The 72,089-nt window shown below is 43.4% G+C and overlaps 3 protein-coding genes across 4 annotated transcripts in view; 1 reads left to right on the forward strand and 2 right to left on the reverse strand.

Moving 5' to 3' along the window:
• Window positions 1-203: 203 nt before the first annotated feature.
• On the reverse strand, window positions 204-8,863 carry tchh (trichohyalin). The gene is made up of 2 exons (XM_008119120.3): window positions 7,919-8,863; window positions 204-7,187 (listed from the first exon to the last, which is right to left on the reverse strand). The coding sequence occupies exons 1-2, from the start codon at window positions 8,054-8,056 to the stop codon at window positions 204-206; spliced, it is 7,122 nt and encodes a 2,373-aa protein (XP_008117327.3). The 5' UTR covers window positions 8,057-8,863.
• Window positions 8,864-29,009: 20,146 nt separating this feature from the next.
• LOC107983348 (cornifin alpha) lies at window positions 29,010-33,017 on the reverse strand. Its single transcript, XM_016996788.2, has 2 exons — window positions 32,974-33,017; window positions 29,010-29,765 (listed from the first exon to the last, which is right to left on the reverse strand). Exon 2 carries the CDS (start codon window positions 29,738-29,740, stop codon window positions 29,183-29,185), a length of 558 nt encoding a protein of 185 aa, XP_016852277.1. The 5' UTR covers window positions 29,741-29,765; window positions 32,974-33,017; the 3' UTR covers window positions 29,010-29,182.
• A 35,720-nt stretch (window positions 33,018-68,737) lies between these two features.
• LOC103280364 (keratin-associated protein 10-7-like) overlaps window positions 68,738-72,089 on the forward strand; it is a 5,248-nt gene continuing 1,896 nt past the window's right edge. The window contains exons 1-2 of one of the 2 annotated variants that reach the window (XM_016996787.2): window positions 68,738-68,773; window positions 71,247-72,089. The exon at window positions 71,247-72,089 is cut by the window's right edge and continues 1,896 nt beyond it. In XM_016996787.2, coding sequence (XP_016852276.1) covers window positions 71,270-71,956 — 687 coding nt within the window. In that variant the 5' untranslated portion in view covers window positions 68,738-68,773; window positions 71,247-71,269 and the 3' untranslated portion in view covers window positions 71,957-72,089. Of the gene's footprint in view, window positions 68,774-71,246 lie in introns of those variants that run through there. The other variant, NM_001319780.1, reaches the window with a different exon arrangement.

The following is a 72,089-nucleotide window of genomic DNA, read 5'->3' on the forward strand; positions in this document are numbered from 1 at the left end:
CTTGCTCCTTTCTTGCCCCTTGCCAGGATCTTCGGACCTGCGGGGCAAGAAAGGAGCAAGGATTTCCCCTTAAAAGGAAATCCCTAATCGAATTCTAGCTCGATAACAGTTGTACTGAATATAATTATAGAGAATCTGAATAAAAGGCCACCGGCTAAGTGGACAACAGGACATGGAGATGGTTGTAGGTCTAGTCTGGCTCCTTAGGGTTTTTCCTTCTTCTGAGCCAGGAGGTACTCATAGAGTGGGTTGCACACAGGAGGAACTTTTTCACACACGAAACTGGGCTTCCCTTGAGAGGTGTCAAGCTCTTGTGATCCAGGGATTTTCTCAGCTCCATGCTGTGGCCGTTCTGTGTCAAGTTGGCTCTCTTCTCCTTCCTCCAATGGTGGCTGAGGTTCTCCATTGTCCTCCTCTGATGGCTGCTCCCTTGGGCCAGGGGTGTTGCTATCTCCTTCCTGAACCACTGGTTCCTGTTCCTCCAGGGTACCAGGTGGCTCTCCATCTGCAGGTTGAGTTGCTTCAGGCTCATCCACTCTTCTGGCACCTGAGTTGGGTTCCCGCCCTGTGCTTCCCTCAATGGTCTGAGGGCCACAAGGCAAGGAGGGAGCTGTCTTATCTCTGGTGGCCCCAAGCTCTAGTTTCTGCTGTGTCCTCATCTCTCGTCTTTTGGGTGCGACCTCACCTTCCTGCTGGACGTGACCAGATTGATCAGGCTGAGATGCTTGTTGACCTTGTCTCTTCTGAATACGGTCCCTAGATCCAGACTCATGGGTTGCCTCCTCCTCCGTAACCCATACTTCAGTGTCACCATGTCTCTTCCGAATATGGTCCCTAAATCCAGACTCATGGGTTGCCCCCTTCTCGGTAATCCATACATCAGTGTCACCTTGTCTCTTCCGAATACGATCCCTAGATCCAGACTCATGGGTTTCTTCCTCCTCTGTAACCCATACATCAGTGTCACCTTGTCTCTTCCGAATATGGTCCCTAAATCCAGACTCATGGGTTGCCCCTTTCTCGGTAATCCATACATCATTGTTATCTTGTCTCTTCCGAATACGGTCCCTAGATCCAGACTCATGGGTTGCCTCCTCCTCCGTAACCCATACATCAGTGTCACCTTGTCTTTTCTGAATACGATCCCTAGATCCAGACTCATGGGTTGCCTCCTCCTCCGTAACCCATACATCAGTGTCACCTTGTCTCTTCCGAATACAGTCCCTAAATCCAGACTCATGGGTTGCCCCCTTCTCGCTAATCCATACATCAGTGTCACCTTGTCTCTTCCGAATACAGTCCCTAGATCCAGACTCATGGGTTGCACCCTTCTCGGTAATCCATACATCAGTGTCACCTTGTCTCTTCCGAATACGATCCCTAGATCCAGACTCATGGGTTGCCTCCTCCTCCGTAACCCATACATCAGTGTCACCTTGTCTCTTCCGAATAGGATCCCTAAATCCAGACTCATGGGTTGCCCCCTTCTCGGTAATCCATACATCAGTGTCACCTTGTCTCTTCCGAATACGGTCCCTAGATCCAGACTCATGGGTTTCCTCCTCTGTAACCCATACATCAGTGTCACCTTGTCTCTTCCGAATATGGTCCCTAAATCCAGATTCATGGGTTGCCCCCTTCTCCGTAATCCATACATCAGTGTCACCTTGTCTCTTCCGAATACGGTCCCTAGATCCAGACTCATGGGTTTCCTCCTCCGTAACCCATACTTCAGTGTCACCTTGTCTCTTCCGAATACAGTCCCTAAATCCAGATTCATGGGTTGCCCCCTTCTCGGTAATCCATACATCAGTGTCACCTTGTCTCTTCTGAATACGGTCCCCAGATCCAGACTCATGGGTTGCCTCCTCCTCCGTAACCCATACATCAGTGTCACCTTGTCTCTTCCGAATATGGTCCCTAAATCCGGACTCATGGGTTGCACCCTTCTCTGTAACCCATACATCAGTGTCACCTTGTCTCTTCCGAATACAGTCCCTAGATCCAGACTCATGGGTTGCACCCTTCTCCGTAATCCATACATCAGTGTCACCTTGTCTCTTCCGAATACGGTCCCTAGATCCAGACTCATGGGTTTCCTCCTCCGTAACCCATACATCAGTGTCACCTTGTCTCTTCCGAATACAGTCCCTAGATCCAGATTCATGGGTTGCCCCCTTCTCCGTAATCCATACATCAGTGTCACCTTGTCTCTTCCGAATACGGTCCCCAGATCCAGACTCATGGGGTTCCTCCTCCGTAACCCATACTTCAGTGTCACCTTGTCTCTTCCGAATACAGTCCCTAAATCCAGATTCATGGGTTGCCCCCTTCTCCGTAATCCATACATCAGTGTCACCTTGTCTCTTCCGAATACGGTCCCTAGATCCAGACTCATGGGTTTCCTCATCCGTAACCCATACTTCAGTGTCACCTTGTCTCTTCCGAATACAGTCCCTAAATCCAGATTCATGGGTTGCCCCCTTCTCCGTAATCCATACATCAGTGTCACCTTGTCTCTTCTGAATACGGTCCCCAGATCCAGACTCATGGGTTTCCTCCTCTGTAACCCATACTTCAGTGTCACCTTGTCTCTTCCGAATATGGTCCCTAAATCCAGATTCATGGGTTGCCCCCTTCTCCGTAATCCATACATCAGTGTCACCTTGTCTCTTCCGAATACGGTCCCTAGATCCAGACTCATGGGTTTCCTCCTCCGTAACCCATACTTCAGTGTCACCTTGTCTCTTCCGAATACAGTCCCTAAATCCAGATTCATGGGTTGCCCCCTTCTCGGTAATCCATACATCAGTGTCACTTTGTCTCTTCTGAATACGGTCCCCAGATCCAGACTCATGGGTTGCCTCCTCCTCGGTAACCCATACATCAGTGTCACCTTGTCTCTTCCGAATACGGTCCCTAAATCCGGACTCATGGGTTGCACCCTTCTCTGTAACCCATACATCAGTGTCACCAGGCTGGGTTCGTGTTATTTGGTCAGTGGACCTTTCATTTGTGTTTCTTGACCATCTCTGATGTTGACCATCCCTTGAGTCAACCTTATTGCTCTGGGTTGTCCTCCTCTGGCCACCTTTCCTTACTTGGATATCGCTGAGCTTCTCAGGGTCTCTTGGATCCACCTCAGATGGCTTTGTGGATCTTTGGTTAGAATCTTGAGTCCTAGGGTCACGTGATAGATTTCTCCTTTGTTGTTCCCTTGGATCACTGCCACATGACTCAGTTTCCTTTGGTTCATTTGCATCGATCTCATGTGTTTGGATTTGTCTCTGCTCCCTTTCTCTTTGTTTAGGTCTACCTGATGGTACTTGCCTCTCTTGTCCATCATTTCTTGGGTCAACATTGGGTGTCTGGGTTGGCTTTTCTTCATCTTCCCTTACGGAAGTCTCACACGGTTGAACTTGCCTCTGCTCTTCTCCAGGCCTTGGTTTAACCTCAGGTCTTTGGGCTTGCCTCCGGTCTGCATCTCTAACATCAGATGTTCTCCTTGTTTCTTTTTCATCTCTTTGATCACCTTCATTTATCTGTGTTCTCCTGTCTGTAACATCAATACCACATAACGAGTTTCTCTGTCGCCGGTTGTCATCCAGTAGGCCAACCTCATGTATCTGGGTTCCCCTTTGATCACGAGTTCTTTCAACGTTGTGTGAAGTTGTCCTCTTTGGCTGTTCATCTTCTCTTGGCTTGTTTTCCCTTTGATCCCTTGTGTCAGTGTCAGGAGCGTGGGCTCCCTTCTGCTCACTAGTCCTTCGTTCAGTGTCTTGTGGTTGAGACCATCTGTGATGTTCAGCATCTCTTGGGTCATCTTCATGTACCTGGGCTTGTCTCTGGTCAACATTTCTAACATATGGATCACATGAAGGTGTTCTCCTCTGTTGTCCACCATCTCTTGGGTCAACCTCATGTGTTCCTCTCTGATCAACATCTCTTGCACGTGAAGGGGGTTGCCTCTGCTCTTCACCATCCTTTGAGTCAATTTCATGTCTTTGGGTTCTCCTCTGGTCTATTTGTCTACCATCAAGGCAACATGAAATACTCTGTCTTTGCCGTCCATCATTCCTTCTGTTAATCCCTTGTGTTCTTCTCTGGTCAAAATCTCTATCCAAAGTGGCATGTGAAGTGTTATTCCTTTGCTGCTCACCATCTCTTGGGTCATTCTCATGTATCTGGGTCCTTCTTTGGTTAATCTCTCTACCATCACACGTGGAAATTCTCCCCCGTTGCTGTCTTTGGTCAACATCATACGTTATTGGTTGTCTCTGCTCAATATCTGTAGTATAAGTATGTGAACGGGTTCTTCTCTGCTGCTCACCATTCTTTGCATCGAATGTCTGGATTCTTCTATGGTCAACATCTCTACTCCCAATATCATGGAAAATATCTCTCCTGTCCTGATCTACATCTCTTGGGTCAACAGCATGGGGTCTTGACTGCCTTTGATCAACATCTGTAGCACAGCTGTCATGTGAAGTGGTCCACCTCTGTTGTTCATCTCTTTGGTCATCTTCATGGGTCTGAGTTTTTCTATCATCAACACCTCTAGCACCATGTGAAGAGGATCTTCTCCATGGTCCTTCATCTCTTGAGTCAATGTAGCATACCCAGTTTCTTCTTTGATCAACATCCCTGTCCTCAGAGTTGGTTCTCCTCTGTTGTTCATTATCTCGTTGACCAACCTGGTCAGTATCAATATCATAAAGATCTTGTGAAGGGTTCCTGCTCTCTTCCTCTTCATTCCTTATATCAGTGTTGTGTATCCTTGACTGTCTTTGATCAGTACCTGTACCATAAGTGTTACATGAAATTCTTTCCTTCTGTTGTTCACCACTTCTTGGGTCAACGTCAACTTGGATGTGAGTTCTTCTCTGGAGAACATCTCTATCATAAGGGAATCTGCTGTGCTGTTTAATATCCCTTGATCCAATGTTTTGTGTCTGCATTCTTCTCTGGTTAACGTTTCTACCCTCAGCATCATGTGTAGGGGTTCCTCTCTCCTGCTCTTCATATCTTGGATTAACATCATATGTCCTTGGTTGCTCCTGGTTAATTTCAGCATCACAAGTATTGTGTGAGGAAGATCTCCCCTGATGATTACCTTCTCTTGGGTCAAACTCATGTGTTTGCCCTCTTCTCTGGTTATCAGTGTTGTCTTCAATATTGTGAGAGGGAAATCTCCTTTCCTGTTGACCATGTCTTGTGTCAAAAGAATTTGATTGTCTCCTTTGCTGTTCATCACGACTTCTGTCAAAGTCTCGTATCTGTGTTTGTCTCTGATCAAAATCTCTGTTCTCAGGAGAAGTTCTCTTCTGTTGTTCACCATCTCTTGCATCAAGCCAACGTTCCTGGGTTTGCATTCGGTCAACATCTCTAGAAAAAGTATCACAGAAGGGAGTTGTCATCTGCTGATCACTATCTCTTGGGTTAACATCACGAGCCTCTCTTCTTCTCCACTCAACATCTCTATTAGAAGTGACAAATGGAGGGGATCTCCATCTCTGTTCATAATCTCTTTGGTCATCTCTGTGCCTTTGGCCAAAATCATCAATGTAGATGTGAAGTCTGGGGGAATTTCTTTGTAATCCACCATATCTTGGGTCAACCTCATATCTCCACTCTTGCCTCTGGACACCCCTATTTGCCTCGTGGTTTCTCTGATCACTATTCCTTTGTTGTGTTATTGTTGGCCTGTCACTCTGTTGCCTCTTCTGATAGTGATCTCTTGGACTTCCATCTGAGGCACAGGACCTGTCTTGGTCTGAGCGTCTGGTCTGGGGCTCTGTTAGCTGGGATCTCTCCCTCTCATAACTTCTGTCATGTTGTTGGGATTTTCTTCTGTCACTCTCCTTGGCATCAGGATCCTGTAGCTGGGTCCCTCTCCATTGACTTTGCCTTCTGTGGGATTCTTCATAATATTGCTCTCTTGGTTTATTGTCCTCTTGTCCGTGTATCAGAGGCCTGTTGTGCTCACAGTGAGCAGATTCAGACTCAAGTGGTCTGGGCCCCCTCCTTTCAATTACTTCATTCTGGTGGTGCTGCTGCCTTCTTATGTCCTCTCCTTCATGCCATTGAGGTCTTCTCCTCTCACTACCTCTGGTCTCAGACTCATGAGAATGGAGAGGTCTCCTCTCACTCTCCACGGGTTCAGGCTCATGTGAATGGCTCCTACTCTGTTCTCTCTCTCTGCTCTCTGACCATTGATGGTCCTCTGCTTCTTCTCTTCTTATTGATTGACAAGATTGGGTCCACCCATCTTGATCACGAGTGGAGGATCTCCTCCTCTCAGTGTCCCTTAATTCAGGCTCACCTTGTCCGTCTGCTCTACGCCCTCCTCTCCATTCAGGATCACTAGGTCTGGCCCTGGGTTCTCTCTCATGTGTCTCGTTTCTCCTCTGCTCCCATTCTGAACCATTTAGCTGAGTTCTTCTTTTATCTTCTCTGGGTAATGAGTCATATTCACCCAGTGGATCATGCTCACAAATTTGATCCCATTGCTCATCATTTACGCGTCCTTCGATATCATGGGGTCCAATTTCATATTGTGTTTCCACATCTTCTGGATAATTTCCCCTCCTTCCAGTTCTCACTTCTTGGTGTTGTCTTTCATCATGTTGTCTTCTTGAGAGGAGATCCTGTGACCGGCGTGGACAATTATCTTCAGCTAGTGGATCCCTTTGTCTTATTTGATGATACCATTCTTCAGTCTTTTGTTGTTGTCCATACCAGTATATTTGGCCATCTTCATCTTCCTGGGGCTCATGGGATGGACGATCTCTCCCACGATGATCTCTCCTTTCAAGATCTTGGTGACTTCTTTCATCCACTGGTGCCTCTGGCTCCAGTGGATGATAATTTCTTCTCTCTTGCCCTCGTTCAGTGCCTTCTGTTGGAGGATGATATCTCTGACCAGAATCTCCTCGCTCACGGATGCTTCTTCCTGTCCTTGCATTGTCCTCTACTTGGTTCCTGTTGTTTCTTCGTTGTTCTCCTCCACACTCAGCTGTGCTTCTTTCTGTTTTCTCAAGGAGGTCTTCACTTGGCTTCAGGTGACTATAGCATGCCTCGGCCACTTTGAGGATGAGAAGCAGGTACTCGTTGAAGTCCACCAAGCCATCACCATTGGTGTCCAACATCTGGAAGGTCAGCTCAACGGTTTTGCGATCACGAGGATTCTGAAAGAGGAGAAAACCATGGTATATTTTCAAGAGACTCATCCAACCCATAAATGCCCTCGAATGTTCTCATGAGAACATGTTTAGAGCCTTCCTGGCAACTTAACAGGGGATTTTGATGCAATTTTGTTGATGTTTTTTGGACATAGTTCAGTCCCCGAAGGTGTGTGTATCTCCAAACATATCCTCTACATGTATGGGCTGGGCTGTAGGACAGCTAGTTAATTGCCAGCAGCAATAGTTCACTGCTGACCAGAAGGTTGGCAAGTTCGAAGCTCGAGTCAGATTGAGCACCCAACCATTGGCCTAGCTCACTGTCCACCGAAGCAGTTCGAAAACAGCTGAGCTGTGAGTAGAGAAATTAGGCACTGCTTACAGCATGGAGGTATTTTACGACACCATAAAAATGCTGGAGATCAAAGAACAAGGAGGAAAAATTTTGCGATCAAAAAGGGCACTGTCATCATAGCGGATGGAGTTTGCTGTGTATGTGTGCATTGTGATCTGCCCTGAGTCCCTTTCAGGGTGAGAAGGGCGGAATATAAATACTGTAAATAATAATAATACATACTTTAGAGATCATTTTGGGGCATCCTGGACCATTTGAGACCCCTGAGGGTCCCTTGGGCCACAAACATGATCCTGAAGAACCACACGGTTGTTTTTTGCGCACCCATGATTTAATCAATGTTCTCCAACCTCAGTAACCCAACTGCCCAGCAGGCTTTTACCTCTATCACATCGGCAAACTCCTCCAGGATAAGTCTCTTCATCTCCCTCTTAGTCAGGATAGAGCTATCCCCATGCCGTTTGGCATACTTGTAGAAGACTCCACTGATGGTGCAGATGCTGTTTAGAAGGTAAGGCATCCTCACGTTTCTTTGGGTTGGAACTAGGGAGAGAAAAAGTGGGCAGTTGGTGCAAGGTATGAGTTTCCTTTGCTCCATTGTGTCCAAGTATCTGGAGCAGCAGAAAACAAGCAGGGTCCATTTTCAATATGACATCCTTCAAAATATTTAAACATATGTTCTCTCTGAACCTTTTCTTCTCAAGTCTAAACATCTCCAGCTTTCTCAGCAGTTCCTCAGAGGGATTCATGGTTTCCAGACCTTTGACCATTAGGTTACTCTTCTCTGGACACCTTCCATCTTGTCCATCTCCATCTTGCCCATCTCCTTCCATCTTGTCCATCTCCTTCATGAATTGTTTGGCCCAAAACTGGACTAAGAGTTATTCTAGGGAAGATCTGACCAATGCAGAAGAAAGTAGGACAATGACTTCCCTTGATCTGGACACTAGACTCCTCTTGATGCAACTCAGAATTTGATTGTTTTTTTTTTTGCTGCTGCATTATACTCTTGGCTCCTCTATATAAAGGATTTTGTAAAAATATCACCAAATCATGTGCAAATACATTTTTCCTATTAATTCTAAATTGTGACATCTGACATCTTTCCGAATTTTTTCAGCTTATATTTCAATCTCCTGCCTGTGTACAAAGGATCTTCTAAAATATCACCAAATAATTTCCAAATGCTTTTAATTTATAACTCTGGTCTTTTATATAGACTCCTTTGCTCTTATTGCTCTACTCAATACCTTTATCACCATCTATACACATAATAAAAGGGAATAGTTGTCTGTATGTGTGTGGCTGGGGTGTCCAGTTAGGCTCCCACTTCAATAATAATAATAATAATAATAATAATAATAATAATAATAATAATAATAATTTGGACATAAAAACAAGAAAACTCATGACCATTCATCATTCACTGCACCCCCGCAGTAATGTTGACCGGCTATATCTGCCTAGAAGATCAGGGGGCAGAGGACTCTTACAAGTCAGACAAGCAGTCAAAGAAGAAGAACGTGCCCTGGCAGAATATGGAAAGCAAAGTGAAGAACCTGCTTTGATTGAAGTCAAAAATCAGAAACTCCTCAAAGCACAGCAGACAAAACACCAGTACAAGAAAACCGCACTACAAACTAGAGCTGAGAGCTGGCACAACAAAACATTGCATGGAAAGTTCCTTGACTCTAGAGACCAGGGTTCAAATCACTCTCATCCCCAGAAAACCAATTATAGTTTCACCTTGTGATCACCATGTCAGAAATGTCTTGAAGGCACACAACAAGAACAAATACAAATCTAGATGCTCCAAATGACTTAGCCATGGAGAACGGAATCTGGTTATCTTCAGATGTCTCTCATCTCTCATCATCGTGGTGCAATGTGTAGTCCATAATTTTGGTCTCCTACCAGGTTGCCCATCCATGTTAATCCTTCAAGCTCTTCACCATTTCATTATCTTTTTCCCCTGGTTCATTGTCTATCTTTACCGTACCCTTTCTACAACAAAGTCCTTTCTAAAGTTCTTAACAAGGCCATCACATCAAGTTTCAACTCACCCAAGTCAGTGAAATGGATCGTTCACCAGCTTCGGAGAAGGCAGGTTGGAGGATACCAACCCATAGGTCTCTTTTTATAGAGTCCTCAGTTGGGACGCTAGAAGTTAAGACATCAGAGAGATGATGGTCTGATTCATCTCCAACCCAACCCAAGTCCTCCTGTTCTACGGGTTGTTTTGTTTCATTCCTACCATCCCCTCTTTTACCTTTTTCTTTTTTGGGGGGTAAAATACCCATGGCTCTGTAGCAATCCTAACAGAACAACAGAGTCACACCTTACTTGGTTAGTTATGGGGTGAAACACTGTTATTGTTGCTTTTTTTTCACCGCTGAACAAGGAAGGGACATGCACATCAAAGGATGGCCCCACCAAAGCTGAGGAGACTGTGTTTTAATCATAGGTTCTGTCGGAAAGGCACTAAATTAAGATTTTTTTGGACTAGATAGATGTTCCACTTGGTTGAGCATCTTCAGATCATAAGTAACTTCTTGCAAGGGAAGATAATAGTCTCCATACATTATCCATCTTGGACACCAGTGTCTCCATGCTGACCAGTACAGCTATCTCTTCACATACGTGGATTTTATTATTTACTAGCTGTGCCCGGCCACGTGTTGCTGTGGCTTTTTTTAGGTGGTTTCGTGTCTTAGGGGGGGGGGGGGGGTCCTTTGTTGGGAGGTGTTAGGTAGCCTTGATTGTTTCCTGGATGAATTTCCTTTGTTTTCAGAGTGTTGCTCTTTATTTTGTGTTTTGAGATGAGAGAGTGAAGAGTACTGAATGGGTTTGGACCTTCAAAGAGTGGGTGTTTACCTGTTTGAGGGGGGGGGGGAATCCTTTGTTGAGCATTAAGAATGTAGAGACGTGGATGAGGGGTTGTGTTGTCAATTTTCTAGGTTGGGGGGCCTTTAGTTTTGTTGTTTTGCCCAGTGGAGCGACACCATTATCCTTTTATATATATAGATGGATTTGGTTAAAATATTATCTCTAGGAACCACTATGTTCTCCAGCGGGATTTCATGGTGAACCTCTTCAAGTTATGCTGTAAGACTTAGAGATTTCTAGATAGAAGACCCACTGGAGAACCAATATGTTCTCTACTGGAGAACCACTATGTTCTCCAGTGGGATTTCATGGTGAACCTCTTCAAGTTATGCTGTAAGACTTAGAGATTTCTAGATAGAAGACCCACTGGAGAACCAATATGTTCTCTACTGGAGAACCACTATGTTCTCCAGTGGGATTTCATGGTGAACCTCTTCAAGTTATGCTGTAAGACTTAGAGATTTCTAGATAGAAGACCCACTGGAGAACCACTATGTTCTCCAGTGGGATTTCATGGTGAACCTCTTCAAGTTATGCTGTAAGACTTAGAGATTTCTAGATAGAAGACCCACTGGAGAACCACTATGTTCTCCAGTGGGATTTCATGGTGAACCTCTTCAAGTTATGCTGTAAGACTTAGAGATTTATAGATAGAAGACCCACTGGAGAACCACTATGTTCTCCAGTGGGATTTCATGGTGAACCTCTTCAAGTTATGCTGTAAGACTTAGAGATTTCTAGATAGAAGACCCACTGGAAAACCACTATGTTCTCCAGTGGAATTTCATGGTGAACCTCTTCAAGTTATGCTGTAAGACTTAGAGATTTCTAGATAGAAGACCCACTGGAGAACCACTATGTTCTCCAGTGGGATTTCATGGTGAACCTCTTCAAGTTATGCTGTAAGACTTAGAGATTTCTAGATAGAAGACCCACTGGAGAACCACTATGTTCTCCAGTGGGATTTCATGGTGAACCTCTTCAAGTTATGCTGTAAGACTTAGAGATTTCTAGATAGAAGACCCACTGGAGAACCACTATGTTCTCCAATAGGATTTCATGGTGAACCTCTTCAAGTTATGCTGTAAGCGATTTCTAGATAGAAGACCCACTGGAGAACCACTATGTTCTCCAGTGGGATTTCATGATGAACCTCTTCAAGTTATGCTGTAAGACTTAGAGATTTCTAGATAGAAGACCCCCTGGAGAACCACTATGTTCTCCAGTGGGATTTCATGGTGAACCTCTTCAAGTTATGCTGTAAGAGATTTCTAGATAGAAGACCCCCTGGAGAACCACTATGTTCTCCAGTGGGATTTCATGGTGAACCTCTTCAAGTTAAGCTGTAAGACTTAGAGATTTCTAGATAGAAGACCCACTGGAGAACCAATATGTTCTCTACTGGAGAACCACTATGTTCTCCAGTGGGATTTCATGGTGAACCTCTTCAAGTTATGCTGTAAGAGATTTCTAGATAGAAGACCCACTGGAGAACCACTATGTTCTCCAGTGGGATTTCATGGTGAACCTCTTCAAGTTATGCTGTAAGAGATTTCTAGATAGAAGACCCACTGGAGAACCACTATGTTCTCCAGTGGGATTTCATGGTGAACCTCTTCAAGTTAAGCTGTAAGACTTAGAGATTTCTAGATAGAAGACCCGCTGGAGAACCACTATGTTCTCCAGTGAGATTTCATGGTGAACCTCTTCAAGTTATGCTGTAAGACTTAGAGATTTCTAGATAGAAGACCCACTGGAGAACCACTATCTTCTCCAGTGAGATTTCATGGTGAACCTCTTCAAGTTAAGCTGTAAGACTTAGAGATTTCTAGATAGAAGACCCACCTTGGAGGGTTGGACCCAGATGGTGGATCTGGGGGACTCCTGCTCGACTCCTTGGCCTATGGCTTATGGGGTCTCTCAGGCATCAGTTTTGTCCCCCATGCTATGTTTACATGAAACATTTACGTGATTCTGGACTCATCGGTGACCCTGGAGCCCCAGGTGTTGCGGAGGGATAACACACTATAGGGCAGTGGTTCTCAACTTGGGGTCACCAGATGTTTTTATATAAATTTGCTTCTTCTTTCATGACTATATACGGCATCGAATATTTGCCTTTTGTGTATGAAAACTGCCCTGAATCCCTTCGGGGACAGAAGGTGGGTTAGAAATAAAATTATTATTATTATTATTATTATTATTATTATTATTATTATTATTATTATTATTATTATTTTATTATGTCACAGCAAACAAGATAGATATGCTGGATTTCATATCACAAAATCACAAGTCGAACACTTCCCAAGTGTCTAGAACTGTGTGATGTATTTTCGGATGATGTGCGCAGATCCCAGCAGGGTGGCCTTTTGCAGCTGGCAGATCGTAATTTTGTCAATGCCTATTGTTTCCAAATGCCGGCTGAGATCTTTTGGCACGGCACCCAATGTGCCGATCGCCACCGGGACCACCTTCACTGGTTTCTGCCAGAGTCATTGAAGTTCAATCTTGAGGTCCTGATAGCGGCTGAGTTTTTCTTGTTGTTTTTTGTCAATGCGACTGTCACTTGGGATGTTCCAACCCTTTTTCTTTTCCACAACTGTGATGTCTGGTGTGTTGTGTTCCAAAACTTAGTCAGTCTGGATTCGGAAGTCCCACAGTATCTTTGCGTGCTCATTTTCCAATACTTTTGCAGGTTTGTGATCCCACCAGCTCTTTACTGCTGGGAGGTGGTACTTGAGGCATAAGTTCCAATGAATCATTTGGGCCACAGAGTTATGCCTCTGTTTGTAGTCTGTCTGTACGATTTTCTTACAGCAGCTGAGGATATGATCAATAGTTTCGTCGGTTTCCTTGCACAGTCTGCATTTTTGGTCATCAGCTGATTTTTCGATCTTGGCCTTAATTGCATTTGTTCTGATGGCTTGCTCCTGGGCTGCAAGGATCAGGCCTTCTGTCTCCTTCTTCAGGGTCCCATTCGTGAGCCAGAGCCAGGTCTTCTCCTTATCAGCTTTTCCTTCCATTTTGTCAAGGAACTTTCCATGCAATGTTTTGTTGTGACAGCTGTCAGCTCTAGTTTGTAGTGCGGTTTTCTTGTATTGAGGATAAGATGGATAAAAGCTGAGATTAGGACTTGATCTGGGGACTGCATAGAGTTCAGATAAATATTCATGAATATTCTGCATCAGGTTTCCAATTTCTGGATCATCTCGCAAGACCTTGGTTGGGTAAGCCACCAAACATGATGCATATTTTGGAGACAACAATTGTCCCTTTAACAGAAATGATATGGTGCATAAATACACTCCACTCCTGGTCTAATAATACCTCCTTTGGGGCAGTAATTTCATGTTAGATACGGGTCAACAAGAGGAGAAAAAAGAATAGGGGAGTGTGTGATGTATGGCACGGGTGGGAATCATGTTGCCCTCCAAATACCGAACAGATTTTCAAAATATATTGCACATTACGAGCAAGTTAACACGAACTTTTGTCCACATATAATACTTGTACCCCTTCATTTTATGGATGCCTTGCTTCCTAAACTGCATTAATTCGAGAGTGTGGACACAGCCTGGGTGTTCTTCCACATCAGGATTTCAGACCATGACAAACAGAACAATGTGCCTCTGAGTTCCTGAACCGTTTCTGGTGGCCCCACCTTCCCTGTACCCTCAACGGAGGCCAAATTATACCCTTGGGATAAATATGTGCCGTGACCGCAGTCTCAGATTCAGGCACAAACCGTAATCTAGTATGAAATTACAACTCAAGAGTTATTATTAGTTGACGGGTGTAGGCAGTCATTTGTATTCTGCATCATTTATCTTTTATCATTATTTTAAAAAACGAGTTATTACCACTACGTTGTCACGCTCCCTATGTAATCCACATCTCTCAAGGGTCCCATTGTCAGTTTCAATCCCCTTTGTCCTCTCAAGTGGATCTTTGGTCCAAGGAGTCCACTTTTGTCTTCTTGAAAGAGTGTGGAATCCACCAGAAATCAGAAGTTTTGCTATCTTAGGAGTCCTTAGAAAAATAGAATCAGAGAGTTGGAAGACAGCATATGGACCATCCAGTCCAGTCCCCTGCCAGGCAGGAAAAACACAAGGTAAACATGACCCAATAGTATGATGTAACACTGCGTTTCTCAACGTGGGGGTCTGGACCCCTAGGGGGGGGTCACAAGGAGGCCTCAGAGGGGTTGCCAAAGACCATCAGAAAACACATATTTCATCACAGGGCAGGCCGCCTGTCCATCATCATTAAGTTTGGTTCCGCCCCTTGTTCAGGGCTCTGGGAGGGAAGGAGCCATTTTTAAGTCTGTCTCTCTTAAGGAAGCTAAGCTATAGGATGTAGACCAGCTCATCCCGTAGAAAAGCTTCATATCTCAAGAACATCGGGGATATAGAACATCCGAGAAAACAGAAACAGAAATTCCAGGAGAAAGGTCCCAAAGGTTCTGGCTAAGAGTGCACAGTCCCTCAGCCTCACAGCTCCTGAGGGAAACAGCCCTAAAGTTTCCAAAGAAACCTTGGAGAGGGAACAGCATCACAAAACCACGGAACCCCAGCTGAAATATCTGCAAGCCTTGGTTGGTAGGTCCACTCGATCAAAACCCAGCAGGGTTTTCTTGGCAATATATTTTCAGAGGAAGTGATCCATTGCCTTCTCTTTAGGCTGAGAAAGTATGCTGATCCAAAGTCACCCAAGAGTTGAATCGGGATTCAAATCTGGTTCTCCCAGAGTTGCAGCCCAATATAGTGGACTCTCTATATCTATTGGAGTTAGGTTCTAGGACCCCCCCCCCCTTCCCCAAATCCATGAATATTCAAGTATCTTTATATCCAATGGTGTCCCTTATATAAAAAGGCAAATGAGTCAAACGAGTGGCAGAGTGAACTATAGGATCTTTGAAAAGATGGGAGGCTATAGTAGAGAATGTCTAGACATCACCATATTGATGGCTGGTTTAATTCATGGATGGAGAACTCATGGATACAAATTGCCAGCTATAACTGAGCATATATTAGATACCATGAAATCATGGGATGCTTCCAAGAAATGGACATCTCCTTAGGACATCACCCCTGTTATTAATGGAGAATTTGAGAACCTCATGAGTTATCTACTTTGCATGCTAAAAATAGTCCTCAGCCCAGGTGTTGACTCAAAACAAATGTTGAAATGGGTCATCACATCTCTCCCATCCCTTTAATTGATATTATTAATGAATTTAATGACAACTGGTGGTGACAGATTGATAGGACTCACACCTTTGGATAATTGGAGATTTTGGTTGATGCTTGAGAGAGGACTGTTTATCTCCAGAGACAAATCTTAAAACTCTTAAAACTGCTCATAAAATTTGATTTATGTAGAGCAATCCAGATGTTCTACCTCCAAGCACTACTCCATGTCAATAGGGCAGTGAACCACCTTCAAGTTCCAGAAGTTAATTTCTGTCCCATGGCATCAGCATATCTGTTATGGAGATCCAAAGGTGAATCTATCACAGGGACTTCTGGATAGAATTGGTTCTGATTGGATTAGCTCTTGCCTTCCTATGAGATGGAGGGAGTGTGACGCTCTCAAGATCACTCAATGGGTTTCCATGGTTTGAAGTTACAGTAGAGTAGATTTTGATTGAACATTAGAAGCAACTTCTTGAATGTAAGAGTGGGTGATAATGCAACCAATTGCTTAAAGACGTTGTAAGGTCTTCTTCTCTGGAGGTCTTCAGAAAGAGAATGGACAATGACCTATTGCTTGTTTTGAGTTGTGGGTTGGACTCTACAGTCCATGAGGCCCCTTCCAACTCCATGATTCTTGAAGGTATGAGTGGGTGACAATGTAACCAATTGCTTAAAGACGTAGTAAGGTCTTCTTCTCTGGAGGTCTTCATAAAGAGAATGGACAATGACCTATCGCTTGTTTTGAGATGTGGGTTGGACTCCACAGTCCATGTGGCCCCTTCCAACTCCATGATTCTTGAAGGTAAGAGTGGGTGACAATGCAATCAATTGCCTAAGAAATAGTAAGGTCTTCTTCTCTGGAGAGCTTCATAAAGAGAATGGACAATGACCTATTGCTTGTTTTGAGTTGTGGGTTGGACTCTACGGTCCATGAGGCCCCTTCCAACTCCATGATTCTTGAAGGTAAGAGTGGGTGACAATGTAATCAATTGCCTAAAGACGTAGTAAGATCTTCTTCTCTGGAGGTCTTCAGAAAGAGAATGAACAATGACCTATTGCTTGTCCTGAGTTGTGGGTTGGACTCTACGGTCCATGAGGCCCCTTCCAACTCCATGATTCTTGAAGGTAAGAGTGGGTGACAATGTAATCCATTGCCTAAAGACGTAGTAAGATCTTCTTCTCTGGAGGTCTTCAGAAAGAGAATGAACAATGACCTATTGCTTGTCCTGAGATGTGGGTTGGACTCCACAGTCCATGAGGCCCCTTTCAACTCCATGATTCTTGAAGGTAAGAGTGGGTGACAATGTAACCAATTGCCTAAAGACGTAGTAAGGTCTTCTTTTCTGGAAGTCTTCAGAAAGAGAATGGACAATGACCTATTGCTTGTCTTGAGTTGTAGGTTGGACTCCATGGTCCATGAGGCTCCTTCCAACTCCATGATTCTTGAAGGTAAGTGTTGGGTGACAATGTAATCAATTGCCTAAAGGCCTAGTAAGGTCTTCTTCTCTGGAGAGCTTCATAAAGAGAATGGACAAGGACCTTTTGCTTGTTTTGAGTTGTGAGTTAGACTCTACGGTCCATGAGGCCCCTTCCAACTCCATGATTCTTGAAGGTAAGAGTGGGTGACAATGTAACAAATTGCCTAAAGAGGTAGTAAGGTCTTCTTCTCTAGAGATCTTCAGAAAGAGAATGGACAATGACCTATTGCTTGTTTTGAGTTGTGGATTGGACTCTACGGTCCATGAGGCCCCTTCATGATTCTATGAGGCTATGATACCAAGAGAGACAATGTGATATAGTGGTTTAAACTTTGGATCATGACTCTGGAGACCATGGTTCAGGGGATTGGACTGGGTGGCCCTTCCAACTCTGATCCTATGGCATAGAAACCCAACCTTGGGCAAGTCACAAACTCTCAGCCCTAGAAACCTCCTTGATAGGTTCTTCTTAGAGCTACCATAACTTAGAGATGATTTGGAGACACACAACATGATCCTTAGAGAGAGTCTCATTCAACAATGCCCTAAAATGTCATCTGCTTCCCTGTATAATTGATATTATAAGACCCTATTTGGATTTCTTAAAAAATTATTCCAGGGCATGATGGAGCTTCACAATGATAAGCCGATTAGATCAAAAGGGCAATGATAGGCAACATTTTATCATCTGGGACTTACGTTGTTGGGGGGAAAATCGAGCAAGAAGACTACCTTATGAGTGAAGGCAAACAACTGGTCCAGGAAGGCTGTTACTACTGACAGTCGCATTCCAGGAAGCCTAAAGTATGCCTTAGCAAGTTATAAATCTGTAACCTCTCAGAAAACAGGTTGAGTCACCTCCAATAGAATGTCAGTCTTTGTTTTCCTTCCTGGAAGCGAGATCACGCAATGTCCCGTTTGGTAAGATCGCCTTCCAACATGGCTTTGCTGAAAGGCAGACCATCCTCTTGGTGAAGCCCACCCTAATTCCATTTTGTGTAATACGGTTGGTCCTCCATCTTCATGGATTCAACCATCCAAAAAATAATAATTCCAAAAACCATCTACACTATACAACTAACGTAGTTTGACACCACTTTAACTGCCATGGCTCAGTGCTATGGAATACAGGGAGCTGTAGCTTCACAAGAACTTTAGTGCTCTTTGCCAAAGAGTGTAGCGTCTCTCCAATCTACAACTCCCATAGTATTGAGTTGTTTAAGTGGTGTCAAACCACATTAATTTTACAGTGTAGGTGAACACCTTGTTTGTATTTCTCCATGGGTTCCTTGAGCAGAAAAGCACAATTGAAAAGTAGATAGGTCCAAGGAAGGAATAAAGATGGAGTCCCAAGGATTATATGTTGTCGAAACAGGCACAGGAAATCATTGATGTGATAATCTCAATAGCATTGTAGAAGACCATTAGAGGGGCCTTCTTTATTTATTTAATTAATTTAATTTATATCCCGCTCTTCTCACTCAGTGGCAAAGCGAAAATGAAACTACCCAGCAAAACATATTGGATACAACTTAATATCTTCTGTGCTACAGATGAGCCAAAATGGCACAGTGGTTTGAATGTTAGACAAGGATATGTAGAAACCAGCATTTGACTCTGCTCAGCCATGGAAACTCATTGGGTGACCGTGGGAAAGTCCCACTCTCTCAGCCTCAAAAGGTCCCGGAGCTGGTCAAGCAACCCCTAGTTCAGTGGTTCCCACCAGTGGTCCCCAATAACTAAAATATGGTCTGTAGCCTCACCGTTACTACACCATTGCAACAAGAGTGACTGGTCTTGCGAAACCCTCTTATAGTGTTGAGGCAATGGGGATGTTGGGAGGGGAGAGGTGGACTAATCATGAAAAGTGTGACAACAAGTCTCCTGACTGCTGCTTCTCCTCCTCCTCCCTCCTCTTGAGCAGAGCCGTTCCATGTGGTCCCTGGAAGAGGGGGCGCCTGGCTGTCTTTGTTTTTAGGCCTGTTCCTGGGGTTATTTGGGGAGCTGATTCAGAAAATTGCATTGGCTAGACCACATCAGCTCTAAAATATGAAATATGGTTTTCTGTGGGCAAGAATGGAGACTACTGGATGGCATATGTTCTGTATCAGAAACTTAAACTGATGTGGTCTATCCAATGCAATTTTCTGAATCAGCACCCCAAATAACCAAACCAAATCTAAAGTTGACCAAAAACGAATTCATAACCCTTTTGGTACTAATGTTGGAGAAAGACCCTGGTCAAAGTGGTCCCCGGTCAACTGGTTCCTGGTCAAAGTGGTTCCTGGTCAAAGTGGTTCCTGGTCAAAATGGACCCTGGTCAAAGTGGTTCCTGGTCAACTGGTTCCTAGTCAGAGTGGTCCCTGGTTAAAGTGGTTCCTGGTCAAAGTGGTCCTTGGTCAAAGTGGTCCCTGGTCAAGTGGACCTATGTGATGTCTCAGGCACCTTTGGCCCATGACCCCGCAGCCATCATAGATCAAACTGAAGAGGATTTGGGCTTTCTTCCATCTCAGCAAGATTCCGTCCCTTTCCAGATGTCTCCTGTTGACATTTCAGTGCCATAGCCAATTAGGGACGCCCTTGAAATGGAGCCTGTTTCTCCGGAAAGCTTGGTGTTTGATAGAAGGGCTTTTCTCAAAACAGATCGCTCCCAAAGGCAGATTTTAAGGAGAAGCGCGAGATTAGCAGAGAGAGGCGATTGTGACTAAATCGGTTCCCTTGGGAAGTTTCAGGGAGGCAGGCATCTGGTGCGATGTTGAAACAGCTCCGTTCTCTGGGAAGATTTGGGGAGTCAAACACCTGCTTGGGGGGAGCTCTTGAACTTCAATAAAAGTTCTGCACTGAGTTTTCCCTATTCAACGTGACTATTGAATGAAGAACATTGTCTCTTGTTCCTGAGCTTCCAAGCTCACTAGTAGTCCGGGAGTTGCGTCCCACTCATTGCCAAGTTTGGACTGCGTTTCAGATCCACTACTCAATACCTTGCCTAGCCTTGAATCCTTGTTCTGGACTTTATTTTAAGAATCTTCCTGCAGAATCTTGCTCTTTCCCCACTCAAACTTCCAAAGAGTTTGAATGTGTTTCGGTTATTTGGATTATAGACTTTAGACTCTAATACTGGACATATAACTTTATTTTATTGGACTAATTTTGATCTTCTCTAAAAGGTCAACTGCTGGACTATATACTCTGCTTATTTTTGTTTAGAACTTTTATTGCTTTAATAAAGATATTAGATTTTTTATTGGCCTCCGTGTTGGTTTCCAGTGTTCACGCTGCTTAGGGGTGTTACAACCTAGTCAATTGGTCCCTTTCAAGTGGGCCCTGATCAAAGTGTTTACTGGTCATGTTGTCCCTGGTAAAAAAAAAAAGGCTGTGAACAACTGCCCTAGTTCAACAATAGTGCCAAGAAGTCCCAGTGATAAGGTGGCCATAAGTCAGCAATGTCCCCAAGGCACACAACAAGAACAAAGTTCCCCAAAAGGGACTCTAAAACCCATCGCCTTGGTGGCCGAGGACAATCTTGCAATGCGACTGGGTGCGAAAAAGATGAGCCAAGCACCAGAAGGCCGAAAATGGCACCCCGAGGATGAGAGGAAGCATTTTGGGATCATCAGAGAAGAATTTTCTCATGACATTGATGGAGAAATCGGGGCGGTGCTGCTGATACAGAACCTCCTGGGCTCAATTAGGCAATTAACGCCAAAGCAATTAACCTCCGCACCGGATCGGTTGCACACTTTTCTGCCGGAAGTGAAGATTTAAGAAATGGTATAAAAAACCACCGAAAGCTCCTGGCTCATCACTTCATCTGGTGGACTTTGCTCTTCACTCAGCTCCGTCGTGTGCATTTGGGTAAGGCTCTTGGGTGCTCTGTCTTCCTTGCTTCTTCCCTTCTCCCCACCCTTGGTTTCTTCCTTTTCTGGGTTAAACAATAGCAGTTTGATGCCACCTCCACAAGTGTGTGTCTTCTAGGAATGTTGTGTTGCAATGTTTGGCCTTCTACTTCAAAGCAACCCCAAACCGTGCCAAGGAAAGATGATCTCATGGAAACAGTAGACTGTTTCTATAGGGGTGTATCGCTATCTATAGCACAGAATGAATACAGTTTGGCCTCACTTGAATTGCCATGGCTCAAGGCTATGGAGTCCTAGAAGTTGTAGTTTGGTGGGGCACTGGAATTCTTTGGCAGAGAAGCCTAAAGGCCTTGAAAAACGACAGCTCTCTGGATTCTATAAGACTGAGCCACGGAAGCTGTAGCACAGCCGGTAAATCACTAACAGTTATAAGATCTACCAACCGAAAGGTGGCCAGTTTGAAGCCCGGTCGGGGTGAGCACCCAACCATCAAGCCAAGATTACTGTTTACCTAAGCAGTTTGAAAACAGCTTAGAGCTGTAAGTAGAGAAATTAGGTCCCACAAATTGTGGAGGAGGTATTTTACGACACCATAAAGAACAAGACCAGAAATATGGTGACCAAAAGGAAGGTGGAAGGAGGAAGTCTTGATGGCTTTTTGTCATAGAGAATGGAGCAACAGCACCCCTCCCCCCCGTGATGGAATCCGAACTCAACCTCGTTGCAACCGTGCAACGGTGTAGCAATGGTGAAGCTGTGGACCATATTTTAGTTCTTGGGGACCATTGGTGGTCCACGGACCACAGGTTGGAAACCAGTGGTGTAGGGAGTATGTATGGATTGTAGAAGTCCACAGTCGTGATTCATTGGGATGTAGTTGCTGCAAGCGATGGGGATCTATTCCAGCAAAGGATTTCCTCTTGGATGAGGAATTGTGGGGGGATCCTGATTGTCCAATTGGATCACTGGTGTCAAGAAGAGATGGAAATGTCAATCTGATGTGTTTTGACAAGAGAGCAGATCTCTGTTGCTTGCAGTAGCTGCTGCTCAGTAAATTAAGCTTGTAAGCTTGTCCTGTGCTTAGATATGCAGCTGAGGAGCCAATCTAGAAGCCTGACCCATGGATAACAACATAAAAATGTCTTTAAAATATTAAATAGAATAATGATAAACATGCAAGGCACAGTTGCAGATGGAAAGAAATCAGAAAATGACCCAATCTAACATCCAGTGGAAGGGAATTCCACATTCTTGGAAGCAACTACCAAGAAGGTTCTGCATTGCTTCAGATTCCTTTCTCTCACCAAAGCAAAATTGCCGCCATGTTGACCTGGTTGACTGAGGGATTCTGGGAGGTGTAGTCCATAAACAGGAGAGTTTTGAATTGCCATGAATGGTATCCATCAACTTTCCCTCCCCCAGTTAGCGTTGGGACATTAGGTTCTTAACTTGTCAACGATCTTTAGGAGATCATTTGGGAAACCACACCATCAAAAGTGCTTTATTGTGGAGGAGAGGAATGCTGGCTTTCCAGATTCATTCGTAGACTGCCACTCCCATCAGCCCCAGGCAACGTAAGCGGCAGTGAAACAACATTTGGAAAGCCGCAGCAGTCTGCTCCTTCTTTATAATAATATAAATATGGTAAATACATAATAAATAAATTATGATCATATTCTTATTTCTATCATTTCCTACACAAAAAAGAAAGCCACCAAGAGTTTGTGCAATCACACTCTTCTGGTTTCAGAGGATCTTCAGGGATAAATATAAGGAAACAGGGGAAAGATAAAGGGGAGAGGTGGGCAAAAAATAAAAATAGAGATGTGTTGAAACAAACTCTTTATCTTGAGCAGAACTTGCAAAAGTTAGTTGCTGCCTAAAGTTGAGTAGACACACAGAAACAATGAGATTCACACAGGTAATGACAATCGCTGTTGTTGTGTGACTTCAAGTCATTTCTGACTCACAGTGAACTATCACAGATGAAGTAAGATGAAGCTATCACAGGATTGTCCTGGCAAGTATTCGCTCAGTGGGGGACTTGCCTTTGCCTTCCTCCAAGGCCGAGGGAGTGTGACTTATCTCAGGTGGGCTTCCATGGCGAAGTGGTCTCCTTGTCTCCAAACACTGACACTCCTTAATGTTATGAAACAAAGTTGTGACCAATTTCATTCCATCCAACTCTCACAGCAATCCAATACTCAAATCATTAGAAGTTGTTGACCTACCATTCAGCAATTTACTTCTACTCTACTTGGACCTACTTTAGCTAGGACCAGGTATTGAATTACAGCTCCCAGAATTCCCGAGTATTAGGTCCAATATTTGCCCAGCTTTGATTGTAACACAAACACTGTGGGTTTGTAGGAAGGAAATGAGTCGTTCAAATGGATGGTCCTCTCGGCAAAGCATGTTTCTTCTCATATCTCAACACTTTTGTTGTTTCTCAGCAGGTTTTTTTCCTCCACCTTTGGAATCATGTCTCAGCAGTGCAAGCAAGGTTGCAAGGCACCTCCATGCATGCCCAAGTGCGCCCCCAAAAGCAGTCCATGCTGTTCTCCATCAGCAGCAAAGTGTCCCCCCAAATGCAACCCATGTTGTCCTCCCCAGACCGTTGTGAAGTGTCCTCCCAAATGCAAGCAACCTCCTAAGGGATGTTGTTGAGGTCCTTGTCTGAAGAAAGGAGATGGAGCACCTATGAGATGGACATCATAGCCATGGATCCTTCCCTCGTTGAACGTCTTGTTTTCTTCTGAAACCTCCAAAACCCTTCCAAGAAATGGAACGTCTTTGAGATACCATCTTCTACTCCTCATGGACACCATAGTCACTGACCCTTCTCCTTCGTCCAACTTCTTCTCCAAAACCCTTCTTCCAACTCTCAAATAATTTTCTTGTGGTACTAAAATGTCTTTGTTGACTATCTGAAATCCTTGTCTTCAAACATGGACACTCCTTTATGTTGTGACACAAAGTTGTGGACAATTTAATTCCATCCAACTCTCGCGGCAATAAACGTACCTGCTTTCCAGCACTGAAAAACAATGGTTTGCTTCTTATTCTTATTCCCACATTCAACGAGACTCAAAGCAGCTCATCTCATTAAAAACAATTGTAAAGAGTTAATAACGACTGCCACCAATTTGTAAAGGACTAAGAATAACTAAGGTCCTTTCAGGCAGGGGGAATCTTTTTATCCCAATGCTGCCACCAATTTGTAATGATGCAGCCACCAAAGACTCAGAGAGGAGACCTTTTAATTTTTTTTCTTTCTTCTTCTTATTCACTTTAGATAGTAATGCAACTTGGTTTATAATATATGCGACAGAGGCTTAGATGTTGGAGGAACAATAACAAGTTTATTCAGGCACAGAGCTTAGTGGTTACAAGTTTGTTTCTCACTTAGAGGCACTTTTATTAATAGTTACAATACTAGAATGAGGTGAGTCAAACTCCCTAAAGTGTCACTTCTTTAACTTAAAGTAGTCAGAACTTCTTCCTCTGCTACTTTTAAACCACAGTCACCCCTGTGATATACGGTCACAGATTCTCTGTTCCTTACCAGGACACAGACTACATTAAATAAGTCACCAAACTTATTTTAAACTGACTCAAAATGAACAATTGAGTCTCCTTGATCCCCTCAACCTAGGATCAATCCTCCCTGTGCCTCATCGAGCACAGACAGAATCCCTTTTTTTAAACTCTGCACTTCTTCAACAAAACGGCAGTTGGCTCCGCCCACTTCTCCATGGCAACCAGCCTCTGAGTGCTGAGATGCAATAACTATCATACTTACCCTTTTAAAACACAAACACACAATTAAACATAACATCTGTAAACCAAAAATTCATACTTCATTACACAATACAATCTAAAACCTACAACATATAAATATGTAAACTCTTAAGTCAGGGAGATTTTGGTTCTTTGACCAGGCTGCCTTGGCGTTTTGGCTCAAGTCAACTTCCTGCTCTATCACCTTGGCTTCCTTCCCAGGATTGTTGTGGCAGGAGGACTGCCTCGAAAATTAGTTAATTGAATTGATTTTTAATTATTATGTAATGGTCAGTTCCTCTTCTGATCTCAAGGGAAAGCCCACCATTCTGTTCCCCACTGTACTCTCACAATAACAACTCCACAAGATAGGTCAGGTTGGCCAAGAATGCATATGGACAGCCTTATTAGCCTAAGGTTAGAATTAATTAAAAGTCAGCTCACCTGAATCATGATATTTGGCTCCAGGTTGGTGTAATTGCGGCTTCCTCCAAATGACAGGTCTATTGTCTAATTACAGTCCAGTATCCCCTTGATCCACCCTCACAGTCTTGACTTGGGATTTGGATGGCTTTGGTGGGGCACGCTATGAAACATGTCCTTTAGGTGAACATGGCCTCAACTATATTGGTCAGATCCACCTAGATTTGACCTAGTGAGTCAACTGTTGAACAACGAGTCAACACATAGATAGATAGATCAAATTGGTCTCTTCTAGTAAGGAATAACAAGAAGACATAGATCCTTGAATCACATCCAGAATGGTTACTAGACCATTGCTTCTTCATGTCTTCTTCATCCTACTTGATGGGACACATCAAATGGAAAGCAACCAAAGGTCAGCATTGGCTATCTTTTTTATTCAGGCTTGGTGAGCCAAGATAGCTTTCCCTTTACTTTCTTTTGATACCTCTTGGATGACTTTTGAGAAGGAAGTCATGTTGATGAGGAAATAATCCCCAGACCTTAATGTCACATGCTTTATGAAGCAATAACCTATCAGAGAATGGATGGTGGATCAGTCCATCAAGGCTATGGGCAATGGCTTGTCTTTGGCTTCTTATGGTAAGCTATGGAGGACGGCTGAAACAAGACACATGGATTGGGGTCTTCTTCTGAATTCTCCAAGCATGACCCACCACCAGAATTAAATCCCATTGGTTACAGAACACATGAGGAGTTCTCCGATCTTGCTAAATCTGCATCTATTAGTCTCCTGATGTCTGGAGAGTAGGACTTGGATAAATGGATCATGTTTACAAGATAAAGGGTTGTCTTTGAGGAAATAGTACTGGATGGACAACCCAACTTTGGTATCCATTCTCTACACTTTTCCAGACCACTTCTCCATGGTCCATGTTTCCCAATAATGCTGGATGTAGGGTTTGGGGAAATGGATTCCAAAAAAGTCCAGTAGGAGTTAGACTGTGGCATTAACGTTTAACAGAATCCATTCATCCATACCTACTAATTATTTATATTGTTGGCTTGGTGAGTCATTCTTCTCTAAGTAGTGATTTCCCATCGATTATTTAGCTGCCAAAACAATTTGGATTGATGAGCGGATTAGATGATGATTGGGACAAATCACAATGAACCATTTGCATTGTCTATTGTGTGGGATTCTGTGGGTGGAGACTTACTATTTGGCACAGATATCATAGTAGCAGAGGTGTCAGGTCTTTGCATACCACTTTTATCAAAAAAAAATTTCCAGCACTACACCTTCCAGTTACGAGACTGTCTAGGGGAAATTATTTCGGAAACAGATTGAAGGGAAGTCTATTGAAATAAAAGCATTCCTCCATCGGATATCATATAGGGGTCCTGGAGGACTGGGAAACTAGCTTTGCAAGGAATTGTCTAGGTCCTCCAATGAAAATCTTTGGAAACTTCCGGTGGAAGCATAATTTTGAGGGCCTAGTTGTATTGCCCCTTTAAAAAGGCAAACCCTTCAACCTCCCGGGCTGGTTTCCCAATGAGGTGTGAAAAAACGAGGCGATAGAGATACTACAGACTTTATTTACAAATAGAGACCTGCCGGTAGCAGCAGAAAGAAAGAAAGCGCCACCACGAGACGCAGCTCAGTTGAGGCTTTATAGGATTTTCAAGTACATTTCACACCATCATGCTTCTTTGTGCTTCTTCCTTTCCCATGACACCTTTCCTTTTCATCCTGTACTTTGATCAAAATAATTCAAGTAAGCAATTTCCCCATAATTCCCCGATTACAAATCATTCAATCTATCAATGGCCATTTGAACCTTCTCCCTTCTTTTGAGGAACCCATTTTGGTTCAATAAATCAAAATCAAAATACCATTCTTTTTTAAAATTTTCTTACATCTAAGACTATTGCTTCTAGGGTTTATAGACTTGCCTGTGCAAGCTTTACCCTTCAATTGATTGCTTTTGCATAACTAAGGAAGGCGATGGGTTGTTTATTGCTTCTATTTGGTGGTGTTTTGTTGTCCTTGTGAGCCTTTTTCATGTGAGTTTCTCATCGTAGACTCTTCAATAGATTTCTAAGACTTAGTCTGTTTATCTAGTCAATCGTGTTCTTCATACTATTGCTATTTATTAATCAAATTAAACCAGGTCCTTGTCCCCTTCAATATCAAATATTTGCTAGACAATTCCTAGAAGGTAGGATTCTTGGATGGAATTGCTTCCTGCCCCACACATCTAGTTGCCCACTCTAGTCTACACCAAGCACTGTACGCCTTGGAAATTGAGATAATATATCAAAATGTTCAAACGAATAGTGGAAAATGTGTTTCTCAAATCTTCATGAGGAAGATCTTGTTCTAAGGGTCTTAACAATTGGCTCAACACTCTAGAAACTTGGGATTTGTAGTTTAGTGAGACACCAGCTCTACCAGGCAGAGACGACTGAAGGCCTGGTAAAACTACAGAGCCTATGACTCAACAGCATTGAGACATGACAGTTAAAGTGTTTTCAAACTATATTCATTCTATAATGTAGATCAGTGGTTCTCAACCTGTGGGTCCCCAGATGTTTTGGTCATCGACTCCCAGAAATCCTAACAGCTGGTAAACTGACTGGGATTTCTGGGAGCTGTAGGCCAAAACACCTGGGGACCCACAGGTTGAGAACAACTGGTATAGATGCACCCTGAGTTATCTTCAAGGGCAGCCCAACATTGAGTGCATTTCAGTAGTCTAAGCAGGGAGTTGACTTCTAAATCACTTCCCATTGGAAAAAAGGTCTCTCTTGGTCCTAAAATAACTCAAAAGGGCAGAAAAAGAATAAAAATATGACCCCCTCCTCCCATAAATGTACATACCATTACACTCCAAGAATAAGAGAGTCACACAACACCACAAATAAAGATTTAGCAGATTTATTGTAGTAGAAGACTATTTCAATGCAGAAATATCTGTTTTCTGTGCAAAAAAGGAACATTTCGTGTGCAAATGTGTGCATTTTGCATGGAATAAGTTCCAAATGGCAAATGTATTTTTTATGTTCACGATTGTTCTCATTGGGATGTCTTAACAGACATAAACAACGTTTTTGTGCAGAAAATTGTATTGAATACAAACTTTTTTGTGTGTGCAAAAAACATTGTTTCCAGCTCAGAGAATGCCTGTACAAAAAATCCTAACCATGAACAAAATTGCACAGAATATTTTAGAATCTGGGAAGAATTTTATTTTTCTTCTTGTGAGTTTCTTGAGCCCTATTTTTTTGTTTTTACTATTTTAAATATATTTTCAAATATTCCTTCCCTCTCTCGTTAGGACTAATGAGCAAGATTCAAGCAGGGTTGTTGTATGTTTTCCGGGCTGTATGGCCATGTCCCAGAAGTATTCTCTCCTGACGTTTCACCCACATCTATGGCAGGCATCCTCACAATCTTGGAGGATGTCTGCCATAGATGTGGGTGAAACGTCAGGAGAGAATACTTCTGGAACATGGCCAGACAGCCCGGAAAACATACAACAATCCTGTGATTCCGGCCATGAAAGCCTTCGACAACGCAGGATTCAAGCATGCTAGAAGACTAAGGGTGCATCTCTACTATAGAAATAATCTAGTTTGACACCACTTGAAATGTTATGGCTGAATGCTATGGGAGGCAGGGAATGGAAGGTCTTGTAAAACTATTTCTCCCAGGATTCCATAGCCATATCAGTTCAAGGGGTCTTAACTTGCAGTAATTCTACTGTGTAGATCAGTGGTTCCCAACCTTTGGTCCTCCAGTTGTTTTGGACTTCAGCTCCCAGAAAGACCAGCCAGTTTACCAGCTGTTAGGAATTGTGGGAGCTGAAATTCAAAACACCTGGAGGACCAAAGTTTGGGAACCACTGGTGTAGATGCACCAAACTACAGCTCCCAGGAACCCATAGCATTGAGCCATGGCAGTTAAAGCAATCTCTAGATGCATTAATTCTGCAGCGTAGGTGCACCCTGAGTGTTCCTTTTATGAGAAGTGAGGCGTGTAGGGTGCCACAAAGACAGACTCTCTTGCTCCTGAACATTCCTCTTCATCATCCGGACCCGGCTTCACCGTGATGGTACCAGACGGATCCAAGATCACGATGGAGCCTGGCATTACGTAATTCCGCGTTGGTTCTTCACGTGGGGCTTCGGGTCCCTCCAAGGGTTCAGTGGCATATACGGCCACACAAGGCGAAATGGGTGTCTCCCTGATTTCGACTGGACTTGGCTGGGGGAGGGTTGGTTGTGGTTGAGTTGTGGCCGACTCACACGGCGTGGGAGAAGACACCTCCGTAAGTGTTTCTCCATCAATGACGGTATGGAAGGACACACATGGCGATGTGCTTGCATCCAGGATTTCTGTGGGGCTCGACTGAGGGCAGCAGGGTGGAGGAACGGAAGGTTGGGTATATTGGTAAGACGAAGCCGAAGCTCCTTCAGAGCATGGACTGGGGTCACTGCATTGGGGGATATACGGTGATGCAGAGGTTTCTTGATAAATAGGAGGAGCCGTGCAAGGCTGTCTTGCCTGGTAAGACATGGTTGCTGGGTGTTGGAGGCTAATGCTGGAAAGAAATACAAGAGAGAAACATGACAGCCAGGCATGGACATACACACACATACACATATACACACCCCAAGAGCGACTATACTTAATTATTATAATTGCAAGCCTAGCAGTCCTGGGACAAAAGCAAACCATTGTTCTTGTATACTCTGGGTTGAGGGAGCCACCTGTAATTGACCCAATGTGGTTGGAGGTGCAGCTCTTGGGCCATTTGTCAGGCAGATGGATTTTAGATGGGTTGATGGTTGCTGAAGAAAACAAAGGGTGAGTCAGGTCAGGAACACTGGGATGGTCCAACATGAGGGAAACACAGATCTTGCTCCATGTCGCACCTCAGAATAGTTCACCTTGCTATAGACACTCAGTCAGACACTGAAGAAAGTCTTTTGAAGTTTTATTGAGCAAAAGCAAATAGATATCAAAGCTGGCAGTTGAAAGGTTTTTCAAAGTTGCAATAAAAGAGTCAATAGGAATCCAAATAGTTCATAAGCCATAAAAATCCCTTAGTCCATAAACCATAGCAATCCAATAATCCATAGGTCAAAACAGTAGACAATAGATCCCAAAGAACAAAGGCCCAAAGGTTACAAAGATCCAGAAAACTTCTCTTAGGCATGAAGCATGAACATCCACACAGGGGAAGCAAGAATTTGCTTTGACGAAGATCTATCTGCAAACACACACTTTTAAAAGCACCCCAGAAAAGCATTTCTCTTCCCTGAAGAGGCCTCTCTTTTTCCCGCCAGCCTCACATTCCTACGGAGCTGAACTCCTTTCCATAACAACCAGTCCGCCCTAGATAATTCAAGGTCTTCGTTATCTTGCACCTGAACCAGGACTTGAGACATCTCTTGCTCATTAATTCCCATGGGAATGTCATCCTGGCTGTTATCTATGGCTTCTGGGGTCAACAGTTCATTCTGCTCAGACTGCAATTCTTGAGCCTCTGAATCAGCCTGTATTCCCATGCCATCTTCCTGCAGCCCATCTTCTGACTTAACTGGCTCTTGTATCTGAAACCCAGAATCCCCTTCTTCATCCTCACTCTGGCTATACTGTGGCTGAGTCACAACACTCCATAGTTTTCCATGGCCACTTGCTTGCAGACTCATAGAAGCATAGAGTTGGAAGAAATCACAAGGGTTATCTAACTCTGGTTCATGATTCTACATGGATACTTAGTACAATCATGGAACCATAGGATCATAGGTTTAGAAGAGACTGCAAGGGCCAGCTAGTTCTGGTTCATGGTTCTCTATAATAGAAGGATAGAAGTGTAAAGTCATAGAGCTGGAAGAGACCACCTGGGTCATCTGCTTCTGTTTCGTGGTTCTCAATGGTTATTTATGATAGAATCATAGAAGTGGAGAACCATAAGACTTGGAAGAGACCACTAGGTCCAGCCATTCCAACTCCCTCCCTTGCAGGAATGTATAAACACAGCTCTCCCAAAAAGACCTCCAAAGATAGAGCACTTAAAGTCTTATAGCACTTTTAACTTCCTCCATTTTTACAAGTCTCACTTAGTGCACTTTGATCAGCCCATCCTAATAATAATAATAATAATAATAATAATAATTTTATTTTTGTACCCCGCCACCATCTCCCCAGAGGGACTCGGGGCGGCTTACAGATATAAAACCAATGTTTTTATTGATGTGTTTTAGCTTTGTCTTATTAATGGTTTGATTTTAATCGTATGTTTTAATTTTTCATTCGTGCGTTTTCGGTATTTGATGTGTTTGTATGTATACTCCTTTGCATTTGTAAGCCGCCCTGAGTCCCTGCGGGGAGATAGAGGCGGGGTACAAGAATAAAATTATTATTATTATATTATAGAGAGTCCACCAATCTCTGAGGTGGTCCATTCCACAGTCAAGTGGTAAGGTAGGATGTTGGTTGCTACTTGAGATAGTTGAGCACCTCTTTTTCCATTCTTAGATGGTTTGGAATAAGATCCAGTCTAGAAATGAGAGAGGTGTCTGTTTGGTGTTATGTGTCTCTGGATCGTTTCTGACCTTTGCTGATCCTAAGATGAACCTATCACCAGAGCCGACCCTAGGTATTTTTCAAGTGTAGGTGAACAGAATTTTGGCGCCTCCCCCAAACCAATCACTGAAAAATAAAAGCGTTGGATAAGCGAAAATGTTGGATAATAAGGAGGGATGAAGGAAAAGCCTATTAAACATCAAATTACATTAAGATTTTACAAATTAAGCACCAAAGCATCATGTTTTACAAGAAATCAACAGAAAAAGCAGTCTCAACTGCGCTCCCATATGTTTTGCGCCCCAAGCGACCGCTTAATTCGCCTCATTGTTGGACCGGCTCTGCCTATCACAGGGCTTTCTTGGTAAGATTTATTTAGAGAGGCATTGGTATTATTTACTTCTGAAGCTAATATTCTGTTTACACTATCGAACTATAATGCTATGATCAACGTGAACTGCTATGGCTTCAAACTATGGATTCCTGGGAGTTGTAGCTTGGTGAGGCACTGAACTGAGGATTCTAAAATGCCTTACATGCCACTGAAAAAAAATCATTCTCTCTAGGCATTTGTAGGTCCACCAAGACAATGCAATGGTCAACTTTGAGTGTTGTAGTTCTACAAAGTTTTTAACTTTCTCTGCCAAAGACGGCTGGCATCTCACCAAAGTACAACATGGGGGATTCCATAGCCTTGGGCCATACCAGTGAACGTGGGGTCAAACTTCACGCATTTTACACTAGTGTAGATGCACCCCTAGTGTCCTAAAATTTAGTAGGACACTTCTGGTCAATGACTCTCTTTCAACCTGAGCTACATCTCAGGACTGTCATGAAGACAAAATGCACACATGCACCACACTCAGTCAACTTCATCACAACCCAGAGAAAAAATGCACACATGCACCACACTCAGTCAACTTCATCACAACCTGGAGAGTTCAGAAATGTCAATGAAAGAAATGAGACTTGAAGATCTAAAAAGGACGGAGCAGAAGAACAACAGAAGAGAGCTTTTCGAGTCGTCGGTTTGACATATTTGCATTTCAAAGCATGATGTTGGAGACGCACCCCAGGCAGAGTATTCTAAGATTCCCGAACCCGACACCCAGTAGAGGTTAAAGAAAAGATCTCGGGCATGTCTGGGCTTACATTTCAGAAAATGGAAACAAAAACCACATAAATAAACCCGTCCAAGAAAGCAATATGGAGCTTACCCAACTTTCTTGGTGCCGGGAAGAAATGATGCTACAGCGCAAGGCGGAGAGGCGTGTTGCGCCGAGAGCTGGGTTTTATATGGAAGGTGGAGGAAATGAGGCTCTTTCCAAAATCTCCTCCGCCTACGATTTAATTAGTGGATTAAATTAGCAGAACATTCACCATGACAGTAGCGGGTTCAGGTGATGAAAACCGTACCTGGGCTTTTGGTAAGCATCCCAGTAGCAGTTTAGGAATGAGAATTTGACCCAACCAGTTTGTTTCCAATGGAGATGATTTCGACAGGGGTTAAGATGCTGCCACTTTTGATGCCAAGAGTCAGGAATTTCTGGAGGCTGGAATCATTATGTAGAGCTTTGTTCTGGTTGACCTTCTCTGATCGGTTTTGTTAGGCCATGTTCTTGAATGTTGGAATGTGGTCTGGCGTCACAAAACATTAACAACTTCAAGGTGTCTTGATTGAAGCGCATGAAACAACATTGGGGACAAGAAAAAAAAAACTTCTCCAAAGATCTCAAAGTTTTGATAGGATAATACCATAATGATAGTTTTAGGACAACAGCATTGTAATATTTATTTATGACTGGTATCAAATTGTGTCCCAAAAAGAGCTTATTCAGGAAGGCATTGTGACCTAGGGTGCACTTAGGGTGCATCTATGCTGTGGAAAAAATGCAGTCTGACACCACTTGAACTACCATGCCTCCCTGGTATGGAATGCTGGGAGTTGTAGTTTGGTGGCTGAGAAAGTGACAGGACTTCTAAAACCACAACCCCCAGGATTCCATACTGGGTAGAGGGGAAAGAAAGGGTAAATTGTTCTACAGGGATATTTCTGGACATGGATGGAACTGTTTGGAAAAATGTGGAGCACAGGGTTTTTTTTTTTGAGGAGGATATTTGTACAAGACAGACTGAGGATTGGACCATTGTCTGAAAGTGGAATTGGTTGAAAAGTGAAGTTCAGTATTTTTTTGGAAAACATATATACAAAAAGGAAGCCCTTGTTTATCTGACTTGTTAGGGACTGGACCATGGTTAGAAAGCGAATTGGTTAAAAAGTGGAATACTTTTTTTTAATAGGAAGAAAGTCCCTGCTTATCTGACCAGTTAGGGCAATGGTTCCCAACCTTGGACCTCCAGATGTTTTGGACTTCACCTCACATAGTTCCTAAACAGTTAGTAAGCTGGCTGGGATTTCTGGGAGTTGAAGTCTTTTATATATTGTATTTTATTATGTCATTTAACTATTTTAATTGTTGTATTATTTTATTGTATTTTGATATTCTGGTAGTGATCCTGCCAGTTGTGTAAGCTGCCCTGAGTCCCCTCAGGGAGAAGGGCGGGGTAGAAATATTGGAAATAAAATAAATAAAGTCCAAAACAACTGGAGGCTCAAAGGTTGGGAACCACTGAGTTAGGGATTGTACGAGTGGGTTGAAATGGGTTGAAAAGTGAGGCCTATATGTTTATAGGAAGACATTTATATAGGAAGGAAGCCCCTGCCTATCTGATTGTTTGGGGATTGGACTTGGCGGACCAGTGTCAGAAAGTGGAATAGGTTGAAAAGTGGATTCCAGGTTTTTAAAGGACATATATACAGAAAGTTATGCAGCCATATGACCTTGGAGGTGTCTATAGACAATGCCGGCTCTCTGGCTTAGAAATGGAGATGAGCACCAACCCCCAGAGTTGGACACGACTAGATTTAATGTCAGGGGAAAACCTTTACCTTATACAGAAAGGAAGCCCCCTGTTTATCTGACAGGTTAGGAGCTGGACCAGTGTCAGAAAACAGAACCAATTGAAAAGTGGATCCCATTTTTTTATCTTGCAAATCCAGGACAAAACACTAGATAGCTCCAAGTTGACTGAGGACACCCCTCAAAGGCAAACTGCAGCTCTAAAGTGCAGAACATGGCTGTAATGTCGATCTGTCCAAACAGTGGAATATCCAAAAACGAATCGTTGAAAAATGGTTAAGGACTCTAGAGAGTTCTAAACTGTGACCAACAGTCATAGTTTGAAGAGACATGAATTGAGGGCGAAAGGGAGAAACATGCCAAGAAGAAGGTGTGTTAAGCCAATCCTGACTGGGACCGTCTTCCACCTGGAAACCGATGTCCTCACCGTGGAAGAACATGTGAGTCAAGAATAGGGCTTACAGTGACCTACGTATTCACCTCCAAGACACTACACTTGGAAGGCCATCATACTCGGACAATGAGGGATCGCCTAAGTAAGAGTTCTAAACTACATCAGATGGAATCCGGCCTTGCTTCCGATCCATCCTGTGACCATATTTCACCACAGCTCATTGGGTAGGATATTAAGCATATTGATTAATGTATGGAAATGGTCAGTCAGTAACTGTGTCCTCTTTATTGCTTTTCAAAACATGATTATGCTAATATATGGATGAATATGCACTAATTTGGTTTTTGCTGGGCTTGGCTTGTAGCTTAGGGCTTTGGTGTCAATTTGGGGATGCAAATATATTATCCCTATATAAATAATACTTTGTGGGAGGTGGGGCTGTCAGATTGGAAACCGGAGGAGACGTTGGTATCTTTACTGTTTACATAGAAAAGGGAATTTCAGTAGGTGTTGTCTATTACCTTGTTTGCATGATAAGCAGCACCTGCTGAAATTTGCACATCAGCACCATCATTAAAGGGATTGGATTTGTCTCCAGCTTCCAGTCTGGCAACCTTGTCTGGAAGGACCTTTGACATTGCTTCACTTTACTTGTGGAATGCCCTCTCCATGGAGTTTTGGTTGATGTCAAACTCTGGCTTCCTTCCATGTCCCAAAAAGGGAACATATGGCTCTTTTCCAAAGATCTGTATGCACCTTTCAACTTGTTTGGACTTCCTAACCAACGGTGTTGACTTAATATGCTTTTTGTTTCTTTCAATTAGTGTGATGGTTTTAAATGCTTGATAGTTCTCACCTGTTTGACTTGGTTCTCCTGGCCCCGGGATCTCAAGAGAAAGGGTGGGAATAAATACAAATGCATCTAATAACAAGCAATCAACAAATATTTCACCTTAAGCAGATAGAGGATTTCTATGCTATCCCTTTTGAATTGTGGATAAAAGGAAGGTAAATCCAATATTGGATTGCCATATTGAAAGCTGAACCTTTAAATGGTGGTGTGGATGAGGAAGTTTCAGTAGGTGTTGCAAAAACTGGGGCCTATTGGTGACATGCAGATGAGCCATTTATCAGGGCTGCCATAGAAATGAAATTAATTGGCAATACAGGAGCATTTCTCCTGTATTAGTTTCTGTTGGGAAACCACCCAGTTATTTGATGTTTAGGAACTGGACCATGTCAGAAAAGCAAATTGGTTGAAAAGTGGAACCCTGGACTAAACACCAGATGGCATCACGTCAAATGAGGAAAACCCCCTAGTATGGACATTCTCAGTCTGTGTTTACACGGACTCATTTGTGATATTTATCAGGGCTGTCATAGAAATGAAATTAATTGGCAATACAGGAGGATTTCTCTCCTTTTACACTGGTCTAAAAATCCGGGAACAGTTGCAACTCTTCATAATCTGGCTTTGGATAAAGTGGAGCATTTCCATTCTGTGTTATGCTAGAAGGACATTTCTATTGGGAAACTCCCCAGTTATTTGATGTTTAGGAATTGGACCATGTCAGAAAAGCAAATTGGTTGAAAAGTGGAACCCAGGTTTCATTTAGCTTGCAAATGCAGGACTAAACACCAGATGGCATCACGCCAAGTGAGGAAAACCCACTAATATGGACATTCTCGGTCTGTGTTTACATGGCACCATTTGTGACATTTATCAGGGCTGTCATAGAAATGAAATTAATTGGCCAAACAGGAGGGTTTCTCTCCTTCTACATTGGTCTAAAGTTCCAGGAACAATTGCAACTCTTCATAATCTGGATTTGGATAAAGTGGAGCATTTCCATTGTGTGTTATGCTCTAAGGACATTTCTATTGGAAACCTCTCACCCCACTTATTTGATGGTTAGGAATTGGACCATGTCAGAAAAGGAAATTGATTGAAAAGTGGAACCCAGGTTTCATTTAGCTTGTAAATGCAGGTAAAAGCTTGTAAAAACACCAGATGGCATCACGTCAAGTGAGGAAAACCCCCTAGTATGGACATTCTCGGTCTGTGTTTACATAGCCCCATTTGTGACATTTATCAGGGCTGACATAGAAATGAAGCTAATTGGCAATAGGTGTTGGAAAAACTGGGGCCTATTAAAAGCGTATGGCACTTTATCACTGTTACTCATTTCCACAATACAGCACTTTATGAAACCTGTCCCCGCTGGTTTCCTTTTAATTACTCTGATTTTATCTGCTTGGATTTTAATGTATTGTCCATTATTTTATTTTGTGTATTATTGAAATGTTTTAAGTTTTTTGTCAAATATGTTGTGTCGTTGTTTCGGGCTTGTCCCTGTTGTGAGCCGCCCCGAGTCCCTTCGGGGAGGTGGGGCGGAATATAAAAATAAAGTTTATTATTTATTATTATTTATTGATGACATGCAGATGAGCCATTTCTCAGGGCTACCATAGAAATGAAACTAATTGGCAATACAGGAGGGTTTATTTCCTTCTACACTGGTCTAAAGATCTGGGAACAATTTCAATTCTTCATAATCTGGCTTTGGATAGAGTTCCATTTCCATTCTGTGTTATGCTAGAAGGACATTTCTATTGGAAACCCCCACCCCCCACACACAGTTATTTGATGTTTAGAAACCGGACCACGTCAGAAAAGCAAAGTGGTTGAAAAGTGGAACCCTGGTTTCATTTAGCTTGTAAATGCAGGACTAAACACCAGATGGCACCACGTCAAGTGAGGAAAACTCCCTAGTAGTGGTCAAAAGAGTAAATTAGGGGTTGAAAGTGTGGCATGTGGCTATAATTTAAAATTCTGCAGTCTGAGTCATTGAAAAGTGAAGGATGCCTGTCTAGAGCTCTATATTACTTTGGCTGGACTCATTTTTGGACAAACCCAAAATATAGTCATGTTCTGGACTTTCAACCCCCAGTTTGCTACTTTGGTCACTGCTGGTTGTTTTTCTCAATTTGCAGTGAGTATGAAGAACCCAGTTGTTCCATTGTGAGGTCAAGAATTGGAAAATTTCAGTACACAACAACTTGGTGCCTTTATGTTTGCTTTTATTGAAAGCTATGAGGAAATGCTTGGGAGATGTTCCACCACCAAGCTGCAGAGAGAGTCTTCTCTTCTTCTAAATCTGATGTTGTCTCCCTGGTGGGTTTTGCTTGAGACGTGAGTGTTCACAGACAACATCAAGGAAAGTGGAGAAGACAGAGCAGGAAGCACGCTGAGGAGCAGAAGGCGATTCTCATCAGGGTGGCATTCAAGAGGAAGCCTGGGAAGAAGCTAGAAGAGAGGTGTGTCCTGGAGGAGACACACCTCTCTTTTTGTTTCTTTTTGTTCCAGATCTGAAGACGGTTTCATGCGGGAATTAGTTTTTCTTCACGGTGCTTCGTCCCATGTTAATGGAGTGATGGGGCGTCATGTAGCCTTGGTCACTGCTTGCCATGTCTGAGAGGTTCTCACCCTTGGTGGACCATGACCTGATAGAGTCGCAGTCATCCCGGCTGTCAGTAGAGCAGGTGCCACAAGAGCCACACACTGAGGTGCCCGCATTTTTACCAGGATCCCTTTTTTGGGGGATCACAGAGATGTTTCCACAGGGATCCTGGCAAACGGTCACCGTTTGAAGTTGTTGCGGCAAGACGCAGATGGTGCCATATTGATCCCGGAACACTGGGGGACGTTGGCCTTGGCCCTGGCCTTGGCCTTGACTCTGGCCTTGGCCTTGACTCTGGCCTTGGCTGAAACAGAGAGAACTACAGGGAGTGGCACAAACCATGGGGCTAGAACACTGGCTGTAGGGCTGCTGTGGGGTCCTGGAAGAATCATGGCCCATGGAGCCACGCTGCCATTGTTGACTTTTGCCCTGAGAACCACATTGACACCCAGAGGAGCCATATTGGGACTGACTGGGTGTCATACAGAGAGAGCTATCCGGGGTAGCACACACGGATGGAGTACACACGGATGGAGCAGATGGAGCTTGAGAAGGGGTGGCGGTGGCTGTGTTTTTCTTCCCGTAAGTGGGAGGAGGAAGGGAGGCTTGCTTGACCTGGTAAGACATCTTTTTGGTTTGAGGTTGTTTTTTTTTTATTCTGCAAGAAAAAAATAGTTTAGAATAGAGCCGGCCCTAGGTATTCTTCAAGTGTAGGCGAACAGAATTTTGGCGCCCCCCCCCCAAACCAATCACTGAAAAATAAAAGCATTGGATAAGCGAAAATAAAGAGGGATTAAGGAAAAGCTTATTAAACATCAAATTATATTAAGATTTTACAAATTAAGCACCAAAACATCATGTTTTACAAGAAATCAACAGAAAAAGCAGTCTCGACTGCGCCCCCGTATGTTTTACGCCCCAAGCAACCGCTTAATTCGCCTCATTGTTGGACCGGCTCTGGTTTAGAATTATTAGCAGAGGTGGAAAGAATCCACTCCATGATTTATTCCCTTGGTGAAGAAATGGGAAACCTCTTAGGTAAGAATCACCAAGCATCAATAGTTATTCTTGCGTGTTGATGTTTCTTGCAGTGGCTAAACGTACTCATTACTCCCTTTGAGAATGACATTAGCTAAGATTTATAGCCTTGTTGTCAATTCATCACACAAGGATATGAATTGACAACAAGGCTATAAACCAGTGGTTTCCAACCTGTGGTGGGTCATGAGACCTAAAATAAGGTTTGCAAGACATGCGAGGAAACTCAGCTCTAGATTATTAAATATGGTTTTCCGTGGGCGAGCAGATGGCGACTATTGGATGTCATATGTTTTGTATCAGAAACTAGAGCTGAGGTGGTCTATCCAATGCAGTTTTCTGAATCAGGACCCCAAATGTCCAAACTGAATCTAAAGTTGACCAAAAACGAATTTGTAACCATTTTGGAAATAATGTCGGAGAGTGGTCCCTGGTCAAAGTGGTCCCTGGTCAAGTGGTCCTTGGTCAAATAAAGGTTGGGAACCACTGCTAAAATCTCTGTTTGTTGTTTATACATTCAGACATTTCCTACTCTTTGTGACCTCATGGACCAGTCTGCACCAGAGCTTCTTGTCGGCCGTCACCACCACCAGTTTCTTCAAGGTCAAGCCAGTCACTTCAAGGATACCATTCAACCATCTTGTCCTTGGTCAGCCTCTAGAAATGCCTTTACTAGCTTTGGGCCCTGAGAAGTGTTGGACTATGACTCCCATGAGCCCTGCTCAATGGGCATCTTGGGGTGATAAGAATGGTAGTCCAATCCATTTGGTTAATCTGTATTTGAGCAAGCCTGATCTAATATATTTCTTTGGTACATTATTTTGAGCAGTAATACAGTCTAACACCTGGAGGATCACAAATGGTGTACCTCTCATGAAATGATGTCCTTGGCACATGATGCAAAGGAGACCTCTAAAATGGTGCTTCTCAACTCTGGTCCTCCAGATGTTTGGGACTTCATAACTAGAAGTTCTTACCATTGGTCATGTCGGTAGGATCTTCTGGTTGCAGAGATAAAAAACATCTGGAGGACCAAAAGACTGAGAAACTGGGGGGACAAACTGACTTAAGAGAAATAAGAATTCTTGGAGTTGATTGTGAACTTCTGATTTTACACTACCGTGCCATTGAGGTGAAGGTTGGCAAACTATGTTTGATAGAGGTCACCAAAGCAAGTCCTGATGGTGTCTCTAACACTAGTTTTACTCAATCTCCTTCACCTCTTTCCTTCTGCCTTTTTTGATCTTGCCTTTCCTCCCAGGCATCTTTCATCCAACCAACTTTTGCTTTTGTCCTATCCATGTTTACTTCTTCTACTACTTCACTACATTCTTCCCTCTAATCCTCTTTGTCATTTAAGCAATTCCTCCCAAAACAAAGGGAGAGGAAACACCCAAAGACGCATAGGGTGGTTCTCTCACAAACCATCCCTGCAGCCACCTAGAAAGATTACTACCTTACCTTGAATACTACCAATTTTCTACCCAAATGAGAGAGAACCCAATCATCAAGGTAAGTTGTAATGACAAACTTGGGGTTAGTTACAAGAGCTTGCTTACACAGGTAAGAAATGGATTCTAACAAAAACGATAAGGTTCAGATACTTACCGACTGCAGTGGCTGACAACAGCTGGAAGATCCAAGAGATCAGTTTGGGTTTGGAGGACACCCCGACCTGTCGTCTCTTTTATATGGCTTCCCAGAAGGGGGTAATGAGAAGCATATAGTTAGGAGGACCCAGACCTGCCCCACCTAATCATCGCGAAGGTGTTGACTGGCCTCATGACTTTGCATGGCATCTCTTGCTCATACGGACAAAAGGTCTTCATCGTGATGACAAAGTTGGGTCACGTGCCACTGAACCCATGCGTAGTCCTACGTCTAACTGACCCCAAAATTAAAATCAAGACTTGGCCTAATTTGGGGTTCATGATGAGAAATACGGATGTAGGGACTTGTTTGCTCACGTCCTGTTTGCCCTTGCTTCCGTTCTTGAGTTCCTGAAACCAACCTCTGGAGATCCCTCAACTTTCCCTTGGAGCCTCCGACTTCCTATTTATTGTAATTGCTAGGCATGTCCGATCGATGAATGTTTCAATTCTCGTTTCTAAAGTAGGGGGTGCTGGCGCTTTGATATAGAAAGTATTTCTGATTTTTTCACCCAAAAATTTCGGATATTTCCGAAAATTTGTAATGATTCTAAATGTTTCTAAAATGGCGGATGTGCATACGCAATCACCAAAAAAAAAAAAAGAAACCCGGGGGGTGGGGGGACTTTTACAGGGCTCTCCTGCCCTCATTTCTTGAGCTATCCTCATCAAATTTGCAATGCCCTTGCAAGTTGTGCAAAGATACTTTGAAAACTAGAAATTCCCTTGCTATATTTGTAAGCAAGAAGGACACTGGAAATCAATGGTGTCTCTGGCTATGTAATCCCACAAGCCTCAACCCAATGCCTTCAATTAGAAATGGACCAGTGACCACCACGCCAAGCAATGCCCTGGCAAGAAGTGCAAAGATACTTTGAAAACTAGAAATTCCCTTGCTAAGAGAAAGAACCAGTAACAAAACCCTAACCCTTTCTCCAAAACAGCCAGACTGGTCCCCTTCACCCTCTCTCTCCCTCAAAAAGTTAACAAAACATTAAGAGACAATTAGAGAATGGGCCAACAATGGTTCAAATTACATTGCTGGTTGCGCTGTGAGACAATGTCTCGGAATGCGTATCAAAAAGCGAGAACAATCCGAAATAAATCCGATATACGATTGAAAACTATTTTTTGGACATGTCTAGTAATTACGAATGCAAAAGCTTGTTTGTCCATCTCATGTGGATTAATATCAGAGCTGGCCCTAGGTATTTTTCAAGTGTAGGCGAACAGAATTTTGGCACCCCCCAAACCAATCACTGAAAAATAAAAGCAAAAATGTTGGATAATAAGGAGGAATTAAGGAAAAGCCTATTAAACATCAAATTACGTTAAGATTTTACAAATTAAGCACCAAAACATCATGTTTTACAACAAATCGACAGAAAAAGCAGTCTCGACTGCGCCCCTATATGTTTTGCTCCCCAAGCAACCGCTTAATTCGCCTCATTGTTAGCCAGGCTCTGATTAATATTCATGAGGATAAGTCTCAGGAAGGATTCATATCCTCAGAAGGATATTTGTCAACATCAGGTTGCAATGTGTTCTAGTTGCTATTGCAATATCCGGTTTTGTCTGAGGACGTGGATTTTGGAGAACATGGCCAAGGAGGATGGATCAAATGAATAAAGTTATGATACCGCAGACCCCAAAACACATCGGTTGTTGTAATTATCCCTTATGAAAGTAACTTTTCAACCTTTCCTCATGATTCACACATGGCTCTGAATCTGGCACATGAATATGGCTCTGAAAAATGGGAACACAGTCAGATCAGTATCAGCCGCTGGTTTGTGAACTTCTTGAATGACCCACCTTGTGTCCAACTTTGGAAGAAAGGTTGTATATAAATAAATAAACCAAAAAACAAATACATAAATGAAACAGAAGTTTTATTTCCAGGATAGATTGGCTAGAACAATGATGGGCAACCTTTTGCGCTTGGTGTGTCAAAATTCACCAAAAAAACCTAGCATGACTTGGGTGGTGTGTCACTTGGCACATAAGGGACCCATGAACAGCAAAAAGATATGGAATGTCTTTGGGGGAAACTCACCTTGATTTGGGGGAGTTGTAGTTCACCTACATCCAGAAAGCACTGTGAACCCAAAGACTGATGGATCTGGACTCAACTGATATGCCAAAATTTGATTACTGGAGGGGTTAGGGTTAGAGTTAGGGAATTGGCCTTCCTTTCTGGGAGTTGTAGTTCACCCACAACTAGGGAAACTGTGACCTCTATCGATGATGGACCTGGACCAAACTTGGCACACAGAACCCCCATGACAAACTCAACCTATTGTAGGGGTTGGAGGGGACTGACTCACCAGAGTGGGAGTTGTAGTTTACCCTACATCCACTGAGCCCCATTGATGATACATTCAGCGCAATCTTACCTAACATCACAAACTTTAAGTACTGATGGAGTGTCTGGGGGTTAACAGGTAAGAAGTCTCCTTAAAGTGCATGCCTGCCTGCAGCTGAGCGCCTCTCCTCTAGAGAAACAGGTAAGAAATCTCCTTAAAGTGCATGCCTGCCTGCAGCTGAGCGCCTCTCCTCTAGAGAAACAGGTAAGAAATCTCCTTAAAGTGCATGCCTGCCTGCAGCTGAGCGCCTCTCCTCTAGAGAAACAGGTAAGAAATCTCCTTAAAGTGCATGCCTGCCTGCAGCTGAGCGCCTCTCCTCTAGAGAAACAGGTAAGAAATCTCCTTAAAGTGCATGCCTGCCTGCAGCTGAGCGCCTCTCCTCTAGAGAAACAGGTAAGAAATCTCCTTAAAGTGCATGCCTGCCTGCAGCTGAGCGCCTCTCCTCTAGAGAAACAGGTAAGAAATCTCCTTAAAGTGCATGCCTGCCTGCAGCTGAGCATCTCTCCTCTAGAGAAACAGGTAAGAAATCTCCTTAAAGTGCATGCCTGCCTGCAGCTGAGCGCCTCTCCTCTAGAGAAACAGGTAAGAAATCTCCTTAAAGTGCATGCCTGCCTGCAGCTGAGCATCTCTCCTCTAGAGAAACAGGTAAGAAATCTCCTTAAAGTGCATGCCTGCCTGCAGCTGAGCGCCTCTCCTCTAGAGAAACAGATAAGATGTCTCCTTAAAGTGCGTGCCTGCCTGCAGCCGAGCGCCTCTCCTCTAGAGAAACAGGTAAGAAGCCTCCTTAAAGTGCGTGCCTGCCTGCAGCCGAGCGCCTCTCCTCTAGAGAAACAGGTAAGAAGCCTCCTTTAAGTGCGTGCCTGCCTGCAGCCGAGCGCCTCTCCTCTAGAGAAACAGGTAAGAAGCCTCCTTTAAGTGCGTGCCTGCCTGCAGCCGAGCGCCTCTCCTCTAGAGAAACAGATAAGATGTCTCTTTAAAGTGCGTGCCTGCCTGCAGCCGAGCGCCTCTCCTCTAGAGAAACAGGTAAGAAGCCTCCTTAAAGTGCGTGCCTGCCTGCAGCCGAGCGCCTCTCCTCTAGAGAAACAGGTAAGAAGCCTCCTTAAAGTGCATGCCTGCCTGCAGCCGAGCACCTCTCCTCTAGAGAAACAGGTAAGAAGTCTCCTTAAAGTGTGTGCCTGCCTGCAGCTGAGCGCCTCTCCTCTAGAGAAACAGGTAACAAGTCTCTTTAAAGTGCATGCCTGCCTGCAGCCGAGCGCCTCTCCTCTAGAGAAACAGGTAATAAGTCTCCTTAAAGTGTGTGCCTGCCTGCAGCCGAGCGCCTCTCCTCTAGAGGGGGTTAAGCTGGCATGATGAGAGTTGTAGTTCACCCACAACCTTATGCGTTTTGTACCAGGGATACAGAACATAGATCTGTTCTGGTAGCCAGTTCTCCTCCAGCTAAAGGGAAGGTGTTGGTGAACATATTAAAAGTCTTAAATGGCTTGGGGCCTAGATACTTGGAGGATTGCTGCTCCCTAGATAGATCTGCCCAAGGATGGAGATCTACCAAAGGAAGCCTTCTCTGTGTTTTCCTAATTTGTCATATGGGACATGCCCACCCCATGGAGGCCCGACTGGCATCAATTCAAGTTATTTTTCCTCATCACGTCTAAGATGTCTTTTCAAAACACCTTTGGGGCTAATGTACTTTAAACCGCAGCAGTGTTTTTTCCCCAGCCTTGCTCAAGCTGCTTAATACGATTTTATCTCGCTTAAGCGATTTACTGGTTTTAATTTGCCAGCGTTTAAACGATTTGCATGGCTTAAATTGCCGGCTGGCTTGGGTTCTCATGATGAAATGACAAGATAAAGGAAATTTCAATAAACAAACCATTAAACCGGCTGGGTTGCTGTGAGTTTTCCGAGCTGCCTGGCCAGGTTCCAGAAGCATTCTCTCCTGATGTTTCACCCACATCTATGGCAGGCATCCTCAGAGGTTGTGAGGTTTGTTGAAAACTAGGCAAGTGGGTTTTATATATCTGTGGAATGATGTTCAGGGTGGGAGAAAGGACTCTTGTCTGTCAGAGGCAATCAGCCACCTTGAGTAGCATTGAATGGCCTTGCAGCTTCAAAGCCTGGCTGCTCTTCAAAGTCTCTTTAAAGCGCGTGCCTGCCTGCAGCTGAGCGCCTCTCCTCTAGAGAAACAGGTAAGAAGTCTCCTTCAAGTGCGTGCCTGCCTGCAGCTGAGCGCCTCTCCTCTAGAGAAACAGATAAGAAGTCTCCTTAAAGCATGTGCCTGTCTGCAGCTGAGCGCCTCTCCTCTAGAGAAACAGGTAAGAAGTCTTTTTAAAGTGAGTGCCTGCCTGCAGCTGAGCGCCTCTCCTCTAGAGAAACAGGTAAGAAGTCTCCTTAAAGCATGTGCTTGCCTGCAGCTGAGCGCCTCTCCTCTAGAGAAACAAGTAAGAAGTCTCCTTAAAGTGCGTGCCTGCCTGCAGCTGAGCGCCTCTCCTCTAGAGAAACAGGTAAGAAGCCTCCTTAAAGTACGTGCTTGCATGCAGCTGAGCACCTCTTCTCTAGAGTAGACAAGCAGGTAAAAAGCCTCCTTAAAGCATGCACCTACCTGCAGCTGAGCATCTCTCCTCTAGAGAAACAAGTAAGAAATCTCCTTAAAGTGCGTGCCTGCCTGCAGCTGAGCGCCTCTCCTCTAGAGAAATAGGTAAGAAGCCTCCTTAAAGTATGTGCTTGCATGCAGTTGAGCACCTCTTCTCTAGAGTAGACAAGCAGGTAAGAGGCCTCCTTAAAGCATGCACCTACCTGCAGCTGAGCGCCTCTCCTCTAGAGTAGAAACGGCTTAAAAGCTTATGATGGGAAGGGGATCCTTGGAAGCCCCCCCCCCCTACTGGGCTGATAGAAAATGGATCTTTCAGCACCCCAAAGCAAAAACATTTATCTGCACTCCCGATTTTGGGAGGCTCCCAAAAATGGATTGGGGCCCCCACCGACTGCCAGGACATGAAACGAGTCGAGATTCATCTGGATTGCACAAACCTACTACAACATCCAGAATCTATGAACTAGCATAGACAGAAACAATAGGTCCTACTCAGAGCTAGGAAAAAGTAGTTCTTGGCCAAATTTCCGAAAAGGACTATGAACTGTTGACATTTTTGTAAGGTTCAGACATTATCTTTCTCATCGGCAATTTCCTTAGATCAGGCAAGTAACATCTTGTTTTGCATGTTCCTTTTCCTACCCCAAATCTGATAAGAAGGACAGGTGTTGCTGTATATCTCTTTTTCTAATTATATGTTTGGGTTTAGCAGGTGCAGACGCAAAAGAGTGGGGAAAGGATATTAACCTAACAACTGTAATAATAATTAGGTAACCTAAACATGTCACAGACTGGCATCATTTGAAGTTTATGGGGCACATGTTTACACAGAATGCCCACAAATGATAAATTAGAATTATTAACTGATATCTTCCAGCTTAGCCTCATGATCCCCCAAGCCCACCTTAATAGCTAAAAGAGTTTCAGTTGCCAATTCATGGGCAAGGAGAAGGATTTCCAACCCCTTCTAACAAGGATATTTCCAATCTTTTATGATCATCTCAGCCTTGCTTCTTGGTGGGAGGGATTTGGAAATCAGATCCTCTGATTGGCAGCGGAGCAGATCTCCTTTGTCCAATGCGGCTGCTGGCTCTTAAAGTGGGCTAAGCGGTAGAGTTGTGCCTGGATTCATTTTTCTTCATTACATTTGCTCTTTTGTTACTTTTGTTACTTTCGAGAGCACGTAACGAGAAGCTCCCTTTCAGTACAAAAATCAGCTCGATGTGAAAGCTGATCCCAACTCATTGCCTGCTTCTTGTGAGCAGCCTCCTTGCTTTGGAAAGAGTGCATGTGTGGCATGCTGGCACAGAAAGCGTGTGAGCCTGTGCCTGCAGCTGAGCACCTCCTCTAGAGTAAGAAAAAACTTGCTTCCTGCCTCCTTGCCTTGGAGAGTGCGTGTGTGGCTGTGGCATGCATTCCCAGAAAGCACATGCACCAATGCCTGCAGCCGAGTGCCTCCTCTAGAGTAAGAAATAGAACTTGCGTGTGTGGCATGCGGGCCCAGAAAGTGGAAGTGCCTGCCTGCAGCCGAGCACCTCTCCTCTAGAGTAGAGAAACAGGTAAGAAATCTCCTTAAAGCTCACAACTGTCTACAGCTGAGTGCTTCCTCTAAAGTAAGAAACAGAACTTGCCTGTTGTCTCCTTGCCTTGGAGAGTGCATGTGTAGTTGCAGCATGCATTCCCAGAAAGCGTGCCCACCAGTGCCTGCAGCCGAGCGCCTCCTCTAGAGTAAGAAACAAAACTTGCTTGCTGCCTCCTTGCCTTGGAGAGTGTATGTGTGGTTGCAGCATGCATTCCCAGAAAGCGTGCCCACCAGTGCCTGCAGCTGAGTGCCTCCTCTAGAGTAAGAAACAAAACTTGCTTGCTGCCTCCTTGCCTTGGAGAGTGTATGTGTGGTTGCAGCATGCATTCCCAGAAAGCGTGCCCACCAGTGCCTGCAGCCGAGCGCCTCCTCTGGAGTAAGAAACAAAACTTGCTTGCTGCCTCCTTGCCTTGGATAGTGTATGTGTGGTTGCAGCATGCATTCCCAGAAAGCGTGCCCACCAGTGCCTGCAGCCGAGTGCCTCCTCTAGAGTAAGAAACAGAACTTGCATGTGTGGCGTGCAGGCCCAGAAAGTGCAAGTGCCTGTCTGCAGCCGAGCACCTCTCCTCTAGAGCAGAGAAACAGGTAAGAAACTGTCAGAGTGCGCGGTTTGGATAAACACACATGCAGCAGAAGATCAACGAAGAATCACTGGCACCAATAAATAGGCTGAAGCCTGTTTGGCTTTCTATAAAAGATTTACTGACAAACGGAAAACTCTCAAGACGACATATACATACAGAGTGCAAATAGGCAGAGAGCAGAGGGCAGAGGGAAGAACAGATAACACAGCAAGCTATTTATGACCACCCCTGCTGTCTAATGCAATACACAGTTAACTCTTTACACACTCACATAGTGGACAGCAGACAGCATGATGCAATCTCCAGCTCACATTGCAACACTATAACCCAATTACATTTAAACAACTCTATATACAATCATTCCCACTTCAACAGAAACCTCCTTAAAGCTCACAACTGCCTGCAGCTGAGTGCTTCCCCTAGAGTAAGAAACAAAACTTGCCTGTTGTCTCCTTGCCTTTGAGAGTGCATGTGTGGCTGCAGCATGCATTCTCAGAAAGCGTGCCCACCAGTGCCTGCAGCCGAGCACCTCCTCTAGAGTAAGAAACAGAACTTGCCTCCTCGTCTTGGAGAGTGCATGTCTGGTGTGCAGGCCCAGAAAGCACATGCGCTTGCCTGCAGCCAAGTGCCTCTCATCTAGAGTAGAGAAACGTCTGGTAAGAAGAATGCCTGTTTGCAACTGAGTGCCTCTCCTCTAAAGCAGAAACAGTTTAAATGCTATGATGGGAAGGGGAGCCTGAGAAGCTCCCACTTTAGGAGACTCCAAAAAAACGGACCGGGACTCCCACCTTGACTCAAAACAGGTCAAGGTTTACCAGGATCGCACAATTTTACTAAGGTGGCCATTTAGATAGTCTTACAGCAAGACTACTTTTTTATGGGATACAAATCAGTTATGGTCCCATAACTCTAGGTCAGTACTTTCCAAACTTTGGGGATCCAAACGTTTTGGATTTCGGCTCTCAGAAATTCCTGGCTCTTGGCCATGTTGTTGGGGCTACTGGAAATTGAGGTCAAGGACAGCTGGAGGACTGGCATTTGGGAACCACTGCTGTAGGTTATGAATCTGATACTGTAATAAGAAATACCAGCTTAGGAATGTAAATATTTTTAAATTTTATTTTTGCAGACAATACCATTATTTATTATGCTTTTTCTGTTTGTCACTGTTGTTAAAGACTAGCCATGAAATATACATTTTTTTTGGCTGACAAAACATTTTTTTCTATGTAGAAAACATTTTTACATAGAATACAAATTCTGTGCAGAAAACCACTCTGGGAAGAAAACAATAATTCTGGGCAGAAAAATTGTATGTTGAAAACAAACATTTTGGGGCAGAAAAAAATTGTTTAATTTGGAGAAAATTTTGTTGTCTGAGTGAGAAACAGCTTTTTAAAAAATCAAATCAAGTCAGTTTACATAATAGGACAGAGGGATGAAAGTATGAAATATTAATGCTACTAGTCCCTCCATCCCACTGTTGCCATCCTGTTTGATATTCCAAGGAATCCTGAGTTTATGTTGTTGTGTATTTCATATTTTCATGTCTTAACCAGTTCTGGAACAGGTGGTAAATGTAACGAGATCAGAAGGAATAGAAGTATACCAGCCATCTGATTTCCTAATCATTTCCGGGAAGACATAATTAAGCTAATCCTCCAGAAAGTCACAAGCTCATGTTGTGGTTAACTCCATAATTTGTTTAGGCGTCATGAAGCAATGTCTCTTACTCATCCTGTTCTTACCATTCCTGACTTTGGTGGGACGAGACATGCCAGTTTTTTGGGCCAAGTGATAATGGATACATCAGGGAGGGAGATGAAAGGATCCATTACCACAATTGGATGACTATTCGTTGTACGTTCTCCAACAGCACAAGTTTTGGAAGCCACCTGAGATGGTCAGGGGTGTCTAGGAGGGCTTTTGCACAGTTAAAACTTGTGCACCAGCTGTGACCATACCTTGAGCAGTCGGACATGGCCATGGTGGTCCATGCCTTGGTTACATCCAGACTGGATGATTGCAATGCTCTCTACGTTGGGCTGCCCTTGAAGATGGCTTGGAAATTTCAGCTGGTTCAAAGGTCGGCAGTCAGGTTTCTAACAGGAGTTAACTATAGGGAGCATACAATGTCCCTACTAAAGTACTGGCTGCTAATAAGCTTCCAGTCCCAATTCAAGGTGCAGGTGATGTTAGATCCCAGCCAGCCAGGGCACCAAGGCCTGTAGTGGTTCAGGACTTGTACTTTGACACGGATAATGCTGAGGATTATACTGACATTTCACCCTCCACGGAGGGGCCTTTACAGCTGCAGGTGCCCAAAGATATTGGCTCTGGAGACTTACTAATTGGAGAAGATTCTTCTATTCCTCCCTCACAGATAGAGCCAGATGTGGCTGAGACACCTAGGAATGGGGTTTTTAATCATAGAGATTTTGTAAATAGAGAAAGAAGTGCAAAACAAGAAATCCGCCGGAGCCAAAGACTGGCAAATAGATGGGATAATGGTTAGCGTTCCCTTGGGAAAGTTTTGGGAGTCTGTACTCCCTAAATTCTCAACAATCCAGAATCTGTTAAAAGTCTTTTGCTCAGTAGATTTCCTTGCAGTGTCAACGTTGCTTTCTTGGAGAGAGGTTTCTCCATTTCTAGCTCTAGTTTTCAAGTCAAGTATTCCAGTTCCAGTCAGGCCGTGCTGTGCCATGACTCTCGAGTAGACCTTGATTTTACTTTGGTTGTTATTCCTTCTTCCTGTTTCAAGTTTGCCTCGGTTTTGACAACTTTGCTGCCTTGATCGCTACAAAATATCTTCAGTGGATTGAACTCTGTTTCCTGCCAGCCTTGTTTCCCTGTTGCAGTTCATGGACTGTGATTTCTTGGGAGAGCTATCTAGTTCTCATTGTGGATTATAATATCGGACATTTGGAATCATCATTGACTTTCTAAAAAGAACTATTCCTTACTCAGACTCTATACCTAATTTCCTTTGGATTTATAATTGCCTTAATAAAGATATAGTGTGTTATATTGGCTCTTGTCTGGTTTTCAAGTGATCACGCTGCCTTGGGAAAGGAACTTTCCATGCAATGTTTTGTTGTGCCAGCTGTCAGCTCTAGTTTGTAGTGCGGTTTTCTTGTACTTATTATTATTATTATTATTATTATTATTATTATTATTATTATTATTATTATTATTATTATTAGACTATCAGCCCAAGGTCAGTCTGTGGGTTTTATGCCTGAGTAATGATTCAAACCCTGGTTTCCAGTGTCCTAGTCCAGTGTTCAAATGATTACACCATGCTTGTGTTTCTTTATTGGATTTTAATTGTTTTAACCTGTTAGCACTGGTTTTACCAGTTCTGCCTTGAGATCTCTCTTTGTTTTTGCTACAGGAAAGGGAACATTTCAAAAAATACATTTTCAATACATTAAACACCATACAGAGTTGGAGAAAAGGATCCCAAGAAGGACAAGAAGGATCTGGCAAGTGACTGGGAAGCAAGCAAGTGAGTCAAAAAGCTGGGATGTGAACCCTTCCCTAACTCTTAAAGATGTTATTTTTGGCAGCACTGTGAACATGTAGGGGATTGGCAGGGGCTGGCACATACGCAGGGGACGTTGGATGAACACGTGGCCTGGCAAAGCCTGATGGTAATGGGCAAATACGCTGTCATGACCAAAGGCTCGTCGCAAGAGGTGCAAGACTGGGGGCACGAGGACGGGGTGTTGCATTGTCCATTGCAGGTGTTACTGCACAAAGTGCTGCAGGGATCGGACGGCGTATTGCATAAGGTAAACTGCAGCGGCAGTCTAGGTCTGTTGTTGCATGGAGAAAGGCGCAGTGGTATCCTGCAGGTATGGGCACACGGAGACATCTGCAGTGGGGACCCACATGTGGGGGACCCACGGAGGGTGGAATAGGAACCCCTCTTTTTCGGTTTAGGGCGGAGGGTGGAGCAGGAAATGGTCTGTACTGTGGCCCCAGCGAGAGCCAGCACTTGTTTTTTGCCACAGATGGCGTTGCAATAGTACCGCTGGCAGGCCAAAGAGTCAGCGGTGGTGGGCTCAGGGCAACAGGTATCTTCAACCAGGCTTGTGCATTCAGCCCCAGGTGATTTCTGGTTGCAGGTGAAGCTGGGGCACGGGGACTCGCAGGGCGTGTCACCGGATGGGATGTCCTTTGCCTCAGATTCCGTGCAACATGGGGGAGGCACTATGGAGCGTTTGCGTCGAGCCATGACTGCAAGCTGGAGGTGGTGCTGGAGCTGGGAGAAAGAAAAGGAGAAACACGGGCCTTCCGTTACTAATTTTTTGTGCCTGAGGGTACACCTTAGAACAGTGGTTCTCAGCCTGGGGTCCCCAGATGTTTTTGGCCTTCAACTCCCAGAAATCCTAACAACTGATAAACTGGCTGGGATTTGTAGGCCAAAAACATCAGGTTGAGACCACTGCCCTAGAGCTCAGAAAAGTCACTTGTGGGATAATAATTTCCAGAACTTCCTAGCTGGCTATTGTTGGTAGACAACCGTAGCAGAACCATGGAAGAATTGGTTGAATGTCGAGGTGCTATAACCTGGCCCATATCCACATTGAAACTTGCCCTGTCACTTTATAGTTTGATTTCCGTCCAGATTTATCTTCCCTGCTTGTTGTCTCTATTTGATGTATGTTCTATTCTGTAATAGACACTCCCTTCATCAGTTTTGACTGTCGCCCAGACTGTTGTCCTATATTGGACCTTTTAATGCCTTGGATGATGGTTTAATATTTTAATTATGTCTATTTTAAATCATAACTTGTCATAATCTCCGATCTTTGACATCTCCGGATACAGAGCAAGCGCTGACAAAGAACCGATGCCAGCCATAAAATGGGCCAGCCATAAAACCTCAATTACCCTCTGGTATGTGAGAGCCCCTATATAAATGGGACAAAGAGAAGATTCTGGTATTCTGTACAATAAAAATCTGTTGGAATCTGCCCAGCGTGTATCTTGGCGCTTTCTTCTTGGGGAAGACTTACCCACAGCACAACTGGAAGAAGAGAACCTAACACTTGTTTAATTTGTTTTAAATGCATTCTTCGATGTCTCAACTGTTGATTTTATGATATTATATGATTGTATTGGGCTTGCCCCTGTGTGAGTTGCTCCGAGTCCCCGTTGGGGAGATGGAGGCGGCATACAAAAATAAAATAATAATAATAATAATAATAATAATAATAATAATAATAATTATAAAAAATGAGTTCCCAAGGCTTTAACTGACAAGTACCTATTAATAGAATAATAACAATGTATTAGATATTGTTAAACATTGTATTATGTATAATAAATGTATATAAATGCCAGATAAGTGGTTACAAATCACAATCAAACTGTTGCATTCACAGTATGATGAATGGTAGTTGTATTCACAATGTAGTAAACTTTCTTGTTTATTTTCTTGATTCTTCGTAAAGGATGAGTAGACCCCTGATCCACAACCGGTTTTGACTACCTATAGTCTTCGTCTGGTGGTAGGGTCTGAATTGTTGAATTGTTTGAACTAAATAACAAAAGTAGTAGTATGTATTAATATTAGCTAATTTTATTAGGCCAGAAAACACTTTGTACAATTGTATTAATGTTGCCCAATACTTGCAGACCCTCCAACCAGACGAAGACTGTAGGTAGTCGAAACCGGTTGTGGATCAGGGTCTGCAAGTTTTGGGCAACATTAATACAATTGTACAAAGTGTTTTCTGGCCTAGTAAAATTAGCTAATACAATTGTATTTGGCCACACTCAAGTTCTTTAGATAGTTTGCTGCTTGGGAAGGCCCAACATAATGTATGGACAGGGCACTAGGAGAGCAAGATACATAAGAACGAGAAGAAGGTTGGATTGGGTGGTCCCTGGGGTTGCTCCTATTATTATTATTATTATTATTATTATTATTATTATTATTATTATTATTATTATTGCAATAAAGGCTGGGTGGCATCTGTTGAAGGTTATTTGATTGTGCTTTTTCTTCATGTTTGCCTGGATGGCCCCTGGGGTCTTCCACTGAAATACTGTTAAGATTATGTAGGTTATAATTTTATATATTGTACTATTTTATATATTGTGCTATTTTATATATTGTACTATTCTTTCTTTTCTTTTGCACTACAAACAAGATATGTGCAATGTGCATAGGAATTTGTTCATTTTTTTCCAATTAGTTTACACAAACTCTCTCCATCCATCTGTCACTGGCTTGGCCCATTTGTCAAATTTCTAAACACAATCTATACATAAAATATTATATAATATAGAAACATTTCTTGGGGCTCCGTGAGAAACATTTGCTTCAAAAAGGGCTCTGTGGTTGAAAATATTTGAGAACCTTCCCTATTGGATCTTTTGAAGCCAAGACTAACACTAGGACGTAGCTGTGCTTCATTAGGAGGACCACCCTGAGACCAGGTAGAGGTGAGAATGCTGTCTACTTTCTGGCTTCCATGACGTCCAATGGAAGCCAGTAATCCTTGAGAAGTTATTGGGATAATGAATTTGGAAGATTAGGTTACCTAACTGGGTGAGTGTACTCTTCCACCTCATAGCCACTTTCTTAAACATATGCTCGATACTTGGTCGCAAATTACCCCCTTGGATGAACAAAACCCAAAAGCACAGCCAGCCTACTCCTACTCCTTTAGTCCCTACTCAAGAGTAGACCAGTGGTTCCCAACCTTTGGTCCTCTAGTAGTCTGGGACTTCCAAAAATCCCACCAAGTTTACCAGCTGTTAGGAATTGTGGGATCTGAAGTCCAAAACACCTGGAGGACCACAGGTTGGGAACCATTGGATGGACTAAATTGGCAATTGTAATTTCTCCTTTTTTGTCACATCTCATTGTAGAGATATATTGACTGAAAGCATCTAGAGGTTTGTTGAGCTTCACCACCCAGCTTTTGATTTGAAACATCTAATGAAGGTGAGTGAACTAACATCTCTCTTTGAGAGAACATGACCAGTTCAGAATAGCTACATGGCTTGATTGGGATTTGAAGACCTCTATTCCAAAATGTAAACTATTAAACCAAGGTTATGTGTCCATCTAGCCCGCCCTAGTCCATGTTTCCAGAGATTCAGGTTAAGATCAAGTTCTTTCCTATCATCTCAAGAACATCACTCTATATCAGGGGTTCTCAAACTGTGCTCTGCAGAACCCTTGGGGCTCAGTGAGAAACTTTTGCTTCAAAAAGGGCTCCATGGCTGAAAAAGCTTGAGACCTCTCCTATCATAATACTAAATTGTGTAAATTGTCCCAGAGGACTTTTAATTAACTTCCAGACTTGGCAGCTCCTTCAAACACATCTCAAGTCTTTTCCCATATTGCCCTCAGTTACTCGGCCTCAAGGCCTTCAGCTGCTGTGGAATCTAATGCTATTTTGAGATGTTCCTCAACTGAGATTGATTCTTCCTTGAACTTTCTTGTTCTTGCTCTTTCCAACAGGTCTGGCATGTTCTCCATACTTCCATTGTCTAGATATTTTTTGTAACACTCCTTGAGGGTTACTCTTCCTTGAGGGACCTCAAAGTCATTGTTTATTAAAATAGTGTGTCAAATGAAGAGAAGAGGAGCCAGGAGGGCCTAGATTTTTCACAACTTAGAAGGCAAAACTTAATACAACCCAAATGCTACTCGTCAAACTCAACCATATCTCTTCCATCTATCTCCTCCTATGTATGACCCACGATGAACTGCGGGATGGAGAATCCCAAAGGGAAATAGGCAGAAACATGAAGACTTACCCAGGTGGACAGCAAGCCGAGGATCTGACTAGAGCGGACGGCGTTGGGACTTACTTTTATAAGATTCTTAGGGTTTTGGATTCCGGAAACCAAGAGCCCTGAGGAGGGATGAGGAATTCTAAATGGCTGGAGCCATTCACCATCCGTTGCTCCAAGCCATCATTATATTTAATGCAATACTTTAAGGTGAAATGACAGGGATCTTGGGGCACGAGGAGATGGTGTTGATCATTTTCTCTTCCAGTCTACATCACCCAAATGTTGATGGTCAGTAGTTGTTAACCCAGTTTTGTCCTTGGACAAAAGCTCGTCTTCCTTATTTATGGGGTATTTGCGTGTGTGCCAGGCATTTGTATGTATATTGAGTTTCTTAAAAGTTAATCCCCTCCTCTCCATTACTAAATGTGAAGTCCAAAAAGACTACACAAAATGAACCCAACAGTAGATATTTGATGGGATCCAAGAGAGTATTCTGGGATAATCCATATGATTGTAGATCAGCGTTTCCCAACCTTTTTTTTAACCAGGGACCACTTTGACCTGGGAAAACTTTGACCTGGGACCACTTTGACCTGAGACCACTTTGATCAGGGACCACTTTGATCAGGGACCACTTTGACCAGAGACCACTTTGACCAGAGGCCACTTTGACCTGGGACCACTTGGACCAGAGACCACTTTGATCAGGGACCACTTGGACCAGGGACCACTTTGACATGGGACCACTTTGTCCAGGGACCACTTGGACCAGGGACCACTTGGACCAGGGACCACTTTGACCAGGGACCACTTGGACCAGGGACCACTTTGTCCAGGGATCACTTTGACCAGGAACCACTTTGACTAGGGATCACTTTGTCCAGGAACCACTTTGACCAGGGACCACTTGGACCAGGGACCACTTTGACTAGGGACCACTTTTTCCAGGGACCACTTTGACCAGGGACCACTTTGACTAGGGACCACTTTGACCAGGGACCACTTGGACCAGGGACCACTTTGACCAGGGACCACTTTGACTAGGGACCACTTGGACCAGGGACCACATTGTCCAGGGACCACTTTGTCCAGGGACCACTTTGACCAGGGACCACTTTGACCAGGGACCACTCTCTTCAAAATTAGTACCAAAAGGGTTACGAATCAGTTTTGGTCAACTTTAGGTTCGGTTTGGTTATTTGGGGAACTGATTCAGAAAATTGCATTGGATAGACCACATCAGCTCTAATTTCTGATACAGGATATATGCCAACCAGTAGTTGTCATTTGCTTGTCCACAGAAAACCATATTTAATAATCTAGAGCTGGTGTGGTCTATCCAGTGCACGTTTTTAAATCAGCACCCCAAATAATCCCAATATAGTAATGGTGAGCCTGCGGACCATATTTTAGTTCTTGGGGACCATTGGTGGTCCACAGACCACAGGCTGGGAACCACTGATCTACATTGTAGAATCAAGCCAGTTTGACACTACTTTGCTCATTGTTACTCAATGCTATGGAATCCTGGGGGGTGTCATTTGGTGAGGCGCCAGCACTCTTTGTCACCATAGATTTGTGTAAAACAACAACCCTCAGGATTCCTTGGCATTGAGCCATAGCAGTCAAATTGGTGACTTCAACGGTGTCAATGTGCCCTAGGCCTGGGTAGAAATGACCAACCTGAGACCTGGTCTTTAATGAAGAAATTGTGTGTATTTTCTTTAAAGGTTTTCCCAAAAAGTAGGTTAGCGTAAAGCATCTGATGTTGCTTGAAACCAAAACATATCCTTTGTCTCCTTGAAAAGAAAGATGTCGACACACTCCGCCAGCAGTAGCTCGTGCTGAGGCCAAATTCCACGCCCTCCTTAATGGAATGATTATGTGTTTTTTGAGGGCAATTAAAACACCTTTAAATGGGAGTTTATGTAGGCACAGGAGCCACATTAGATGACAGTTTTATGGAAGGCATGCATTTCCAATATTCCACCACTACCCCCTGACCTTCCGTCATGCTTTCCGATGATGAACGAATGGAACCCAGGAGTTGGAGATGCAGATGGGAGGTCACCTGCATGAGTTGGATTTAAGCAAACACTTGTAGACTAGAATCACAGAGACCTCAAGAACCATAAAACCCAACCGCTGACCATGCAAGAATACACAACTCAAGCATCCTTGAAAAGTATCAACCTAAGCATTGTTGGAAGACCTCCAAAGATGGAGACTCCACTTCTTCCTGTGGTAGCTTTTGTACCTTTTCTAATGTTTTGGTCTTCTAATGTCTTCTAAGCCAAGGGTTCTCAAAAGTTTTTGAAGCAAAAGTATCTTGTGGAACCTTCTCTCTCTCTCTCTCTCTCTCTCGCTCTCTCTCTCTCTCTCTCTCTCTTTCTATCTCTATCTATCTCTATCTATCTATCTATCTATCTATCTATCTATCTATCTATCATCTATCATCTATCTATATCATCTATCTATCTATCTATCTATCTATCTATCTATCTATCTATCTATCTATCATCTATCTATCTATCATCTATCTATCATCTATCTAGCTATCTATCTAGCTATCTCAGGCATGGGGAGGAGGAGGTGGGAAGCAGCATGGCACCATGGATCCCCTCACTATCACCCACAGAGCCCCAAGGGCTCCACGGAGCAGTTTGAGAATCCCTGTTCTGAGCTAAACCCATATTCATGTTCTATTTTTTTGGGTCTTGTTCAAATGTGCTTCATCTTCTACATATTTAAAGATGGTTTGGCTATCTCACTTCGCCACCTTTTCTTCTCCAGCCCATCCACCAGCATTCTTTTTCGCCGCTCACCTATTGGGCTGAAGACAATGCAAAACACCTCTGAAAAGGCAATGTCCTTTTGACTGTTTAGTCACCCATATTTTAGATGTGACTCACCGGAAAAGACAATAGTGATTGCTAGGTATGTCCAAAAAATCGTTTTGAATCTTATCTCGGATTGATATCGGATTGTTCTCGCTTTTTGAGACGCATTCCGAGACGTTGTCTCACGGCTCAACCGGCAATGTAATTTGAACCATTGTTGGCCCATTCTCTAATTGTCTCTTAATGTTTTGTTAATTTTTTCCCCGCCCCAAAATTTTAAAAATATATTTTCTAAAATATTAAAAAAAATTGTTTCTGCAACCTACCTTGAATGGGAGCTTAGTGCAGCCTAATAAGGCTGCCGCTCCCCGGCCAATCAGAAGCTTCCACGATGGACACAAAGGTGGGGGCTAGGGTCCTCTGTGTCCATGTGGAAGATTGCCATAAAAGCCCGTTGTGTAATCTGGGCGAGCCATTCTGGGCTGGGTTTTGTGTGGAGTGGGTGGTGGTCTGCAAATGGAGAGCAAGAAAACCTCTTGAGGGAAAGAGAGGGTGAAGAGGCCCGGTCTGGCTGTTCCCACAGAGGGGTTTGGAGAAAGGGTTGGGGTTTTGTTGCTGGTTCCTTCTCTTGTGACTTTTTTTAATTTTGGGTAGCGCTCAGCTATTTAGAACTGTGAATTCCAGGGTTATTTTTCCCCCACATTATTAAAAAAAATTATCTAGCTTTCAATTTCGTTAAGAATAGTTCTTGCTGAATCATAGCATACCTTTGCAGAATCAGTAGTTTATTTCATTAAGAAGGCATTGCCTTTCAGGCTTGTGGGATCACATAGCCAGAGACACCATTGATTTCCAGAGTTCTTGCTTACAAATATAGCAAGGGAATTTCTAGTTTTCAAAGTATCTTTGCACTCCTTGCCATGGCATTGCTTGGCGTGGTCACTGGTCCAGTGTATTATAAAAAGTTATGAAAATTCTCCAAAAATCATAGGAGACAGGAAACATTCTGCAATTGGTTGAGCTAAGAGTGTTGACTGTGTTCTCCCACTGTACCAAATTTGATGAGGATAGCTCAGGAAATGAGGGCGGGAGAGCCCTGTAAAAGTCCCGTCCCCCGGGTTCCTTTTTTTTTTGGCGATTGCGCATGCGCGTCCACCATTTTAGAAACATTTAGAATCATTACGAATTTTTGGCAATATCTGAAATTTTTGGGTGAAAAATTTGGAAATGCTTTCTATATCAAAGCACCAGCGCCCCCTACTTTAGAAACGAGAATTGAAACATTTTTTTTCATTGATCGGACATGCCTAGTGATTGCTAAAGTAAATGGTGGTAGGAGAAGAGGGATATCTGGAGTGGATTGAGTCAAAGAAGAAAGTCGCAAGACCTATACAGGGACGATGAAGGCCAATGCTCTTGGAGGTGTCTCGTTCATGGGGTCACCTTGACCAGAAATGACAACAACAATCCCATTGGAGTCTATATAGTGTTTGGAGGTGAACTTTGGGAAACCAGAACTACAATCCCTTACCAGTGATGGAAACCATTGGGTCACCTTGGAGATATCTCTCTCGTGGGTTCACGAAAGACAACAGGAAGCCTCATAAAAACTGGGGTTTTCTTAAGTTGGAGAAGACTTGAAGCAACACAAGAAGCACAAAGTCTATGCTTTCCTTCTGCTTTGATTCTGAAAGAAGTCCTTCTTTTAGTTCAAACCATGCCATTATTTTAGGTTGGATCTTGAAGGGTTTGTATGTCAAGTTTGGTTCAGGTCCATCAAGACACAGAGGAGTCTTTGTGGTGCAAACCTACAAATGAATCAACCAACCTGGATACATACATACATACATTGTCTTTTATTTAAATAGAAGACAGATATATGTGTTGATGAACAGGAAAAACCATTCTCTTTTCTGGCTCAAGAACGTATTTTTCTCTAATGTATTCTTGGCTAATTATGGCCCTCAAAGGTGTTTATTCCTTCCAGAGCTCAACATGCGTCATGTTCAGATCTGACCTGCAGATGGACGCCAAGTCTGGGTGGCATAACAGACTGCATACGTTATAGGGATGGCAATGAATCACGTTATGGCCAAGCAAGGTGTGAAACGCCCAAAGGCAACAAATTCCTGGCGTGTTTACACGGGAACATGGTTGCTTGGGGATTCTGGGAAATGAAGTCCCCAAAGGCACTTTTCCAAGCTCAAAGATGGGAGTTAAATGACTAGGTCCTATAGAGAATTATTATTATTATGATTATTATTATTGTTATTGTTGTTGTTGTTGTTATTGTTATTATTATTATTATTATTATTATTATTATTATTATTATTATTATTATCTGCATTTCTATACCGCTTTTCTCACCCCTGGGGGGATTCAAAGTGGTTTACAAAAACAATAAATGGCAAAATTCAATGCCTTACAAATATATAAAAATATATAACATATCTAAATAAAATACATACAACTGTAGATTAGATCCATTAAAACTATAAAAACATCAAACAAAGACATATGCACAAAAACATCCATTAACAAAGGATTGGCTAAATTGATTTATTATTTTTTGATAGTGCTTATATATCACTTAATAAAGATACAGTAGAGTCTCACTTATCCAAGATAAACGGTCTGGCAGAAGCTTGGATAAGCGAATATCTTAGATAATAAGGAGGGATTAAGGAAAAGCCTATTAAACATCAAATTAGGTTATGATTTTACAAATTAAGCACCAAAACATCATGTTCTACAACAAATTTGACAGAAAAGTAGTTCAATACGCAGTAATTTTAGGTTGTAATTACTGTATTTATGAATTTAGCATCAAAACATCACAATGTATTGAAATCATTGACTACAAATAAAGATAGAATTGCATAAAATGAACTGAGAGTAACAACGTTGTCGGAAATTAAATCCATAAAAGGTTTGGTCCTTGCTGCCTAGAGAAACAGCTGTGGACCCGGGCGGGAGGCAGACTGCGTTGGATAATCCAGAACATTGGATAAGCGAAGATTGGATTAGTGACACTCTACTGTGTGTGTGTGATATATATATATATATATATGAATTTTAACAGGTGTAAATACTAGGCATGTCCGATCGATGAAAAAAATGTTTCAATTATCGTTTCTAAAGTAGGGGGCACTGGCGCTTCGATATAGAAAGTATTTCCGATTTTTTCACCCACGATGGTTCAAATTACATTGCCGGTTGAGCCGTGAGACAACGTCTCGGAATGCGTCTCAAAAAGCGAGAACAATCCGATATCAATCCGATATAAGATTCAAAACGATTTTTTGGACATACCTAGTAAATACATGGTGAGCCACACAGGTGAAAAATATTTACAACATTGCAGAGAATTACAGTTTTTAAAAATCCAAATTAAAACCTCCTTTAGGTAGTTTCAAAAGCAATTTTCTCAGTCATATGCAGGCATTTGAGGATTTCATGTACACAGTCATTTCTTGCAATAGGCTTCCTAGGTCTCTGGTGAACTTCCATTTAAGCAGCGCATGTGTTGGAGCATGGGATGCCACATCTCCTTGCGCATGCGAGTATTATCCGCGGCACGCAAGTGGCACAAGAATCATAGGCTTTAGTAGTGCATGGGAGCATGCTAGTGCATTTTGTGGGGCACCGAATTGTACTGGTACATTGTTTGGCAGATGAACTGGGAAACTGAGGACCGTTGTCGTTGTTGTTGTTAATAATAATACCCCACCTTTCTCCCCATGAGGACTCAAGGCGGTCCTTTGCAATAGCAGATGGGTCTTCACATTTTTGAGAAGACTTCTTGGGCTCAGGACCACACAGATCCACACATTTGGGAGCAGATACTCCAGTGCATGGGTCTGGGATTGACACAAAATTAGAATCACTTGGGGATTTATGTTCAGCAGTGCATGGATCCAAGTATTGAGATGTGCGATTTTCTGTGCCTGAGTTCATGCATTGAGTTGAGCAGGCACCTGTAGGCTTTGTTGGAAAGATTGGAGGCAGAAGGCAGGACAGTTGGGACAGGAACATGCTTTGGAGTCCCTGTTCTTCTTGAGGATGGAAAAAAAAATGAATTTAGATGGTCAGGGTTGACAACCTGGCTGGAGGAGGAGGAGGAGGAGGAGATGGAGATGGAGATGGACAAGGACGAGGACAAGGATATGACAATGGGGCAGTGAGTGAGTAAATGGATGGAGGGAAAGCATCTACCACCTCTGCTCCCATTCTGTGTCTTGGATGAGAACTTTCCTCGGGTTGGTGGACAGCAGAGAGGAGCCTACTCCTACTCCTTCATGCTTCACCAGGCCAGTCCCCAGAAAGGAATACAAAGGTGGCAACAGTAATGGTTCCCCAGAGCTTTACTGGTGGTGGCAATGACAAAGTGCATGACTTCTGCTTCTCATTGACTTTCTGCTTCTCCATCACCATCTCCTCCTTCTCAATCTCTTCTTCCTCGATCTCCTTTCTCCTCTTCCTCCATCTCTCAGACCTCTTTGCCTCCATGATTTCTTCCATGATCTCCTCCTCCCATTCTCATCCCCTACTCCTCTTCCTTCTCCTTCCTAATCTCTTCTTCCTCGATCTCCTTTCTCCTCTTTCTCCATCTCTCAGACCTGCTTTGCCTCCATGATTTCTTCCATGATCTCCCATTCTCATCCCCTACTCCTCTTCCTTCTCGGCATCATCTTCCTCCTTCTCCTTGACCTTCTCCTTACCTCTTTGACCTTTTTTTTTTACCTCCTCCCCCTTTCCTTCTCCTCCTTCTCCTCTTTCTTCATCTCTCTGACCTGCTTTTCCTCCATGATCTCTTCCATGATCTTCTCCTCCCATTCTCATCACCTACTCCTCTTCCTTCTCAGCCTCATCTTCCTCCTTCTCCTTGACCTTCATCTTACCTCCTCCCCCTTTCCTTCTCCTCTTTCTCCCCTTCCTCATCTTTGTCTTCTTTCTCACCAACCTGCTCTTCTCCTCTTTCACTTCCTCTTCCCCATCTCTTCATTTCTTCCTCATCCTCCTCATCCTCAACCTCTTCTTCCTCACCAACATCTTCCTCAACCTGCTCTTCCTCTCCAACATTCTTCTCCTTGACCTCCTCCGCCCTCTCTTCCTCCTCCATCTCCATCTCTTCCCTTTCCACCTTTTCCTTCTCAACCTCCTCCTCTGGTCAATTCAGATAATTTTTGGAATTTTAGAGAAATGGATGAAAAATAAGAGTGTGAAACTCACCCTGCTTTTGGAAGGAAACAAGTGGGTTAAGTGGCCACAGAAAGACTGGGGAGCCTTTTTATATGGGGTTACTCATGAGGCACATTCTCTGTCAATGAAACATAGCTGAGGAGGAAAGGAAGCATGTAGTTATGGATTCAAATGAGTCCACTCTAATAAGTCACCTGTTCATTTCCCTCTAACCACCTTTTTTTCCAAATCTAGCCCCATAAATTCAAAGCCCATTTTGTTTCTGTCCAGAATATTTTGAATAGACCAAAAAGGCCAGCCTTGAAACTGAGGTTCAAACCACTTTCCTAACCCTTTGGGCATCATAATCTTTCTCTCAGCAGATTAGAAAAGGAATAAGGCCCTTTCGACTCTGAAAACAGATATGGACTTCCTCCTTCACCTTTTCTTTCAGGCCAAGCCTTGAGGGTATCATGAAATTAGGAACAAGGTGTCAGGTAGGGTGAGATTACCATTTTTCTAATAAAGAAGCCTAGTGCACATTACTTACTTAAGATATGTGTCACGTTTAGGAATTCTTGACTTCGTGTTTTGTTTTGCGTTTTGTTCTCATTTTTCTTATTTTGGGGACAAATCCTAGCACACCGATAAATCTAATTCAGTGGTTCCCAAACTTTTTTTTTTTTTTTACCAGGGACCACTTTGACAAGGTACCAGTTTGACCAGGGGCCACTTTGTCCAGGGACCACTTAGACCAGGAACCAGTTTGAGCAGGGACCACTTTGTCCAGGAACCACTTAGACCAGGAACCAGTTTGACCAGGGACCACTTTGTCCAGGGACCACTTTGTCCAGGAATCACTTAGACCAGGAACCAGTTTGACCAGGGACCACTTTGTCCAGGAACCACTTAGACCAGGAACCAGTTTGACCAGGGACCACTTTGTCCAGGGACCACTTAAACCAGGAACCAGTTAGACCAGGGACCACTTTGTCCAGGGACCACTTAGACCAGGAACCAGTTTGACCAGGAACCACTTAGACCAGGAACCAGTTTGACCAGGGACCACTTAGACCAGGAACCAGTTTGACCAGGGACCACTTTGTCCAGGGACAACTTTGTCCAGGGACCATTCTCAACATTAGTACCATAAGGGTTATGAATAATTATTTGGTCAACTTTAGATTTGGTTTGGTTATTTGGGATGCTGATTCAGAAAATGGCATTGGATAGACCACATCAGCTCTAGTTTCTGATATAGAACATATGCCATTCAGTAATCACCATCTTCTCATGCACAGAAAACCACATTTAATAATCTAGAGCTCATGTGGTCTATCCAATGCCATTTTCTGAATCAGCACCCCAAATAATCCCAGGAACAGTCCTCAAAATGAAGAGAACAAGGTGCCTCCGCTTCCAGGCACCACATGGAATGGCTCTGCTTGGTGGATTGAGGAGGAGAGAGGCAGCAGTCAGAAGGCTTGTTGTCATGCCTCTACCCTCCCAACATCCCTGTTGCCTTGGCATTATAAGAGGGTTTTGTGAGACCAGTCGTATCATTGCAATGGTGTAGTAATGATGATTCTGTGGATCATATTTTAGTTCTTGGGGACCTTACTTACTTACTTACTTGCTTACTTAGACGATCCCTCATAGGCCGAGGATGATGGTCTTCCAGTTGTGGGGACTTGGGGATGGGTCCATAGGTGGCTGAAGAGACCTATTCTTGATCTGCATGTTCTCCTGCAGTGAGGACATTGGTTTCCCCGTGTAAGGCGGTCCCAGTCAGGGTTGGCTTGATGGGCCTTCCTCTTGGCACGTTTCTCCTTTAAGACCTCCATTCGTGCCTCTTCGAACTCCACAGCACTGCTGGTCACAGCTGACCTCCAATTAGAGCGCTCAAGGGCCAGGGCTTCCCAGTTCTCAGTGTCCATGTCACAATTTTTAAGGTTGGCTTTAAGCCCATCTTTAAATCTCTTTTCCTGCCCCCCAACATTATGTTTTCCATTCTTGAGTTCGGAGTAGAGCAACTGCTTTGGGAGATGGTGATCTTTGGGCATTCGGACAACATGGCCAGTCCAGGGGAGTTGATGGCGTAGGAGCATCGCTTAAATGCTGGTGGTCTTTGCTTCTTCCATCACGCTGACATTTGTCTGCCTGTCTTCCCAAGAGATTTGCAGGATTTTTCTGAGACAACACTGATGGAAACGCTCCAGGAGTTGAGTGTGACGTCTGTAGACCATCCATGTTTCACAGGCGTAGAGCAGGGTTGGGAGGACAATGGCTTTGTAAACAAGCACCTTGGTATCTCTACGGATGTCCCAATCATCAAACACTCTCTGCTTCATTCGGAAAAATGCTGCACTCGCAGAGCTCAAGTGGTGTTGTATTTCAGTGTCAATGTTGACTTTTGTGGAGAAGGGTTGGGAGGACAATGGCTTTGTAAACAAGCACCTTGGTATCTCTACGGATGTCCCGATCATCAAACACTCTTTACTTCATTCGGAAAAATGCTGCACTCACAGAGCTCAAGTGGTGTTGTATTTCAGTGTCAATGTTGACTTTTGTGGAGAAGGGTTGGGAGGACAATGGCTTTGTAAACAAGCACCTTGGTATCTCTACGGATGTCCCGATCATCAAACACTCTCTGCTTCATTTTGAAAAATGCTGCACTTGCAGAGCTCAGGCGGTGTTGTATTTCAGTGTCAATGTTGACTTTTTTGGAGAGGTGGCTGCCAACGTTTTCTAATGTTACACCGTTAAGCTGTATTCCTGGCTTTGCAGAGGGATTGGCTGGTGCCTGTTGGAAGAGCACTTTGGTTTTCTCGATGTTCAATGAGAGGCCGAGCTTCTCGTATGCTTCTGCAAAGGTGTTTAGAGTGGCTTGTAGGTCTTCTTCTGAATGCGCACAGACTACGTTGTCATCGGCATATTGGAGTTCTATAATAGATGGCCCACAGGTTGGGAACCACTGATCTAAATGAAGGGAAATTTTTTTGCAATGGATATGTTCTTGACAGAAAATTTTCTGTTTTTTAAAGTATTTTATTTATCATTTTAAATATACGTTAAAAAAAGGTGGACCAATATATGAAAATTGAAAAGAGTAGAAAAAAATAGAAAAGAAAAAAAATAGTAAAAAAGGAAAAAGTAAAACAAGCATGAAAAGGGAGAGAAAAAAAACCCGACCAAAAATATTATTTCCTTCCAAGTCCTCTGCATCACGAGGTATTATCTGTTAACCAAAATATATTCCGGCTAAACTACGTTACACCTTCTTATTTCTTATCATACATCACACAAGTTCAATTTCCTTTCCTTTCAAGTACTGTCTCAACTTATTCCAATCTGTTTTCCTTCTTGGTGCAGTACTCTGGGATATTGTTTGTGTCAATGTATCCATATTTTTGATATCTATTAGTCTTAACATCCATTGTTCTAAAGAGGGAATTTCTGGGGTTTTCCATAACTTGGCTATGCAAATTCTGGCTGCTGTTATCATGTAAGTAAAAAGCCTCTCCGTGTTTTGCTCCGTTATTCCTAAGAGGAAGTATTCTGGATTTAATTCAAACTTATTTTGGAGTATTTTCTCCATTTCCTTATGAATTTTCTGCCAGAACCCTTTTACCTTCTTACATTTCCACCACATGTGCATAAAATCACCTATGTGTTCCTCACATTTCCAGCATTTTCCATCTTCTTTACCCTTGTTAAATTTCACCAGCCTTTCCGGAGTGATGTACCACCTATAAAAAAATCTTATACCAGTTTTCCTTTAGTTCTGTTGAGTACGTAAATTTTAATTTTCTTTTCCAGATCCTTTCCCAATCTTCTATGGCTATCGTGTGGCCTACTCCCTTGCCCATGTAATCATAACCTCCTTAATTTTTCAAAATGCGGAAAAATCTGGCTGGCTTGTGTTCCTTGAGGTATGAAGACACCTTTGATGTTCAAGAATCAAAACACGAAAGAGTGTCCTTCACCTCTGTGGCCGCAGCTACATTGTGGAATTAGTGCCGTTCCATACCAGTTCAACTGTCATGGCTGAATATTATGGAATCAGAGCAAACGTATCCTCATTTTGCCCCGTGTCCCTTTGTCATATCCGTTTCTATAATCTTTTAATTCTCCACCATGGTAGGCAAGTATCATTACAAGGCTTAGATAACGTAATGGCCATCTAAGAAGGAAGCAATCTTGCTAAAAGTAGGCATTGCTGAAGGAGTAAAACTGCAATTCCCAGAATTCCATAGCATGCAGCCATGCGAGATAAAGTGGTGTCATATTGCATTAATTCTTGTAGTGTGGATGCACCCCTAGGCTCAAGATTAATAATGAAAACAGCACTAACCCATCTCAGTTGTTCCACCAAAGGATGAGTAGAAACCAGAATGGACAATATATATATCTTCCTGGAAGCCACTGGATACTTGCCTTCAAATTAAGACATTTTCATTAAAAGCTGTGATGTCAAAAGGCAATTTCAGGGATGAGTGGTTAGAGCAGAGTAGATCTTTTAATACTAGGTTTCATTATCCCTTGAAGTGCTTCATTTCCGGAACCTGACTGATAAGAACTATATAAAAGAGCTGGTGTTCTTTTCTTCCTCATCTACTTGATCCTTGGTCCATTTGATCCCTTTTGGTAAGTCTGATAAGATCAGGATTTACTCCTGTTGTTAATAAATTCCTACATTTCAGTAGTTTCACTGGTTTCATGGAAATATTTTTTTGGCAGTATGACTGGGAAGACTCCTATTCTCCTTAGTCACCTGGGATGGTTTTAAGAAGGTTATGTGACAGTTTCAAAAGCCTTCCATGGAATAGCTGGTTTTGTAATGAAAATACAAAAAGAGTGTAGAAGCTTTGTGAGTTCTTTAAGATGAATGTAGATAAATAGAATAAATTTGTAGATGTTTTGAAGGAGAAGGAACTTGAAAACGGTAGGTGGAAAGAATTGTCAATAAAGATATGTAGAACATATCTCAACCTGTGGGTCTTCAGGCTTTTTTGTCCTTCAACTTCCAGAAATCCCAGCCAGTTTACCAGCTAGTAGGATTTCTAGGAGTTGAAGGCCAAAACATCATGTTGAGAACCACTGATGGAGAAGGTCTTTTCCTCTGAGAAATGGCTGCTAGTCTTATCAAATTTCTTTTGAGTCTCCATCAAACTCCAAAAAGATGTTGGGAATTTTGGAACCTGCCAGTTCATTTCAGTTATACCTTACTAGATGTTTTGAAACTCTTATTTGGAAGATCTTGGAAAAACCTAAGTTGATGAGAAGCTCAAGGGGACCACAAGAATTTGGGCGGATCTAAGGATGTTAAGTGAGGAGGATCTCAATAGATTCAGAAGATCCTGAACGAATCTCAGAAGGTTAGGAGGAACATGTCATCTTTCTGTCACTAAGATCATTCCTGGAACTTTTGGTTATTTCTGTTTATCCTTGTGTGTTTCTTGGACACACAACATGTCACGTTTCCTATCTTGGCACAGTTCATAAAGCAACTGTTCTTTGGCAGCTGACATGTCTTCAATGTTGATTGAGATTGTTGTCATAGTTGATCCTGAAAAGTTCTGGAGGTGTACTGTGATCCGCCCAGAGTCCCCTTGGTGAGATAGGGCAGAATATAAATAAAGTGTTGTTGTTATAATTATAAATTATTATTATTATTTTATTGTGTGACACAGCAAACAAGATAGACATGCTGGATTTCGTTTCACAAAATCACCAGTCGAACACTTCCCAAGTGTCTAGGACTGTGTGAATTATTATTATTATTATTATTATTATTATTATTATTATTATTATTATTATTATTTTATTGTATGACACAGCAAACAAGATAGATATGCTGGATTTCGTATCACAAAATCACAAGTCGAACACTTCCTAAGTGTCTAGGACTGTGTGATGTATTTTCGGATGATACGTGCAGATCCCAGTAAGGTGGCCTTTTGCAGTTGGCAGATCGTAATTTTGTCAATGTCTATTGTTTCCAAATGCCGGCTGAGATCTTTTGGCACGGCACCCAATGTGCCCATCACCACTGGAACCACCCGCACTGGTTTCTGCCAGAGTCTTTGAAGTTCAATCTTGAGGTCCTGATAGCGGCTGAGTTTTTCCTGTTGTTTTTCGTCAATGCGACTGTCACCTGGGATGGCGACATCAATGATCCAGATCTTTTTCTTTTCCACAACTGTGATGTCTGGTGTGTTGTGTTCCAGAACTTTGTGAGTCTGGATTCGGAAGTCCCACAGTATTTTTGCGTGCTCATTTTCCAATACTTTTGCAGGTTTGTGATCCCACCAGTTCTTTGCTGCTGGGAGGTGGTACTTGAGGCATAAGTTCTAATGAATCATTTGGGCCACATAGTTGTGCCTCTGTTTGTAGTCTGTCTGTGTGATTTTCTTACAGCAGCTGAGGATATGATCCATGATTTCATCAGCTTCCTTGCACAGTTTGTATTTTGGGTCATCAGCTGATTTTTCGATCTTGGCCTTAATGGCCTTTGTTCTGATGTCTTGCTCTTCCTTCAGGGTCCCATTCGTGAGCCAGAGCCAGGTCTTCTCCTTATCAGCTTTTCCTTCAATTTTGTTAAGGAACTTTCCATGCAATGTTTTGTTGTGCCAGCTGTCAGCTCTAGTTTGTAGTGCGATTTTCTTGTACTGATTCTTTGTCTGCTGTGTTTTGAGGAGTTTCTGATTTTTGACTTCAATCAAAGCAGGTTCTTCACTTTGCTTGACATATTCTGCCAGGGCATGTTCTTCTTCTTTGACTGCTTGTTTTACTTGTAAGAGTCCTCTGCCCCCTGATCTTCTAGGCAGATATAGCCGGTCAATATCACTGCGAGGGTGCAGTGAATGATGAATGGTCATGAGTTTTCTTGTTTTTCTGTCCAAATAGTCCAGTTCAGCCTTTGTCCAGTTGATGATGATGATGATGATGATGATGATGATGATGATGATGATTGTGGACTAGGAGATGCCAAACCTTCCCTTATTCCATAGGATCTCTCATGGCTTATTCATGCATTGTTGGCTCCTCATATACATGTATCAACCTGCCCCTGATACTAAGAGTGACCTCCTTCTTTTCTTTCTCCTTCATCCCATAGACCAGTGACCACCCGCCTGCAAGATGTCTTATCAATGCAAGCAACGCTGCCTCCCGCCCCCCATATGGGTAAAAGGGAACTCCATCAAGTGCGCTGAAGTGTGCGCCCCAATCAGCAAATCCCCTTGCAAAAGCGTCTGCTCCTCAGACCCCTGCGGAAGCTCATGCACCACTGCGAAGGATTTGTGCGGCGCCCCATGCCAACCAGTGTGTTGCGACCCATGTGTGAAGGTTGAGAAGTGCCCGGATCCATGCTGTGCAAAGGCAGAGCCAGTGATATGCAAAAGCCCGTGCGTCAGTGTCTGTCCCGCGCCGTGCTCGCCGGAGCCGGTGAAATGCAAGAGCCCGTGCGCCAGTGTTTGTGACGCCACATGCGAGGAGGCGGCTTGCGGCTGCCAAGGCCAGTCTGGTGTCTGCCAACCCCAGTCGTGCTTCCCTTTCTGCGTAGCGCCTTGCCAGGGCCAGTCTTGCCTGCCTTTTTGCGGCAACCCTTGCCAGGGGCAATCTTACATCCCAGTCTATATCCCGGGCTGTGGCGTTGTTTTGGTGCCACAAAGCTGTTGCCTGAATCCATGCGCCAGCTCCTGCCCATGTTGCCAACCTCCCTGCTGTTGTCCGGTGCCTTCCTGTTGCAACCCATCCTGCTGTTCCCAGCCTGCTTCCTGTGCCAAATGCTCTTGCGGTTCTTGTCCCAAGAAACAGAGTTCCTAATGCTCCGGAAATCGTGATTTCGTATCGTCGCAGTTCGATGCGACTTTAATTCCCCTTTGACTGCCTTCTCCATCTGTTCCTGAGATTTGCAGCTTCACAAGAGGTTGTGCATTCCCTTCCAAGCACTCATATC

Source organism: Anolis carolinensis, unplaced genomic scaffold (genome assembly GCF_035594765.1).
Source record: "Anolis carolinensis isolate JA03-04 unplaced genomic scaffold, rAnoCar3.1.pri scaffold_14, whole genome shotgun sequence".
Lineage (NCBI taxonomy): Eukaryota > Metazoa > Chordata > Lepidosauria > Squamata > Dactyloidae > Anolis > Anolis carolinensis.

Coding starts and splice junctions, on each gene's coding strand:
- tchh (XM_008119120.3), bottom strand. CDS start 8,056: ATGCCTTACCTTCTAAACAGCATCTGCACCATCAGTGGAGTCTTCTAC. Junction 7,188..7,918: donor AGTTTGCCGATGTGATAGAG/GTAAAAGCCTGC, acceptor CTCCTCTTTCAG/AATCCTCGTGATCGCAAAAC.
- LOC107983348 (XM_016996788.2), bottom strand. CDS start 29,740: ATGTCTTACCAGGCAAGACAGCCTTGCACGGCTCCTCCTATTTATCAA.